Below are 70,231 nucleotides of genomic sequence, written 5' to 3' on the forward strand. Positions count from 1 at the left end.
TCAAAATTTCTTTGATATATTTCTCATGCCCTAGCCACAGCTTCCGTTTCTCACGGTCCCTTCTAATCTGCATGCCCAAAATAAAATTTGCAGGCCCCAAGTCTTTCATTTCGAACTTTTTAGCCAACAAACTCTTCACGAACTTCACCATCTTCACGCTATTCCCGATCAACAACATATCATCCACATATAGCGTGAGAATGACAAATTGGTTGCCCGTCCTCTTCACATAAACACAATGGTCAGAATTTGAACGCACAAAATCAAGCTGGAGCATATACGTGTCAAACTTACGGTACCACATCCTCGTTGATTGCTTCAGCCCATATAAGGACTTTTTCAATTTGCACACTAGATTCTCTTTTCCTTTTACTTCAAAACCTTCTGGTTGCCTCATATATATCTCCTCCTCCAAGTCCCCACGAAGGAAAGCCGTCTTTACATCCATCTGTTCTACCTCAAGATCATATGCATTTGCTACAGACGGGACAAAGCGTATCGAGGTCAATTTCGCCACGGGAGAGAAAATCTCATCATAGTCAACACCTTCGATCCGAGAGTACCCCTTGGCTACAAGCCTAGCCTTGTACTTCTCTACAGTCCCATCCGGTTTTAGCTTTCGCTTGAACACCCATTTACACCCAATTGCCTTTCTATCCTTAGGCAATTTACACGAGCTCCATGTCTCGTTATGATCAAGCGGCTGCATCTCATCTATCATCGCGAGCTCCCACCGATTCGCATCATCCATGGATCTCGCCTCTTTTCGAGAACTAGGATCATCTCCGGTAATGCTCAAAGCATGAAACGTACTCAAAGTACTAAGGGAGTATCGAAGTGGTACCTTTCTTTCCCGCGTCGATCTCTTGAGAGCCGACATGCTATTTGTATTTGAGTCTTCATCTGAATTTACATCCTCGACTTCATTAACCGAGTCTCCTTGCTCCGATTCGGAATCGGATTCTACTGGCGTGTCTTGTGGAACCATCTCCATAGTTTCAGCTTTAGGACTTTCTTCAAGCACTACCACTTTCTTGGGCTCTTCCCCTTTTCGTGTGCCAACCTGGGATTGAGATTCACGAAAGACGACATCCCCGTTGTAGACTATGGTCTTTGATTCTGGATTCCACAGCTTATAGCCCTTGACCCCCTCCTTGTATCCGACAAATATGTTCTTCTCGGACTTATTGTCAAGCTTACCCCATTTCTCATTGGGTACATGAATATATGCATCACACCCGAACACCCGAACATGTGACAAATTCGCCTTCTTCCCAAACACTGCCTCATATGGTGTACGATCCTTCACCGATGAGGTCGGTGACCGGTTCTTCAAATAACAGGCCGTGGCTACGGCTTTCGCCCAAAATTCTGGCTCCAAACCCGCCCAACTCAGCATGCATCTCGCCTTTTCTATGAGTGACCGATTTAACCTTTCGGCCACCCCATTCCGTTGGGGCGTATATGGAGTCGTCTTTCGCCTTGCAATACCATTATCCACACAAAATTGCTCGAACTTATCCGAACAGAATTCACCTCCGTTATCCGTACGAAGGACCTTGATCTTCCCGCCCAATTGATTTTCAACAAAGGCCTTAAATTCACGAAATTTCTCGAATACATCTGATTTACTCTTAATAAAATAAATCCAGCTATATCTCGAAAAATCATCTATGAATGATACATAGTACCTGGATCCTCCAATAGATTGAGTCGGAGTAGGTCCAAAAACGTCATTGTGAATCGGCTCGAGAACCTCATTTGCTCTCGTACCGGTGTGTTGGAAGCTAACTCGGTTTTGTTTTCCATGGAGACAGTGTTCACGGAACCCGAAACCCATAGAGCATTTTAGAACTCCTTCTACCATCTGACTCGAAGCTAAGGTAGACAGCCCCTTTTCACCGATATGCCCTAACCTACGATGCCACAACATGGACATATCATGTCCATCTTCCTTGGCCTTTTCGAAAAACGAACCCGCTACCTGTGATCCTTTGTTTCCCGAGCAGCTTGTATAATGTCCCGTAACGGACTCATTGTGCAATCACAATAGAACCACGAGTCATCTTGCACGAATCCTTATCACGGCTAAAAGTAACCCCCGAATCAGCCATCGTACCGACCGATAACAGATTTCTACTCATCAAGGGTATGTGCATCACGTCTGGAATAGTCTTCACGGTGCCATTACTCATCCTCGACTTCACCCTGCCACGCCCGACAATCTGAGCTGCAGTATCATCTTCGAGCATGACATCCCCACCATTATATTGCTCATATTCACAAAACCGGTGTCTATGAGGCGTCATGTGGTATGAGGCACCGGTATCGATCAACCAGATATCCTTGTATCATTGCGCCATACATGCAGCAGCCAAATACATATCTCCTGCATCGACCTCCTTTTTACCCGAGGATGATTCAGCTTCCTTCTTAAAAAGCGGCTTGTTTTTACGGTCTCGCTTCACATGGCCCCATTCTTCACATCTCCAGCACTGTACCCTCCTCTCCCTACTCTTCGATCGCCCGCGAGATTTGGACCTGGACCCTTTCCGATTCGAGTCTTCCCCTGTTGGCCTTCCTTTAGCCGCCAATGCCTCTTTACCGGAATTTCCCGATCCCTTTCTTCATGTCTCCTCGGATAACAAAGCGTAACACACACTTTCATATGATAATTCTTTATCCCCACCACCGATCACAACAATCAAGTTATCCCATGAATCCGATAGTGAACAAAGCAATGTTATCGCCTTATCATCATCCTCAAACTTAACACCGATTGATACGAGTTGACTAATCAACTTGTTAAAGCTATAAAGATGTGCAAAAAACGAGTCGCCCTTATACATCCGAAGATTATACAGCTTTTTTCTCAAAAATAGCTTATTAACCAACGACTTATTTTGATACGGCGACTTCGGTTTCTGCCACAAATCCTTGACTGTAGGTTCGCTCATCACGTTCATCGGAATCGAATCGGTAAGACAAAGCCGAATCAAGCCCTTTGCTTTCCGATCAATCCGATCCTAGTCTTCAATCTCCTTTGGATCCGCCCTTTTGGAAGACGTCTCGTCATCCTTCCCCGCTTCCTTGCCCGATTCCCTTATCACGACACCAGGCTTCGCAGCAACATGCCTTTCCGTTTCGATTGCCGACCAAAGATCTCGATCGCAAAGTAGATCCTCCATCTTCATCTTCCACAGATCGAACCGCGTCCCATCGAATTTTTCGATCTCAATCCGTGACCCTCCTGACATCTCTGATAAACCCTAATCTCTCGAACACAAGGCTCTGATGCCAATTGAAGGGATTTATCGGAACCGAATCGAACGATCACATAGAGAATCGAGAAAAATTAGAAAGACGCATGAGATTACCCAGGTTCACCCCAAGATTAGGGCTACGTCCCGCAAAGAGATTTCACTATATTTTTTCGATTTACAGCCAATTCAACTCTATACAATGATAAAACCGAACAAAATATATATGCTAAAAAACGGGCTAAAAAACCTAAAACCTCTTAATTCCACCATACGGGCCAGCTTAAATAAAAGCTCAAACCCGTAGAGGTTTCGTGGGCGCTGCCCCCGAACCCCCGCATCCCGCTCATAGGGGTCATATGTCGTTGGGTAACACTTCGGTTTCCCTAAGCTCACGTGGGCGTACCCCATGTGAGAAACAAGGGTCTTCGAAGTATTCGCCAACTCCAACACTATCACGCCCCGACTCTCGAGCTTGCGACATCCCTACCTTACTCGCCTCGGGTCATGAATGATAGCGTTCCGGGTAGGCTATTGACCTACAAAAATTTCGGCGCATGCGGAATGTGCAAATCTTCCAGACAATCAAAACAGCGGGACATTATAGTAGGAAAATTAACACAATCAAATCACAAAACAACTTCATTCAAAAGCCAGTACAGACGAATCTTAACCCTACTAAGTTACAATAAATATATACAACCCCATTCTTCGAGGCGGCTCACTAAAACCTCAAAAAGACACGAGATCGAGTAAGGTTAATCCCTCGTCTACTCTCAAAAATCCTACCACAATCCTCTCGGTTCAACATTCACGGCCTTCAAGACTGCCTGAAAATTGTTAACCATGACGAGATGAGAAATTAATCTCAATGAGCTAACGCCTAAGCCCCGTTAGGACGTTGATTCGCTCGGACACCCTAAAAATTATCACATCAGCATAGAGCAAATATTTCAATCACAGGCAAACTTACCCTCCGGGCCACACGTAATGCAATGCAAACTCGACTCAACAGTCAATCAACCAAATCAATTCAGCCCACTGCAAAGCATCACAACACTTGCATGCACGGGATACCACATGTAGTCCATTTATTTTCAGATCCGACCCGTAGGTCCAGCACACTAGTCAGTTGGTGCTCTCCTCACAGGACCGGGCATCATCCCTTACTTCCGGCGACGGCGTCTGATAATCCATGTGACTTCGCTCGACCAACCAGAAGATAATGATTATCGACACGACACGGAACTAACGGGAGTCGTAAAAAGGCTTCGGCCCATCACAAGCTGCGACTAGCAAACGTACGCCCGGAAGACAATGATCGACGCGCATCCAGCAACAGGAAGACAATGTTTGCCATGACCGATTGACTAGAAGACAATGATCGTCGGAATTATCCCATTATGTGACCACTTAGGCACTTCGACAATCAGCCGGCTCTTTTCTTGGATTTAGATTGAATGCTCATACTCGCATGTTCAAATACTTGGCCCAATGCCGTTTTCGTGCAAAACCATGCAATTTTATCTCATACGTGGTCACATGAATGCCCAATTTATATCGACTAACACACCGGGCAATTTGGGGCGACTAATCTCTAATCGGACCCCATGGCAATCAACAGATAAACCGGCACTCACGACCAACAATTCAATAATTCAATTAATCAATTGCGGCCGATCAATTATTAATCCCAATTTCAATTCCAATTGCGCACTCGTTTCTAACCTATCGCTCGCTCGCGATCAATCAATGCAATCAATCGGATCAATCAATTCTACTTATCAATTAGCTACAAAAAACCTAGCTAATTAGACTAACTTAACCAATTAGAGCCATTGAACCTAAACCAAATTTCTAACCCGAACCGGCCCTAATCGAGCTACCTAAACACCTAATAATCTAATTAAACTAATCCAAACGCAATTAGCATCCTAACCAAGAGTTAGGGGCTAACTCACAATTAAACTAGCTCGGGCGATCTCAACTTGAGCGGCGGTAACACGAACTCGGCCCGACCCAATGACGACGACGACTCGCGGCCTGATCCACTTAAGCTCCGAGCTTCCAATTCGGTCAAAGTTGGCCCGAAGACTTGGCAACACCTCGGGATAGCGGTACGGGGCTCGGGGGTGGCGGCTGGTGGCAGGAGCTGGCCGAAACAGTGGCTGGCCGACGTGAACGATAACGGGTAGAGGGAAAACAGGGGAAAACGATGAGTGTCGGGGCTGTTTTGGGGGGTTTCGGATTGTGCAAAGGCTGGGGGAAGTTCGGCCTGAGTTGGGGGGCTCGAAAGGTGGTCGGAGATGGCCCTGGTGGCAGCGGCGGATGGCCGAAGGCGATCGAACAGCGACGGTGCGGAACCGGCACAGAAATAGGGGAAATCGGGTTTGACAACAGGGGAGGCTGTCGGGGCTGATTCGGGGCTCTACGGGCGTCGATCGGCTTCCGGCGACTTCGTGGAACAACTAGAGGTGGGGGGCAACCGCCTGGGGTGGTCGGCGGCCGGTGGGTGCGGCTGAATCACGGCGAAGGGCGGCGAACAGCAGCTTGGCGCGAAACAAGGGACGCGAGCTTCGGGCGGCTGTTCATGGCGATCCGGCGGGAGATGGGCGGCGGGCTGAGGTCGAGAGGCTTGTGGTGGTGGCAGAGGACAACATCACGGCGGCTGGTGGTCGTCAAAGGTGGCCGCAAGGGCTGCAGATGCTTGAACAGCCCACTGACGGGCAGAAACAGGGCGGGGCGGCGAGGGAGCTTCGGGCGGCTGTCCGGCGGGTCTACGGTGGCGAATGGCGGCCGGACGGAGGCCGAGTGGTGGCAGAGGAAGGCAGTTGGTGGTCGAAGGTGGTGGCTCGCGAAAACAAAGGAGGAAGGAGGAGGAATGTTCGGTGAGCGGGAGGGAAAGGGAAGCTTCGCACGGGTACGGGGGAAAAAGGGGGCGGACAAAAGCTTACCCTTTTACCCATGGGATAAACATCGTGAAAGTCCTAAAACTTATCATGAAAATATAATTAAATATTAAAACTTACAAAAAAATGCAATCAATTTTTAAAACTTGTCAAATTGATGCAATCAAGTCCTTCCGTCAATATCATCAATTTGACTAATGAAAAACACTGGCGTGATTTTTTTTAAATTAATTTTTTCTTTTACGTGACACAAGAAGGATAAGTCTAATACAACGTCGTTCTAGTCCGAATATAATTTCTCAATCTAAATATTACGTAAATTAGACTAAAAAAGTAAACTAAATTTAAAGACAAACAAAGAAAGGAAATGGCAATGGCTGCTAGGCCCTCGTTTCTGCCACCCCAACATCCCAGGAAAAGGCCGATGATGGTGGGGATGGCCAGCCGGTGGTCGGCGGGGGTCACCAGGCCCTACGGTCACCGGTATAGAAATGATTCATCATCGAGCCCGGTGACCAATGGTCGGAGAGGAGAGGAGAAATGGGGAAAATTGGCCAAAAAGTCTTAAACCTATTGCACTTGTGCCAATTCTTAGGCTGGTCTCCAAGATTGACAAGGCGTGGGAATCCCTTTGGATATAACCGATGAGATAAATGAAGCCAAAACCAATGACAACCACTTCATCAACAGCTAAACATAAAGTCGGGTGCGCACGTTGGAGCATCATGCCCATTAACTTATGTATAGCATTCTCAATTAATCAATCCCATAAGCACGTGCACGTGCATTGGAGCTAGTCTAGTCAGAAACAGACAAAGGTCAGGTAGTTAGATCTAGTTTGTCTCATGTGCCCAGATTTATTAAGAATTATTAATAATGCCTAAGCATTCCGCTAGAGGAACCTTTTATTTGTCGAGAAGTAATGGGATAGATTTGATCTAATGGAAATTATATGATAAAGAAATAATGAGATTAGGGTCCGGCTTCACGAAAGGAAAATTGCACCACGCAGTTGTGCATCGAATATGCTACGGCTAATCCATGGATATTAAACGCAATTCTAGAGCTACAAAGATAGTTATTAAATCGTTCGCACCGCATAAAAAACGTTCCTCCTGAAATAGTTGTTAATACGAATAAGAGAAACTCTGTAATAGCCAGGCAATTTTCCTTCTCTATAAAAAATAAAAATAAAAAAAGCATTTCCAAATTAAATTTTGGTGCATCCTCTTCCAAAGTTTTGTCAGGAAAAGTCGGGTCGCAAAATTAATTTAGTTTATGATGGAAACACCGAGCAAGGACCTAAGTCTTTTTCAATTAATTTCTTTGCGGCTTCGAAAGTCTTCTAAGTCATCGTACGTGCCCTTGGCTTTCCCCACTTTTCCCCATACTTCTTGTTTTTGGTGTTGTTATAGCCTGCTCAAATTAATACAAACTGTGTAACTTCACTCGGCGTTGACATTGTCGTGGCATTCGAAATAGCTTCAATAATTTTTGCGATGAGCTATAGCCTCCATCAATCGTGTCTTTAATTCGGGGTTAAAAGTTACCAACATCACCTCCATGTAAATCTAATTAAGTATATACACACACATATATACACACATCTATTAATATGGATTATATGCGTCATTATACTAGCATTAAACTTTCTTATTTGCGGTACATACATGTTAGTAAAAGACATGGTATGAATATAGTAATTAAATATAAAATCACGTTTTTATATAATAACTTAAACTTTTAAGAACAATTGGTAGTGGTCCCGTAAAATCTCACATGGTATCATAACGGGTACTTCGCTCTAGTCTGCTCACATTCATGGCGTTTTAATTTTATCTCTTACTAGTTATATAATCACATTATTAAAAAACAACCGCATTCACGTTAGAATTTGCGAAACGAAATCTACACTCTATGTTTGTCCAGCTAATACGAGACCATTGACCCATGGACATTAAATGCCATTCAGAAACCAGTAAATTATAAGCTTTGTCAGAAAACGTCGGTTCACAAAACTAATTTAGTTTTTGATGTGAACATTGAACAGCGATCTGACTCGTTTTTAATTAACTTTTGGCTGACTTCGAAAGTCTTTCTAAGTCGACATACCAATGCTCATGTGGTCTGACCTTCACCAGTGAAGTGCGTCTCCAGTCCGTAGGCAATTTGAAAATAATGTCCATGTCCCACTTCACACCTTCCTTAAATTTATTCTAGTAGCAATTGATGTAAACAAGTATGTCAAAATTACACGAATCCTAGGTGTGAAAATATGAGCTTTGACCTCTCTCGTAGCTCCAGTTGATTGCAAGATTTGGGGGTCGATGTACTGGTTTCCCATTAGGCTTGACTTAGAATTACTCCCTGCACAAATTAATTTATTCGAATAAATCACTTAATTACCAAGCAAAAAGAAAACTATATAAATCCTGTACAATCGACGTTCTTCCTTATGTAGTTACGATGCATATAGGAAATGTAATTTCATATGACTCGGCGGACGATAATACGGCAAAAGAAAAGAAGTCCAAATCAACCAAATTTATGAGACCTCGCTACATGCAGTCGAAGCGTATAACGATCATCTTTAGAGCATTGAATTTAGCAAATCTTATATATGTGAAAAGTCAACTGAGTTCACTAATTAAATGATATATTTGAACACGAAATACACGCTGCGATTCATATCATAATACAGAGCCGTTGACTATACGATGAGTTTTTATTTGTTGATCAGTACGATCCACTTATTAATACTCACGTGCAATCCGTCGCATTGATTAATGCGACGAATCATAGTATACCACCTATATTGCTTGCATTAATCCGTTCATGCCTGACTTAAATCACTGAACTTGATCAGCGAATGAGGATATGATTTCATCATTTGTTGGAAGAAAATTTCAAATAAGAGTTTGAAATACCTTCATTTTCTCAAATAAGAGCTTGACCTACTCAAATCATTTCAAAGAAAAGTATGGCTGAAAGGCATTTTGATTTTTTTTTTTTAGCATTTTTTTCCTTTTTCTGTTTTTCCCTTTACCTTTTCTTTTCATTTTTCTTTTTTTTCCTTCTTCTTTTCTCCACCCCCCTGATCCGGTCATTGCCTGCCTCAGGCTCGGGCGTGCCTTGCCTTGACCGGTGTCGGGCGACCCTTGCACGGGCTGGCGTCAGGCGAGGACCGCCCTCGCTTGGGCAGCACTTGGACGGGCGAGGGCAACCCTCGCCCATGCTGGGCCTGGCGTTCCTCACCGGCATCGATCGAAGGTAGCGCTCGCCTGGGCAAGAGGTAGGCGAAGAGTTGGTTGGTATTTTTTTCTTCTGTTTCTTCGTGATTCACGATTTGGGTTCATGTTTTTCTCGGGTTATTGATAGCGGGCCTCTTTTTGTCTGTTATGGAAATGTAGGCCGTGTCGCTTTTGCTCTGCTTGGTTTTACTGGTGTAGGCTGGAACTTTTGCTCGGAAGAATGTGCGTGTTTTGGTTTCACTAGCTACTGTCTTTATCTTTGTCATTATCGGCCTATGGGGAAGGAAGTAAGCTTCTGTTGAGAAGTAAATTGCCGGGATTTCAGGTATCATTCATCAAAAAATCGGCTTGGGTCTGACGAGGGTCGCCCAACGACGATCAAGGCGAGGACCGCCCGACCCTGAGGCCGGCGATGGCTTGAGGGGGCAGAGGAAAAGACTTGCAGGAGGGGAGAGGAAAAGAAGAAGGAAAAAAATGTAAGAAAGTGAAAGACCAAAATGGTCTATCGGTCTAGCCCTTCTTTGAAATGATTTAAGTACTTTAGACCTTTGTTTAAATAAGATCCATTTGAGACCCTTATTTGGAATTTTCCTTTCTCTAGAGGAACAATTCCTGTTGAATTATTCGTCGTTCGTATCACGTGATCGTTGATATTCATCATTTTATGGGAGAAATAATTCCTATTGAATTATCTATCATTCGTATCACGTGATCGTCATCCTATATCAACGTGATTACAAAGTGTTTTCTTTTTTAATAAATATGGATCAAAGCGTGTCAATTTCGAGTTAAAGTGTGTTAAATCGGGATTTGGATATCTCTTGGTAATGAGGGTTACACAGACATATGCAGGGAGTAATTAGGTTTTTTTTTTTTTTTTGGTCCAAGAGTAATTAAGGTTATACTGAGTAAGATTTGCATGAAAGTGACGTCGAATGGAGGAGTATGTTGCCTCTCTTGTGTATAACGAACTTTAACCCCCGGATTTATTTCCCTTTACGTGTCCTCCACCTCACAAGTAAGCGAAAATGAGTTCGTGGAGAGTGATGACCCCTCGTTCATGCCCAAGGATGCTTGGTCGCGGGACGTATGAGTGCTCCAGGACCACATGCATGCCCGGAGAAAATCCCGTCAGCGGCACTTTTCTCACTGCCCAAACATATAACCTGTTGAATATATAAATATTAAACCACGCCTTCTTCTATAAGTTTAAACTTTTAGAGCAGTTAGCTATGGTCCCATAAAATCTTTCATGGTATCAAAGCGGGAGATCTTGAGTTCAAATCTTTCCAGGTCCACGCTTAATACTAGTCAAAAAGACTAGACTAAGCGTGAGGGTGAGTGTTGGAATATATAAATATTAAACAACGCATTCTTTTATAAGCTTAAGCTTTTAGAGCAGTTAGTTATGGTCCCATAAAATCTTTCATAACCTGAGAGAAAAAAAAAATGAAGCATGATTGATTTGCATCTCGATTTTTTCTCTACTCAGACAACTCTTCAGGTAAAGAAGTACAACTTTCAACATTCTAGACTCCGATGAGAAGACTACTATGAATTTATCCTTCAGTGGACTTCATGTTTAAGTAACAGAGAAATGGAGGGATAATTACTCGAAAAGTTCTCAACCTATTGCAATTAAAAACGAAGAGGACGAGGAGTCAATACAGCCCTAGTCCCACTAGCTAGGTCGTAATAAACAAGTTGGTCAAATCAATACTCGCACGTTTATTAAATTCAGATTAATGCTCTCCTTTGGCAAGAAGAATGAATGAATGGGAATCGCCCTGTCCTGGTGGGCTGAATACTGGTGTAGGTGATAACTAACAAGTGACAAGTCAATCAGCACATGGAAACTGATCAGTTCTTGTTCTTTATTTTCTTTCAAGGCCTTGCCACGGTGCCGAGAGGGTTTGCAAAAACTTGAATCAACGACTCCTCTGTCCAGGCCCTCCAGGCATAATCTGGCAATTTTCTTTTCAGCCGAATTTTCCCTCGAGTTTAAGCCCACTCTTGGTCGGGCCATCTCTTTGCTTTCCTTGCTTTCTTGAAAAGAAAAATGAGCGTGATCGAATTGTCATCTCCCGTGGAGGAGCGGCTCAGCGAAAAGCTGCGTCTTCTGAGATCCTCCGCCCGTAAAAGCTCCTGCTGCATTTTCAGAGCCCCACAAAGCCTGCTTGAGATCAAATGGAACGCTTACATGCCCCAGATCGTTTCCATTGGTCCGTATCACCATGGCAAGGAACAGCTGAATATGGTCGAGCAGCACAAACGTCGATACCTCTACGCTTTCCTCAAACGAACGAGGGATGTCGGCGTGGTGCTCAATGACTATGTCCAACTCGTAGCAATGTTAGAGGAGAGAATTCGGGATTGCTACTCAGACGAGCTTCATTTGAGCAGCGATGAACTGGTCGAGATGATGATTCTTGATGCCTGTTTCATAGTTGAGGTGTTCTGCATCGTTGGGTCAGTAATTCAGCCTGATCCCAACGATTCTTTGCTCACAATGCCATGGATCTTCCCCTTCCTCAAAAAGGACCTTCTCATGATTGAAAACCAGATCCCTTTCTTTGTCCTTGAAAAGGTCTTCAGCTTATCGAAGGGCAACACGGGGGACGAAGCGCCCTCCCTGAGTGAGCTCGCTCTGAGATTCTTCAACGTCTCGGCTCAAAGGCCACGGGAGCGATTGGATTCCAATGCCAAACACTTGCTTGACTTGTTCCGACTGAGTCTAATCGGCCGTCCAGAGCAGGAACAACCTGGAGATGTCCATGTCGATGTCCATGCTGATGAAGGCCACTTAAAATCGATCCCCTCGGCGACCCAGCTTTTTCTCTCAGGGATTGTTTGCAAGCCAATGAAGGGCGGTATCTCGAACTTACTCGACATTCAATTCAGTCGTGGAGTACTTCGAATCCCTCCTTTGATAATCGACGATTTCATGAGCTCCTTCTTACTCAACTGCGTTGCCTTCGAGCAGTGTTGCTCTTCCCGCTCCAGTTACATCACCAGTTACATCACCTTCATGAAATGTCTCGCCAACAAAGGAATGGATGCAGAGCTCTTATCTGAGAACCAAATACTAGTGAACTATTTGGGATCGCATAAAGATGTCGCGACTTTCTTCAATGATCTGGGTAAGGTTATTTCCTTTGATATCCGTAAAAGCTATTTGGCGGCGTTCTTTCGGGTAGTGAACAGATGCCACGAAGCCCGACTTGACTCGTGTTCCTGGCGAACCGGACGGTGCTTGGCTGCTTCTCGGCCCGCTATCGTGTCTGTTGCTGGCATGGTTGTGTCGGCTTTTACTTTCCTTTCAGCATTCTATACGATCTACGCCTATTATTCTCCCCCGAAGAAGTAACTGACCCAATTCTGGGAAGACATGAACTGTGGCGAAATGGGATCTATGTCCGAGATTCTAGATGACTTGAGGACAGCCATGAGTCTTCTTGGCAATAATGCCAGTACCTCTGTTTTTCCCTTGGTTCTTTGTCAAGTTTTCTATCGTCTAAGTAATTTTATGTCCAAAAAAGAGATCTCTTGTCTAGGTACGGGCTTTGGACCTCGTGGTGTGCAAAAAAATCGAAAAGAGATCTCTTGGCTAGGTTATTTCCCATGGGGACCTATTCGGTTCCCAGCTCTGAATTGTTGGGACCGCCACCCACCCGGACCAGATCGGTGCACTTTATTTCTATTATTTTCATCTTTCACATCTTTTACTTCTCTCATATATGTTGTGCAGAAGAGCACCTTACCTAGATGAGATGAAAAGAAAAAAAAGAATAATTGAGAATGTAGATATTTATGTGTTTCGGCAAAAATCCGCCTACGTGCATGGGAGAAAGAGACGACTTCTTATTTTGAGTGCGAATAGATACAAGGTACAATGCTGAATAAATACATTTTCAGATTGGTATCCCTAAAGATCTTATCAGTTTAAGAAACCAACTAATAAATCTTTAATGATTATCCCAAAATCTTTTAGGAATATCTTGACATATCTAGAAGCGTGTATTTTGCAAACTCGAAGCCTTCGAAACTTCGTGGAATTCAAGACAGCACAAAAAAATCTTCACCTTTGGCTTGAATAAATCATAAGCCTCGTCGTGAATCAAGAAAATGAATATACATCTATCTCTCCACCGTACCTTCGCAAAGGTACTCCCGCATCTAGATCGGTGCAGCCTCCACCAACTTCAATGATGAGTGAAAGAAATCAAGTCCTTGCAGGACTTGAACTTCTTCGTAGTAATCGTCTTCGTGTGCATATCCGCAGGGTTATCTTTAGTATGGATTTCTTCAAAGCAGTGCAACCATTCTCCACAGATTTTCGAATCTTATGGTACCGAACTTCAATGTGTTTTGTTCTAGAATAGAACACTTGGTTCTACGCAAGACATATTGCACTTTGGCTATTGCAATACGTTGTAGCAATTTTCTGCTTTAAATCCAACTCCGTGACCAAACCGGTCAGCCTCTTCCCTCCTTTGCAGCCTCGGTTGCTGTCATATACTCAACTTCGGTTGTAGATAATTCTACGGTAGACTGAAGCATTGTCCTCCATTAAATAGCTCCACCTCCAAGAGAAAAAACATATCCTGTGATGGACCTTCATTTATCCAAATCATCAGCAAAGTCTGAATTGACATAACTTGCTAAATCGATTGATTCTCTCTTTGAACTGAACATCAAACTCATTCCAATAGTTTGAGCCTAATAATGAAAGATCCACTTAATAGCTTCCCAATGCTCCTTATTCGGATTGCTCATGTATCGGCAAACGAGACTTGCTGCCCGAGCCAAATCCGGTCCGCAACAAACCATAGCATACATGAGGCTTCCTATTGCGTTGGCATAGGGTCTCGAGATATCTTTATAACCTCCTCATGTGAACTAGCACATTGTTTCTCGGATAATCTGAAGTGATTTGCTAAGGGTGTACAAATCGGTTTAACTTTTCCTATGTTTTACCGCTCCAAGACCTTCTCAACACACTTCTTCTAATTTACCCAAAGCTTACTTGCACGTCTATCTCGAAAAATTTCCATACCAAGGATCCTCTTTGCAGCACCAAAATCCTTCATTTTAAACTTGTAACTTAACTGAGATTTCAATGAAATGATCTCTCATTTTTCTTGCAGCAATCAACATATCATGAGCATCAATAGAATAAGCGACTTATCATCCAAAACTCTATAGTAGACACAAGAATCATGCACACTCCTCATGTAGCCAATACGAAGCACAAAAGAATCAAATCTTTTATTATATTGCCTCGGAGATTGCTTAAACCATAAAGTGATCTCTTGAGCAAACAAACGTGATTCTCTTTCTCTTCCACCTTGAAGGCTTTGGGCCGCTCCTTGTAAATTTTCTCCTCCAAGTCACCATGAAGGAATGCCATCTTCACATCTAGTTGCTCAAGCTCCAAGTCATATATGGTCACCATAGCTAGTAAAGCACGAATTGAAGTGTGCTTTACAATCGGGGAAAATATTTTGTAGTAATTGATCCCCCTCCTTCCGTGTATAGCCCTTAGCAACAAGTCAGGCTTTGTATCTCTCTTGCTCTTTGTCTGTTGATCCTTCCTTTCTTGGAAAAACCCATTTGCAGCAAATCACTTTCCAGTCCTTAGGCTTCTTCACAAGTTTACACAGTGTCATTCTTTTGTAATGACTCCATCTCCTCCGTCATAGTGGTCATCCACTCTTTTTTGTGGTCACTTTTCAAAGCTTCATGATAGGAGCTTTGATTGCCAAAGCCTACGGTAAGAGCATAGGCAACCATATCCTCAAAACTGTACCTCTCCGGTGCTTTAAGACTGGGCCTTCCTCGACCCATAGCAATAGGAAGTTTCTTTTTTTATTATAAGGACTCATTTGATGAATTTTCTATTTTTATAAAAAAAAATTCATAAAAATAATAATTTATTACGTATATCTAAAAATATATATTTACTAAATAACGTGTCGGAAGTTTCTATTTTTCAAAAAGGACGTATCGGCATATCGTATTGTGTCATGTCGTGTCGCTTGTCGTGTGTTCGGGTCGATGCTACTTAGCTCCTGACAATTCTAACATAAGATTTTCAGCAGCACCCTGGTGGCTTATGAGAGTTAGCAACCAAAGCCCATTGTTTTGAGCTTTTACAGGAATGAACAGGAGTGATTAGCGACAAATATTAATCAATTGGATTCGGATTCGACACCTGGGAACCAGATGGAACGTGTCTTCTCATTTTTTGTGTTCACTACAGCCTTGTTATCCTTCTGGTTGCCGGCTTTATTGTTTGCTGAATCAGGGATGTGAGTTTCCCTGATTAATAGGGGGCAGGAAGAAGTAACATAGGCTTATTGCATTCAGTAGGCAAAGGGAGTAGAAGTGGGTATGTCGTTTCAGTAATCGAGATCTGGACTGTGTTAACGTGGGTCTCGGGGATGTCCTGTACTTATTCCTGAAGTTTTCCAATAAAAATCCTCCAGAACTGGCTAAATTCACGCACTACAGCTCTAAGCCATGGGCCAAAACAACTCCCGTCATATGCAGGCATCTATTCTTATTGAAAGGAAATTCTGCGCGGCATTTAGCACAATGCCCACTTTTCCATATGAATAATAGAAGTGATTTAGCCTTTCATGCTTGAAATCCATCCAAAGCTTTGTCCCCTCATAACAGGTTATGTTTCCTGATCCCAGAGGTGCTAACAACTTCATACTAACTCTAGCTCTTCCCATTTTTATGTTGCGTAAAGATTTGTTCATCAACTTTAACATCCGAGATGGGAAAAGTGCCCAAAAAGTCCTAAATATTTTGCATTTGTGTCAATTTAATCATAAATCTTTTAAATGTGACAATGTAGTCATAAATCTTTTGCGTTTGCTGTCAATTTAGTCCTAAACCTTTTAATTGTGTTAATTCGGTCATAAACATTTTACATTTTTGCCAATTTAATCATAAACATTTTGCATTTTTGCCAATTGAATCCATCCAGTCAATTTTGACTGGAAATCGTTGATGTGGATGCCTACGTGGTACGACTTGTGCTGATGTTGACATTTTTCTTTAAATATTCTTAAATCCTTCTTTAACTTTTCAGTATTTTTTTTCTTTATCTATTTTGTTACTTTGTTTTGCTTTAGGATAGAGGGCCGGTGAACCTTGCCAGAAATTTTGAAGAAAAAAAAACCAAAAAAAATAATTATAAAATAAAAATATATATATTTAAATGTATTTAAAAATGTCCACATGAGTGTTGGTGAGGGCCACGTAAAAAGGCTGATGTTCACGTCAGCGGATTTTAGCCAAAATTGGCCATATGGACTCAATTGGCACAATCGCAAAAAGTTTAAGATTAAATTGGCATCAATACATTAGGACTAAATTACCACAATTGCAAGGTTGGGGATTAAATTGTTACCGATGCAAAAAGTTTATGATTAAATCAACACAATTGAAAGATTTATGACTGAATTGGCATAATGTAAAAGATGTAAGAACTTTTTGGGCACTTCTCTCCATCCGAGACTAGGGAAAATTGTTAAAAAAAGTCATGAACCTTTCACACTTTTGACAATTCAATCATAAATCTTTTAAGTTTCTTGATTCGATCCTAAACCTTTTCATTTTGTGCCGATTCAGTCCTATTCGCCGAAAATTGCTGATGTGGACACCAACCATCATATGTGGCACCACTAAGGACAATATTTAATAATATTTTAAAATTTTTATTTAAAAAATTAATTTATTTTTTGTTTTTTTTTTGTTTGCTGGACTTAAGGTCGGCAACCCTCGCCCGATTAGGGCCGGCAAGGGTCGCCGGCCCCCGGGCAAGGATCGATGGGCATCGTTGGCCCCAAGGCGAGAACCGACGGAGGCCGGCGACCCCCACAAATCCCTCACGGCTGAAGGCGAGGGGTCACGGCCAAAGCCCTCGTGGGCCACGACGAGGGCATCACGGCCCTCACCGTGGCCGGATCTAGGCCAGCAGGTGTTGCCATGGCCGGATCTAGCCACGGCGAGGGCCGCGATGCCCTCGCCGTGGCCCGTGAGGGGGAGGGTCGCAACCCCTCGCCTTCGTCCATGAGGGATTCGCGACCCTCATCTATGGAGTCGCAGGGGTCGCGTCGCTCCTTGCCATGGGGCCGGTGACCCCCGCCGGCCCTAATTCGGCGGGGGTTGCCAGTCATGGAGCTAGCAAAGGAAAATAGCAAAAAAAAAGTTAGAAAATTTCAAATAAAAATATTTAAAAATTATTCACTTTAGCATCGGCGGTGCCACATAGGACAGCTGGCACCCACCTCAACGATTTTCAGTAAATAGGACTGAATCGGCACAAAGAGAAAAGGTCTATGACTGAATTGAGAAAAGTATAAAAGGTTTAGGACTTTTTTGACAATTTTCCTTTCGTCCCTATTATTCTTGATTTCTGCTAATAGCTTCTTCATATTAGTACTCATGAGCGAGATCATCAATTAGAACCCAAAAAGGACAATGGATAAATTCGTAGCAGTAACTTTGAGTGTTAGGCTCCCGTGGTTTAAGGTGGATTGCTTGGATTAAGGCAGCTACCACCATTTGGAGTAGAGTTAAGAGAGAAACGGAAGAGTGTGACGTGAATCAACCTCATCTTCTGTAAACTCACTTACTTCCATGCTTTGATAGGCGCTCTTTCTTAGCATCTTCTGTCCCAAAATTATAATAGAAACTTGCACTTAGCATTTTAGTGGGGGCCTTCTGAGCTATATGATGCCCCATGTAAATATCGTTTATCAATCTTGGTTGGTGTAACTATGTGGTAGGGAGAGCCATTGAGGAGTTGACGTGTGGCCTTCTCGATGTCCGACACGTCTTCCACAATTCATCATACTAAAAAGAACGGGAAGTTGCAAAGATAAATAGGAAAAAAAAAATTGTCGAAATATAGAAAAAGAAGCTTCTGTAAGGCAATCAGAAACAATCCTCATGCATGCTTCTTCTACAGTTTATACCTCAAATCATTCTTTAAAGAGTTATGAAAAAAACTTAAGACTAAGAGTGCAAAAGTCTAATTTTGTACTCCTCCACCTCTAGAGTTTTGATTGGTCTAAAAAATTAACATCTTCCGTTTCCTCACTTTTATCGGTTTATAAGTTAATAAGAAGTACCTATTCAAAACTAATGAGGTGAAAATCAAAACGGAATTAATTACGATGAAACTTATTTATCATTATTAAGTCCATCCAATTAAAAAATGAAGATAAATCTAGAGTTGATAAAATAACTAAAAGGTATTAGTATGGTGTTGATGTAGAAGGAGAGCATGAAGTTTGTTCTAAAATGAGAGTAAAGAGGATAGCACATTACACACCTTCTAGGATATCACATCATAGTCAATGCCATTTGAAACGTTTCTTTAAAGAAAACAAATTATCAAATTTGAATCTCCATTTTTATGGATACAAATCTTTTTGCTAAAGCACAACAACATTTTAAAGTGTGCTAATAATTTTGATCCGTGAGACCAAAAGTTACTAAGAAACTAAAACTTTCAAAAGTAAACACAAAAGTGCAAAAATCATGAATTTAGCTATTGTTAGCTAAGTAAAGATTAATGATATTGATTCAATTTGTTTCAATCATTTTGCTAATCACTATAACACTTATTTCTGAATTACTACTCAAAAAGCTAAAATCGCTTCAAAACTTTATATAAGAATCAGGTTAACCAAAAAAAAAAAAATGAAAAGGTACATTCGTGCTACATTTAACCCAAATTAACTTTCATGTCATAAAAAAAAATCTCAAACTTATACACAGGTGACAAATTTACCAAAATCTCATCACAAAATTGTGGTAAAATTAGGGATTTTAGCATATTTCTGAAACGCAAGGGAGCTCCCGGGGAAAAATAAGATATTTGGCTTTTCCAAAATGATGTCATTTAGGAGATCCATTTATGTTGAACTTTCATGTTGGATTCATGTCACCTGGTGATCTTGCCACATGTGTTTCTAGGTCGGCCTTTTAATGAGACATTGGATGAAAGCGTAACGGATGGTAGATTTATTACGGCTATATCAATTTGAGATCTTTCGTAACGCGAAAAATGAAATGTGGCATGAGCGCAATAGTTTGGTATTTTTTGTGATATGAAAAATAATTTGGGGTGAATATGATATAGATGTACTATTTTTGAGAATTTTTTTGTGATATTAACCCTCAATGAATTATTTTCCACCCATGCATGGCACGGGCCTCGACGATTGTGGAGCATCGTTCGCATCCCAAGATTTAGGGGACGTTGAATTTTCGCGGAGCATAAGATTGAGTTTTGCTAGCATAACAGTCTTTGGGTGACTGTAAAAGTAACAGCGTGTTGTAAGCCACAAATTCTTGAACAATAGGACCTCACAATAATTTTTATTATTATTTATTATTTCTCCCAAAACATGATGTTAATAAGGAGAATGACATAATCATTTCTCCCCGGAATTAACTGCTTCACCAGCACAAGAGCCATCACCAAGCTCGAATGAACGTGGAGGAACTTCCTTTTTTTTTTTTTCCTTGGTCAAAGGAGGAACTTGCTTTAGGGGCCCTCAATATCGAAAGAAGGATGCCCTCCCCATGTTCAGCTTTCGTTACTGTTTCTTATTTGTGTTGATCTAGATTCTAGCATCGATGATTACGCGAAAGCACTGTCCTCGTCTAGGCCCATACATCTTCTGGTCTCATCCACTCCATATTGAGTCAGCTATCCTATTAATTTTATCTTTGGATTGAGCTTGCAGTTCGTGTACCGAATGACGAGAGAATGAGCAGAGCAGTATTTCTACAATGACAAGAAGAGTGACGTTCAGGCACTCAGACCGAAACAAATGTGAACATATCAAAACAGGAACGAGAGCGGATAACAACAGTCAAAGAGACTTGGGCCGTACAAGGACCGGCTGTCGTCCGAATGGAGCGAAGCACGTTGAATCGAAAGGCGAATGAAAGAATAGGAACGATAGCACAAAAAACCCATAGCTGTGGAACGAAGGCGGCGGGTCCTTTCCCGGACAAGGGTCCTTCGTGTGGTGAGAACGCCCCTTGTGGCTACAAACGTTGCATTTATCGGCAAGTCTACCGCATGGAGGGACTGAGGCGAGCGCAGGGCTCGGCCACTTTCGGCGTGCACACAGGAGTCGATTTGAAGGGTAGGTGTTGGGGGTGTGCCACCAGAAATCGGGCTTGAAGCTCCCGCCTTACCAACGAGCCGACAGCTGATGGCCAGGGCTCGGCAGCTCTCAGCAAGCGCAACAGAATGTATTGCGGGGGAGCGGCAGCTCTCAAAATCAATTTGAAAATAGCAGGGAAAAATATAGAGATTGATTTGAATGGAGATGGTGTCGGTATCTTCATTTCTATCTTGCGTTGCTGCACTTGCGGGAACGTGGGCTTTATTTATTGTCTTATGACTTTCATCTTTCCTTTTTTTTTCCTCACTTGAAAAAAGTCCTAAATCTATTGAGCTTTTGCCAATTAAGTCCTCAACCATTTAATTTTGCCAATTTAATCCTAAATCTTTTATTTCTGTGTCAATTAAGTCCTAAACCTTTTTTTATGCCGGTTCAGTCCTAAACATTTTGCATTTGTGTCAATTTAGTCCATCCGGTCAATTTTGATCGGCCGATGCTGACGTGACGCCAGCCGACACTAACGGGATAATTTTTAATAATATTTTATTTTTTTCCAAATTCTTTATTTATTTTTTCTTTTTTTTTTTACCATTCATCTTCTTTCTCCATGGCTGGGCAAGGTCCTAACTAAGCTGTAAATGCGCAGTACAGATCCAAGTCCTAACTAAGCTGGAAATTACGAGCTTAACGAAAAATTCTTTAATTCAGTTCTGGCATCAAGCTTGCAGAATAACTTGCAAGCCGAACTCAGACGTGGATGAAGAATCTCGCCCAGATCTGGCGAGGTCGAGCCAGCCCATGGCTGGGAGAGGTGTGGCGTCCTGTCGTCGTCTGCGGAAGAGCGACGTATCCCATTCTCTAACAACATCCTCTCCCTCTGAAAATTTAGCTCAGCTACGGCGAGGCCGAGCTGAATATGACCTCGACCAGGAGACGAAGGGCGACGAGGACGAAAGGGATCAAGATGAAAGCGCAGGAGACGAGGGTCACGATGGCGGGCGCGTACTTGTTGCCCACGTAGGGCTTGAAGTCATTGGTCATCTGCTTGTTGGCTCGGGTTATGTAGGCCTTGGAGGTGGTGGAGATTCGCTCGAGGTCAGGGATGAGGGGTTGCTGGAACCTGGTCGGCAGATCTTGGAACTCGGAGACCATATCGTCATCATGCTTCGAGTCGAGCCAGGTCGGCTCTTTCGTCTTCTGGGACTTGGTTGTCTTGGATTCTTGGTCGGTGGAGTCTCCTTTTTGGCTCTGTTTCTTAGGGTCGGACTGAGCGAAGAATATGAACAGTAAAAAGAAAATAAAACGAAAAGGAAAAAAATAAAATATTATTAAAAATTGCACCGTCAACATTGATTGGTGTCCACGGTAGCGCCGCCCAGTCAAAATTGGTTGAATGGGCTGAATTAGTACAAATGCAAAAAGTTTAGGACTGAATTGATAAAATAAAAATATTTAAGACTGAATTGACAAAAAATCAATAGTTTAGGACTTTTTTGGCAATTTTCCCCTTTTCATTTCAAAACGTCACTCTCCTCCCAAAGTCCATTCTAGTTGGCACCGATAATTTCTTTGATAGGAAGTATTAATTATATCTTCAAATTCGTGTTTCTTTTATGACACGCTAAAAACCAGATCTTAAAACCATTTTAGTGTTAATTGAAAATTATTATTCTTTCTACGTTCTCATGCTTCAATAGAGGCTGTTGGCATTGGCATCCATACCTACCGCGTTTTAAAAAGTTTAGTTGAGTCAAATTAATGCTCGCCTTTGGCAAAAACAAGAAGTAAGCACATAAATGGTCTCATAATCTGAAAAATCTCCAACTTTTAACTCTTATCCCGATCCTACCTTTTATCTCATAAAAAACTACAACTTTCGATGTAGTCTCAATTATATAACAATTTTTTTGTGTCATAAAAATCCTCTAATTTTAAGTCGAGTCCCAATTTTACCATAAATTTTTTTGTCTCATAAAAAATCATCAGTTTTGGTCCAATACCAATTCTACCCTAAGCTTTTTGCGTCTTATAAAAAAAATCCAGTTTTAGGTCCAATTGCAATTTTTATGTATTTTCTTTGTATCATAAAGATCGCCAACTTTTGAGTCCTAAATGTGCCTCCATTAATCTACTGTCAAAATCACTCTTAGGGATTTTGCACTCGATATTCGATTTCTCATGCTTTGGAATGTTTCGTCTCTCAAGATCGGAGAGCTCGCGCTCGAGACACTTGAATAGCTCGTGCTCGGAAGTTTTCCAATTTCTCGGTTGTCAGTGAGCAATTTTGGACGGAAGGTTAGTGAGGGCAAATTTGTGACTTGAGTAAAAGTTCGTGGTTATTTATGAGACTATAAAATTGGGACCAAATGGTAGAATTAGGACAAGACGTAAAGTTAGAGGTTTTCATAGGACAAAAAAAAATTAAGGTAGAATTGAGATATGACCTAAAGTTGAGGATTTTTTATGGGATAAAAAAACATTAGGATAGAATTGGGATTGAACCTAAAGTTGGAGTTTTTTTTTTATGATATAAAAAGTAAAATTGAGACAAAAGCGTTGGAGGTATTAAGTCGTAAAAAAATAAGCAAACGGTGCTCGCCTTGTCCTGGCGGATACAAACAATGCCGTTGCAGGTCACAAACTAATGCTCGCGCGTTTCGTTAGCTCGAACTGTCGGAAATTGGTGATCCATTTTCATCAAGTTGCGAGTGGGAAAGCAAGAAGCAACGACAAGTTAGTCAAAAGACGTGGCTTAAGGTTGTGAAAAAAAGAAAGTTAAATTATAAAATAAAAGAAGAAGAAGAAGAAGAAAAAGATATATTTGCTGGGCAAATGAGACGCGAACGTGGGATGCAAGTAGAAGCAAAAAGTTGAAGTCAACAAGAACAGTCGGTCAAGTAAGTAGCTACAAAATGAATTAGTGCTGCACGTAAGTCTTGTCCGTTGAAGATGTCACTTGCACGTCACTAATATAAAACTATCACCGCAATCAATAACATCCGCGCACTCGAATTTTTGTCTCGGACTGATGCTCGCTTCTGCAAAAACAATAAATAAAGAAATATACATGGTGCTCGCGCCGTCCTGGCGGATGGAGACCGGTGTAGGTCAGTCCGCACGCACACGAGCACTGATGAGAATAACCATGTATTATGAGCTACGAATTCTTAAAAGAGTGAATCTTACAATAATTTTTAATTATCTTTATTTTTTTGTAACCTCAAAGTAGATGTTGAACGTTCAAAAATTGTCACATAATCAATTCTCTCATTAAAATTCTTTCTAGTAGATTTGCAAGGTATCGCGAGGGTTTGCACAATCTCCATTTTGTCAAAAGAGAGAAATAGTAAAAAATGAACACCGTTGGATGATGGGATGAACCTCCGTCTACCTCACCGACTGGCCTCGAGCTTAGCCCCGATTTCCTCCCCCCATCCCAAGCGCCCTTCAGTCCACCACCCCCGCTCTAACATACTCGTCGACCAGCGCCCTCCTCTCACCCCCACCACCGACTGAGTGGCTCATTCGACATTTCGAAACTCGATTAATTTCTGTCGACATTCCCTTCAGAAATTACTACAGCACGATCGCCCCCATTTTTTTATTTATTTTTCTGAACTACTCAAAAACGTTCTAAATAAGTCAATAAATTCATGCAAATCTGTCTTTCTGGTTTTAATACCGCCCAACAAGCTCTGAGAAGAAAAAAGAAACCGATAGCTGTATTTCCTCGAAATTTAATTCCCTTTAACTCTCTGTCGAAAAGGTTTTCACCCTGTTCCATCACCGCCATGTGAACCTCCGAGACAAGACAAGAAAAAAAAACACCTCCGACCGTGCTCTGTCTCATTCAATAATTCTTCGTCTTCTTCTTCATCTACACGTCTTGGGTTGGGTCTCTCAAAACTGCGACAGCACCAGAACTCGACGGGTTTTTTTTCAATTTAATTTTTTTTTAAATATTTACAAAAATATTTTTTAAAAATAAATATTTACAAGTTTGGGCCTTGCTCGGCAATGGGGTTGCTGAGCGAGGCCCGCTCAGCAGCCCACTTGCTCAGCAGCCCGGCTGCCGAGCGGGGTTGGGCTTCTTTTTTTTTTTTAATTTCATTTTTTTAAGTATTTTAATTATTTAAAAAATACGAAATTTACAAAAAAAAAAAACAATGTGGGCCGGCTATATTGCAAATTTCTTATTTTTTTTAATTATTGATACTTAGAATATTTATTTTATTTATAATTTTTTTTCTTGTGAAGCTTATATTTATAACATTATTAGCAATAATTAATGTAAATATTTATTAAGATTTATAATTAATAAATAATGTTGTGATATAATGTAATATACTCGCAGGAATATGTTGGAAACCACCGTAATAGATAGATAGGAAACCGCAGCAAAAGAGTTAAAAACCGCATGGAAAGATTAAAAACCGCAAGAAAAGAGTGGAAACGAGTAAAGAAAGGGCAAAACTTTAGAAGAGCATATCTCATCGCTCGGGCGTCCGTTTGAGACTATTTTTTTTTTATTTCACGTAATTTTTCTAGAGGAATCCATCGGCAAACAGCCGTAGGAGGTTTGGCCCAGCTTTTTCCCCAAAAAACGCCGTTTTCCTTGTCAATTTTGCATTTTCTCCCTTCGGTGTTACTTCTCTATATCGAACGAACCTCCTTTCCCTCTTTCCCCAAACAAATTCGGTCGTTGGCGGTGATGAACGATGGATTTTTGCAATTCGGGATCGTCTAGATGGGTTTTCCTATTTTTTCTAGTATTTTCGGGATTTATTAATGGCAATTTTTGCTATTCGGGATCGTCTAGATGGGTTTTCGATTGATTAAATTATAAAGATATTGAATTAAGAATGGGGTTCCTTAATTTCATTTATCTTACCAATTTTATTTTATGAATATTTTTAATTAATTACATAATTACAACATTATTTATTAATTATAGATCTTAATAATTTTTATATTAATTATTACTAATTATGTTATAAAGATAAGCTTCCCAAGAAAAAATATATAAATAAAATAAATATAAACATGTTAAAAAATACGAAATAAACTAAATATTATAAGTATAAATACTTAAAATACTTAAAAAATGAAATTAAAAAAAGAAGAAGAAGAAGTCCAATAAATATAAACATGTTACAAAATACAAAATAAAATAAATATTATAAGTATAAATAATTAAAATACTTTAAAAAACGAAATTAAAAAAAAAGCCCGATAAATATAAACATGTTAAAAAATACGAAATAAACTAAATATTATAAGTATAAATAATTAAAATACTTAAAAAATGAAATTAAAAAAAAAAAAACCGCTCGGCATTTGGGCTGGAGAGCTGCTCAGCAGCCCAACTGCCGAGCGGGCCTCGCTCGGCAACCCAACCGCCGAGCGAGATCCAAACTTGTAAATATTTATTTTAAAAAATAATTTTGTAAATATTTTTTTTAAAAAAAATAAATTGGAAAAAATCCCGAACTCGACCAGACCCCACGAAATATTTAAACAAGAAACAGGCCGAAGGATCGGGAAATGGATTATCAGAAAGCAGTTGTGAGTATATTACAACTGTAGCCTTGGCTGCTAAAAAAAATAAAAAAGTCCTGATGCATTTGAGCAGCCATGTGATGACGCTGTTCCGACTGATTTCCTTGCTATGTGGCGAAAAGATGTACGGGGAAGACTTCACTCGTGGCTTAGGCATTGCAGGAATTGGATGACTTCACTGAAGGAGCAGGCGAACGCCGGTCCATGGTGTCGTCGGTGGGAGGGAGGGAGTGGGTGGTTGGTGGTGGCTTTCAGGGCGGGGCGGAGGGGAGTGGGGGCTTTCATGGATGGAGGAGGTTCTTGGTGTCTGGTCTCCGCAGAGGGCGGAAGGCAGGTGGAGGGGAGCCGGACTCCCAGGGACGGCAGGAGTTGGTGGTGGTTCCGAGGGAAGGCAGAAGGGGGTGGCGTTCCCCGCCGCCACTAACAATCGCCCTCACATCCCTCCGCGGAAGCCCCACACCCTTACTCCTGCCCAAGGAACCACCGCCGACTCCAGTCGCACGTAGAATCCACGCTCTCCTCCGCCTCCTCCGACTGCCCTCCGCTCCTCTCCGCTAAACCTTCGTCTCCTTTTCTAAAGAAAATAAGAAATCTCAAATAAGCTTTCGCCACCGGCTCTAGAAAACGCCACATAGAATCCCGCTCTTATTTTTATTCATTATTTGGTAGAGAAATATCATTGGTTGATGTCCAATTAGTTTCTTAATAAATATATATCTAAATATCCTAATTAGAAATTTGAAAGAACAAATGCTGCCTCAAGCTTTTGCAGATGCAATTTGTTGTCAACTTAAAGAGGTAACAAAGTAAATTTTTGGTCCTTACCCTTTACTGCTTACGGGCACCCAGCGCCGCGAAGAAGAGTGCCAGTGGTGATGAATGAATGATGACGACCATGTATAGGATTAGAATGGGTTTGATGGGGACGGGACGTGTCATCATCCATAAGCAGTCGGATGATCGTCGTAGGGTTCAACGCACCTATATAGCACCAACACGATACGTGACATATAATACGACACGACACGTTGATACGTGATTTTTTTAAAAAATAGAAAATTTTGACATGTTAGAATACATTGTATATTAAATGAATATCTTTATCATGCATATATAAAATATCGGTGGTGAATTTCTTCTTCTTCTTCTTCCGTTATGAATTCACGATTATGTTTTTTTTTTTTTTTGTGGCTGAATATATTAATTTTAGGGCGGCTGGGTATATGACGTAAGTATATATATTTTTAATAAATTTTCATTTTGACCATTAATTTATGAAAATGCTTGGAATTGACCTAGAGCGCATCAAAATGGCATATCGGGGATACCGGACTCTCATGTTGTTGGTGTGTCCGGAGTGCCGACCGCATGTCGGTCGCATGTCGAAGAGTGCGAGAGTGTCGGACACAATACATAGGCCTTTGGAGAGTGTCGATGCCACGTAGCAGCGCACTCCCTAAGCTCTTTGGGTAGACCGGTTTCTAGCCTTCTCAACCATGAAAACGGCCTAAAAGCTCGGTTCGCGAATTGAATCAGAGAAAAAAAAAAAGGAAATGGATAATTTGGTATACGTTCGTTGAGATAATGAGTATGAGTAACCTTACACTATTTGCACTTTAATTTAATTTTGATCGAATACCTGATTTTTAAACTTTGTTAGCTTATTTTAATTTGATGCATGTTGCCTCGGACCATGGAATGTGAAACTTATTTAATGTCGAATTAGCTTTAGCTAGGAGTTGTCAGCACCTTACGATTTTTGCCCTCAAGTAGGACAGTGCATCCATACCAAAAGACGGTGCAAATATTATAATGATCTGATGGCCCGGATCTTCATCCATGAGATCAGTTTCGATTCTTCAAGCGTGCGCTGACCTTAGCTTCTTGGGTAGACCGGTCTCTAGCCGGCTCAACCATGAAAATAGCCCACAAGCTCAGATTGTGAATTGAACCGACGGATCAATGTCAAAGAACGAGGACCGGACCAACCAGGCTGATTTGGACCTCTCCGAATGCACAACACAACACACCCCTACCATCTATGATGCTTCATTGATCAATCACAGTTAAGGCCCCTATCAAATCGAGGTCCCTAATCTCAGGGCCTTATAAATTTACTGGAATTCTACAAGAATCTCATTTCCTTCAAGTATCCCCTAATATTAGAACATTATTGGAAGACCGGAGTTTTCTATTCTTTGAAAAACGAATCATCGTGTTATATAGAAAAATTTTATGGGAGGGTTTGAATTGATTTTTCGAAGGTTAATTGCATATATATTGATAACTATGGAAAACGGGAAAAAAAAAATTTATCGGAGGGTTTGAATTGATTTTTCGAATGGTTTTTGGGACCCAGCTAAGGATAAGAACATCCTAATCCCATGGTTGTAGAAAATTTGAACGGGGGTTAGTAAGTTTACATTTGTAGAAGAATTTAGTCTAATTAGTCTACTGTGGATGAGATGTCTCCCAACTTTATGCTTCTTGGAGAGTTATTTGTCTTGTGAATTATGAAAGTTACTCAGCTCAGCGGCTCTGACGGTTCGTTCACATCGACAACTCTGATTGTGGGATTTCTAACATGCATGTCGTTGGTGGAGATACTTAGGCTGCGTATGGTAACGTTTTTGTTCCTAGAAACATATTTGGAACAGAAATATTATTTTGTGTTTCTGTTCCCAACTACGATTTTCGGAAATAGAAACGTGTTTGGCAAGTATAGAAAAAAAAAAGAACATTTTTTTCACCAAAAGGAAGAAAATGCAACCGGCAGCCGGCGGTGGTCGCTTCGACTCCTCGCCGACGATGGTGGGCAGTGGTGGCTTACACAAGCTCGCTCTCGAGTTATTTCTAAAAAGTATTCCAAAACCTAGAAATAAGTTTTTTCTTTCTTTTTTTGGCTTCAAAAGTATTTTTTTTTTTCAAAAGTGTTCCCTTGGAACACTTTTGGAACATTTTTCGACCATACACATTTCTGTTCCAAAAGTGTTCCGAGAACACTTTCGGAACAGAAACACTTTTCAAGGAGTGTTACCATATAGATCCTTAGTAGTTTAGACCCACCACCACCAACTACCGCAGCTTCACCAGTCTAAAATAATAACTATCCTCAACCTCCGCCCGCATCCAGGGTGATGGCCAGAGGAAAAAAGAAAAAGAATTAAAAGAAAAACATAAAATTGTAAATAAAAATAAATAAAATCTTATGCCTTCCTTTGTTTCTCGAAAAATGCTAAATTTTCAGAAAATGTTTCCCAATGTTTGGCTAAACTATGAAAAATATTTGGAAAATATTTTCCGTCATTTGGTATGAAAAATCAACTGATTTTCCTCCACCAACTCCTTTTAATAATTTTTTATTTTTTAATTCAATTTTTTTAATTATTTATCTTTATTTTTTTTTTCTCTTTTTATCTTTTTCCTCTCTAGTTTAGGGTGATCGCCGGCCACGGCAAACTCAACCAAATGAAGTTGTACCTCTCAACTTCCTTTAAAATCCAAAAAACACGCTCTCAGCATGTCCTCGAGCGTCTGGATTGTCCTTTCAAACTGGTCATCCGTTTGTGGATGATAGGCCGTACTCAACGCATTCTGTAGGCTTTTCCAAAATGAGCCGGCGGCCTGCCGCAGGTGAGCTGGAGGCTCAGCCGGTCCCGACGATCTCGGGCTCACCAGATCGGCATGGCTGCGGATCTAGAGATGGACCAGCAGCTAGTTCCTCCAGATATGGAGAGCTATTGATGGCGATGGAGCTATTCGTTGGGAAGACGGAGCCCAGCGGCTACGAGTTCCGCGCCAAAACTGGATCTGGACGAGCAAAGCATGGACGGCAAAAAAGACAGAGCCATGGAGGAGATGACATTCATTGACGAAGTAGGAAGAAGGACGAAGGAGAGAGAAGAGGTTGGATTTTTCTTTTGGCGCTTTGTAACCCCTGGAGGTGTTCCAGGTCACTCCCCCTTCTTTGAGAATACGTGTGCTTGCCGACTTCCGGCCGGAAACGCCGTGCAGCTTGCTACCCGCATGGATTCTACTAGAGGATATCCGTCAGGAAATACAAGGTCCACATTAAGGATGGAGGAGACCCAGACAGAAATCGAAAAGTGGCAAGAGCCTGCGCCCGCAGCACAGCAGCCAAAGCCACTTCCAGTTCCTAGCTCGCCAGTCTTGGACGAGACCGAGATTGTCAGGACAGGCCGAGCCTCAAGTTCGCCGGCCTGGGTCATGATTGATGGCCGTCTGTCGCCGCGTTCCGCAGTCGGTGGAGGAAGGAGCGGTGAGCGGAAGAAGGAGAAAGAAAGAAGGAGAAAAGAAAAAAATAAAAAAGAGAAAAAATAAATAAAATTAAAAAAATAAATAATGTAAAGAAAGTAAAAAAAAAATAATTATAAAGAAGGAAGCACGAAAGAGACGAGAAAGGAAAATGTTTTCCTTTTCTCAAAACGAGAAAAATATTTCTCTCACTTCTAAAAGGGGTTTTTTTTTTATGGATAGAAAATATTTTCCTAGATTAAATTATTTTTCGAGAATTAAATGTCGAAAAATTCGAAAAATGTTTTTTCTGAAACTTTTTTTCCGCAAAACAAATTAAGGAAGAGAACTTTTTTGGACAATTTTGCCTCAATTCAACATCTGTTTCGTCATTAAACCCTCCAGGAATTTAAAAAAGCTCTGGCTCAGGATAACATGATTTAATATACTGTCCTCATCCCGCGTCGGCATTTCTTGAGAGAAAATCATCATCATCCAATCACACAAACTTCTGCAAGTTCGGCTTCCAACCGATACATTGGTTTCCTCCTGTAGTCTGTATTTTTCTCATTTTTCTTCTCTCTTTCCCTTACTTTTATGTCTTTGGTGTTTGGTCTTGCTTTGATCGGATTAATGTAAACTGTATACCTTCGCCTGGCATTGACATTGACATTGACATTGCCGTGTCACTCGAAATGCTCCGACACTTTTCATAATGAGCTATAAGTAATTGGACAAATTTGATCTGATGAGTTATGTCATCACATAATAAAGAAAAAATAATGATCGGATCGTTTACAACACGTCAAGGTCGGATATTGCCGTAATCACATGATAAAACACTCTTCATCAACAATATATCCTATTGTTGTTCGACTAAAGTGACCAAGCCTTGATGTAGAGACTTTCTCGGCCGGGTAGTTCGTTTTCGATTTTGACGACCACGGCACTGCTTGTGTTCTTCCCATTCATGTGCTCCTCTTAAGCACACCGTCACCACAGGCCTGTAAGAATTCGGCTCCAACACATCAAAAAGACAATGGAAAAAACACACCTTTGCGGGACGAGTTGAAGGATAGGACAAATTCAGGGGAAAATGAAAAAAGAAAAAGAGCAACAACAAAAAAAAAATCCATACAAAACTTGGGGGGGTTTGCTTACCTTGCATATATATTGAGTCCACAGGTCTCTTTGCACAAAATTAGAAGCAGAGCCTTTTAGGGCTTCCACATCGGGCATGATCCACGCCCACTCTTCATGAAAAAAGATGTTATACATTGCACGGAAGGTTGAACTACTTGCTTCATCCAGGAGTCTTCTTACTGACCTAAAACAGGACAAAATTACAGGAAATAAGACAGCAAAACGAAATCGCTTAGAAAGGAGATGCTTTGGAAGTTGAAAGATCTGAATCTTTGCATGCTTCGGTTCGCAAGCAATTGAATAAACATCGGCACCTCAAGAAAGACATGAAATAAAGGCATCCTGATCTGAAAAGAAGTAAGAACAACCTTCACTACTTGTAGAGCACATAAACAGTATTGAGAAAAATAAAAGCATCTGGCTTCAAGCTATTGGATAAACTGAAGGTATTGCATGTTATAACAGATTTCTAAAGCATGTAGTGAAGGAATAGCACGACACGTATTCCTAGAAGAACGCGATACGTGAGGGGCAGTTTCACTGAATCTAGTGATTCGGAGGATTATACAGGAGAAGCCCTTGAGCGTTGGTTCATCGATATTCTGCATGAAGAACGATGGATCTCAAACAAAGTTCTTAAAATCCTCTACTCAATTATTGTGATTTGTGTATCTAATTATGGTGATCTTGAGGCGTTATTTAAGGTTGTAATTGCAGCTTACAGCAATCTCATCAACAACAGCTCCGGGCTTAGGCTGAGGAGCAATGGTCTCGGCCTCGTCGGCAACGTCCATGAGGAAGCCGGGCGTGTAATCGGAGACCTCGGAGGTCTCACGGCTCTTTTTCCCGATCTCGTTCTGGGAATCCGCCATTGACAAAGCGGTGTGGTGAGCAAGAGGGAATGGGTTAGGGGCAGTGGACGAATTTGGGTTCCGGGCCTCAAATAGCGAACGAGAGACAAGAGTCCATGTTCTAGAAACGAAAGTATGGCGGATCACGGCACGAGAGAATATTACGTACCGCTGCTAAAAAAGATTCAGATGGCTATTCAGTGTTCATATTGATAGTGTGTACTATATTAATTTTGTAAATTAGCTTTCTTAGACGAAGTTTCCGATGAAGCTGTTCTAAATGAAATTTATTAGATCAAATCTCTTTAATTATTATTTGGCGAGTGAATTATTCTTCCAGACAAAATGGCTCCTTACTTTTTTATAATAATTGCTCGACAAGAATGTCAATGATTAGGTTAGTTAGAGACATAATTCGGACGCCATGCGTGGGAGCAAACTAGAGCGAACTACCTGGCCTTTGTCCGTTTCTCGTTAGACTGGCGAACTACTCGGGTTTTGTCGGTTTCTCCGAGGTGAGGATGACCTAGTCATCTTGATTTGTTTTTTTATTGTTATTGTTATTATTAATAAGCGATGCGTGCGCGAAATGGAGAATGGGTTCTGAGTGAAAACATTAAGATTAGGATAGATGATGATCATTAACAAGGCTGGTGCACAAATTTGGATGAGTGAAAAACAGTCTTGTAAATCGATAACTGTACAACATGATCGACAACTTCAGCTTTAAACACATCTGATTAAGTTGTAGCCGAAACTGATTTTTACGCGCATGAATAATGATTTGACTGGCACGATCGATGATGTATGAATCGAGTTTCAAATTTGTTCCATAGAACTTGGTGCTCCTACATCAAAAAAGGGAATATACCAATTAGCGGGCATGATACTCAATAAATTAAGATAAGTTTAAGACGTCAATGGCATTATTAAGCCACGAAGGTCAGTTCATGGATAAGTGCTGTTCTATGTGGTTTATTCTAGCTTGTTATTTCCTATACACTACCTTTCTCATCTTATGTCCAATCTGAACATTGAAAATTAAATTGTTTCGTACGCCTCCTCTTTTTCGGTTCGTTTTTGTCAAAGTCATACACGATGCAGATCCTTGTACAATTTAGATATAGTTTTATTTTGGGTCTACATGATTAGATAGTTTTATTTTGGAGACTCTTGAATTTACTTTTCAAGCAAGTTACCAGTTTTCATTTCGAGATGGTTGACGAGAAAAATTTATCATGATGGACAAACGGTATAACAAATCATAATTATACGAGCCGTTGATCATGTGACTCCACGATGGAACCAACGAAATTAACAGCTAAAAGGGGCTTGGGTCTATCATAATCTTTCTGGGTAGACAACAGACATAGGTCAAACGCCCATATCTAGGATAAAATTACTTAGATGAAGGAGAACTCACAAATGAGCTACAATACCAAGGGGAAAAAAATGTAATACCATCATTCGCCAAGAAGACTCGTGGCTGTACTGAAGTCATCCGGAACCTCGAAAATAGATCACGTTTTGTCATAATTCATGTCTTTATGGAAATTGCGTTTGAGATAAGTTTTATAGCTTAACTTAATTATGTAAATTGAAAGTTTTAGGACTTAATTGTATTTTCGTAACAAGTTTTAAAATTTGGACTGTATTGATCCCATGATTAATATGACGCAAACTCTTTCACGAATTGCGCACTTTAATGCCTAGGGTACTGGCTAAAAGAGCACTCCTTAAATACATTACATAAGCAGAATCTCGACTTTCATTTCATCACACGCGCATCTCGCGAGGAAAGTTAATGCATGAGAGATTTAAAACTTTCCTTATAGTGAAATCGCATGAAGAATGATCTTCGAACACCTTGCTAGTAGATTTGAAGCCATTTTTGGATATTAAGTTGTAGACAACTGAATATCCATGAACTCATTATTGGTTGCTTTTGAAGTGAAGGAACACGAAAAAATGAAAGTACGGGCTCCGTTGGTTTCGCAAAAAATAATGTGTTTCTAGAAATTATTTTTCAAAAAGTCATTTTTCAGTAAAATGATAATATTTTTTGGTGTTCAGCTAAAACATGAGAATAATATGAAAAATATATTTCATCGGTATGGAAAATCATTTTAAATTCTAATGTTTGTTTATTTTTATTTTTTCTCTTTCACTTTTTTTCTTTTCCTCTATTCTGTTGGTGGCAAGCCACAATGACGGCCGGTGACCGACCGAAGGAGAGCTCAAGACCGGCAACACCCGGCCTCGGGTGAGGCTTGGCCTGGCTTGCTTGCGAATAGTCACCGGCCGTGGCCGTGGCGACAACCGGTCAAAAAAGAAGGGAAAAGAAATAAAAATAGAAAATAATAAGAAGAAGAAAAGAGAAAAATACAAAAAAATAATTTTTTTAAAAATTTTTAAAATAAATATAGAAAATAATTAAAAAATAAAAGAAATGTGAAAGAGTAGGGGAAGAAAAGATGAGAGAAAATGTTTTTCTCTTCTCAAAAAGGGCATTCATTTGCTTCACTTTTCAATGTGTTTTTTCCATGAGAGGAATATATTTTCTTTAATTCGTTTATTTCTCTATGAACCGAACGCCAAAAAATCCGACAAACATTTTTCTGAAATTCTTTTCCACAAAACGAACAGAGGCATAACGTGGGCTAAAGTTGGTCATACACAAGAAGGGCGATGTATTCCTCCATCATCTCACTTTCAATTATGTCTTTAGTTGGTGAATTAAAGTCACGGACGTTACTTCCATGCAAATGTAACTCAACATAAAGAAGTAGATTGTAATCATATTCGTAACCCATCATTTTAATATTATATGGGCATAAGACTTTCTTATTTGCTGGATATTTTATATTATCATCAGTCGTAGAACTTGTCTTCATCGAGCATCTTGCCCACCAATTTCAATAGAGCCTTTTGAATTAATAAATAAATCAGGGAAATTACCAAAAAAAAAAATCTTAAATTTATCGTACTTGTGCAAATTTAGTCATAAACCTTTGAATTTAACCAATCTAGTAATAAACATTTTGACAATTTGCCATTGAGTCTCCTGTCAATATTGGCAAGATGTGGATGCTAACCGTCCTACGTAGCATGGCCGGCATTGATATAGACAATTTTTTTTATTTTTCCAAATTTTTTGGTTTTTAGTTTTATTCTCTTCTTCTTTTTTTCCGAGCCGGCGAGGGTTCGGCCCTGGCGAGATTCGGTGAGGGTCGCTCGAGGGAGAGGGTACACATCAACGACATCCAATCAAAATTGGCTAGTTTGAAAAATTGTCAAAATGCGTAGAATTACATTGATCAAATTGAAAGGTTTAAAACTGAATTTGTATAAACACATAAAAAAAAAACTTTTATCACTTTTTTCGAAATTTGTGCTAAATATATTTTAAAAAAAAGTATTCATGAAATATTTCCACTTGCATTCAATATAGTCTAGCTGAAACAAACAAAGAGGGGTTAGTTCACTTAGTTTAATGAGAAACAGAAGAAGGCCGGGTCGTTCCCTAGTCTAACGAGAAGCAGACAAAGGCCAGGTCGTTCACTTTATTCGTCCAAAACTAAAAGTCATTTTATATAGATTTGATCTAATGAATCATACCAATCACATGACGAAAATATAGTGAGAATCATGTTAGGTCTCCCCCCAAAAAAATTATAATTTGCACCGTGCGATTGTGCAGCGAACATCGGCGTCGCCTTCTGGAACAGCGAGAATGAAGCGCGAGACACCCGTACATGTTTAGCTCAAGCCACGGGAACGACTCGTCGTCTCATTTTGAACGACGACCAATGCCCTCACACACTCATGTTCTTGGCCCGGGATTAATCTTCTTCTTCTTCAGCTCTGTCTATATATAAAGCTCCTCCAGAACCGCCTTCTCAAAATATCTCTCCTCTTCTCCTGAGTGTGCAGAGTTTTCTCATAAGCACACACCCAGATGAGAAAAAAAGTGTGCTTACGCTTCAACAAGTACATATCGATTCATTCTTTCGGAGTTTGATTCTTGTTCTTCAAGTTCTTGTTCGGACTCTGGTCCAAGAACTTCACTAAGGAGCATTCGACTTCAGTTTCACTGTGTGACCCGGAGAGCAGGTTTGACAATGGCGGCGGCATTGGCCGGGGACGACCTCATGCGGCAGACAAGCAGCGGCAGCAGCTGGCGGTCGGGGAGCGTTAGGGAGATGTGGAACGCGCCGGATGTGTTCCGGCGGAGTGTCCGGCAGGTGGCGGACGACGAGGAGGAGCTCCGGTGGGCCGCCATCGAGAGGTTGCCAACCTACGACCGGCTGCGGAAGGGGATACTGACCCAGGTGCAGAGCAACGGGAGAGTGATGCAGGAGGAGGTCGACGTGACGAAGCTCGGGACGCAGGACAAGAAGGTCCTTATGGAGAGCATCCTCAAAGTGGTGGAGGAGGACAACGAGAAGTTCCTGAGGAGGCTGCGGGACAGGACCGATCAGGTCGGTATCGAGATCCCGAAGATCGAAGTGAGATTCCAGAACCTGAGCATCGAAGGAGATGCTTATGTGGGGACGAGGGCACTCCCAACGCTGCTCAACGTCTCCTTGAATGCTATTGAGGTTGGTGTTCCTGTTTTTTTTTTTTTTTTTTGGTGAAAAATGTAAGTATTATAAAGCAAATGAAGTACAGAAGCTTAGTGGCATCCCCCAGACTTACAAATAGTGTTCATGTTTACTTTCTCTGGTGTTTCTTTTTCAAGTTCAGTTGATCTTCAGTGTTGTTTAGGCAAGCTTCAGTGGCAAACTTTGGGGTTGTAGTTAGTCAGGTAAGATAGCTTGGGGGACTAGATCAGGTAGAGGCTTTTAACTGTGTTAAGACTTCAGGAGGAACAAGTTCTTGCGAGTTTCTTGTATGTCGCTGCGATACCGCCTTTGGCTATATCGAGTAGGCCGATTCGGCGGGCATGAGATGATGAACATATAAAAAGATCGATAAATCAATCAGTTTATTTCTTTCATGTCTTCAGGGTGACGGCATGGTCTGAATCACTAGATGAAGTGAATTTGATATTTTCTATGCATCCTCAACAGCAATGTTTATGTCAACAGGGAGTTATTGGCATGATCGGACTCTCCCCGTCGAAGAAGAGAGTGGTAAAGATACTTCAAGATGTCAGTGGCATAATCAAACCGTCGAGGTAAATTCATGGATCCTCAACTTGAAGATCCTAGTCTCACTGCTTTGCTCAAACGAGTGCAGTTCTACGCGCTTAATTTGGGAGCTTATACTCATGAAAATATTCATTTTCAGGTTGACCTTGCTTCTTGGACCTCCTGGCGCCGGAAAAACAACACTGCTACAAGCACTTGCCGGAAAGCCTGATAATGATCTCAGGGTTAGTGATGCATGTTGAATTATCTGTATGCATTTACTTGCTTGCTGTCTTCAGGTTCTCGAGTTCTTAGCGTGAACTAATTTGTTCTGTTACAACGATACAGGTAACTGGAAAAATCACCTACTGCGGCCACGAATTCAAAGAATTTGTTCCTCAAAGGACCTGCGCTTACATTAGCCAGCATGATCTTCACTATGGTGAGATGACGGTCCGCGAGACACTAGACTTTTCAGGCCGTTGCTTGGGAGTTGGAACTAGGTATGAGTTGTTGGCGGAGCTTTCAAGAAGAGAGCGAGATGCAGGGATCAAGCCGGACCCCGAAATCGATGCTTTCATGAAAGCCACCGCCATTACTGGCCAAGAAACCAGTTTGATGGCAGACTATGTCCTCAAGGTTGGCTTCGCAGAATTTGTCATCCTGCTTCAAATTTGACGTTTCATACTATAAGCTTGTGTGGTAGACTAAATCTCAACTGTTTGTGGCAGATCCTCGGGTTAGATATTTGCGCTGATATCATGGTCGGAGACGACATGAGGAGGGGTATCTCTGGTGGACAAAAGAAACGTGTCACCACAGGTGAGATGTTGGTCGGACCGGCGAAAGTGTTCTTCATGGACGAGATATCAACAGGGCTGGATAGTTCCACGACTTTTCAGATTGTGAAGTTCATGAGGCAGATGGTCCATATCATGGATGTGACCATGGTCATCTCCCTCTTGCAGCCAGCTCCCGAGACTTACGAGCTATTCGACGACATAATCTTGCTCTCCGAGGGCCAGATCGTCTACCAAGGGCCACGAGAGAACGTCCTCAAGTTCTTCGAGTACGTGGGCTTCAAATGCCCGCAAAGAAAGGGGGTTGCTGACTTTCTGCAGGAAGTGACTTCGAAGAATGACCAAGAGCAATACTGGTATAGGAAGGACCAACCTTATAGATACATCTCAGTGCCCGAATTCGTGAGGGCTTTCAATAGCTTCCATGTCGGTCGGAGCCTTCTCGAAGAGCTTAGAGTCCCTTATGACAAGAACAGGGCACACCGTGCTGCTCTGGTGAAGGACAAGTATGGAATCTCTAACATGGAGCTCTTCAAAGCTTGCTTTGCCAGGGAATGGCTGCTGATGAAGCGCAGCTCTTTCGTGTATATCTTCAAGACCGCTCAGATCACGATCATGGCCTTCATCGCGTTCACCGTGTTTCTCAGAACACAAATGAAGACCGGCTCAATAGACGATGGGATGAGATTTTGGGGAGCTCTATTTTACAGTCTTCTGAATGTCATGTTTAATGGGATGAGCGAGCTTGCGATGACGGTGTTCAGGCTTCCGGTGTTCTTCAAGCAGAGAGATTTCTTGTTTTACCCTGCTTGGGCTTTCGCGTTGCCCATTTGGGTGCTCAGAATTCCTGTCTCGTGCATTGAATCTGGAATTTGGATCATCCTCACTTACTACACCATTGGGTTTGCCCCATCTCCCATGAGGTATGACCACTTTTTCTGCTCTCATAAGTTGGCCGTTCCTGTTCTGGTTTATAAGCTACTAACACTAGTGCAATGAAAATAACCTCTGGTAAGTCTTGTTGCTGACAAATCTTGGGGATTTCTACTTGTGCAGGTTTTTCAAGCAATTCTTGGCTTTCTTTGGTGTGAATCAGATGGCTCTCTCTCTCTTCCGTTTCATAGCGGCTGTGGGAAGGACACAAGTCGTCGCCAGCACACTTGGTACCTTCACATTACTGCTGGTATTTGTCCTTGGCGGTTTCATTATCGCGAAAGGTTAGAAATGTGCTCTTTTTGGCGCTTGGCATTGTCATTCTAAAAAATTGCTGATAACGGCGTTCAGATACTTCATGTTTCACACCTATAGATTGTTTTTGGTGATAAGCTTCCAAGCTAATGTGTGTGCAATGGTGGACAGATGACATTTCAAGTTGGATGATCTGGGGTTACTATGTTTCTCCCTTGATGTATGGGCAAAATGCCATTGCTATCAATGAGTTCCTGTCCGATAGATGGAACAAGGTAAGTTCTCTACAAGGCTCAGGATAAGATGGAGCTTCAAAAGTCTTCTGAAGATGTTAATATTGCAGGATACGTCTAAATCTTACTTCTTTTGATGTCGCAGCCTTCGCCTGCCAACTCCTCGGAACCCACAGTTGGAAGAGCCCTTCTCAAGCAAAGAGGCCTTTACAGGACCGAGAGCTGGTATTGGATCAGTGTCATGGCAATTTTTGGGTTCTCTATTCTTTTCAACATTCTCTTCACTCTTGCGTTGACATTCTTAAATCGTAAGTAGATGCTCTCATCTGGTTTTGTTTTTGCAAAGTAAAATGAAAAGTACATGCTGATGTATCACTTTCCGACTGTGTCTCAGCTCTTGGTGATACTAAAGCAATACTTGCGGATGACGACTCCGAGAAGAGGAGACAACCTGGATCAGAAGGTATGTGATTGTTGTGGTTGGAACTGTCAACTGGATTCATGGCAGAAAAGAAATCTGGGATGATGCCTCAAAAAGTACCATGATAGATGCTTATACAAGACTGAAACTTTTGGGACAGGTATTCCGTTGCAAGTAAGAAATGCCCGTGCAAACAACGGTATTGTGAGCGAAAGCAACCAGGCTAGGAGAGGAATGGTTCTTCCTTTCCAGCCCCTTTCACTTGCCTTCAACCATGTCAATTACTATGTGGATATGCCCGCGGTAAGTCCAATCCTCCATAATTTAAGACTCCCCAAGTTCCATGCATAGATGAAATGATATGATCATGTCCTAACACAATCGTAATTTCGCATAAAACTACAGATAGTAACCAATGACTTGTCAGAAAGCGAAAGGCTAGATCTGGTCGTTAAAGTTGAGACACATTTGTCAGAAAGCAAACTGTAAAATACGTCCACCTGACGTTAGATTCCGAAATAAATTGTCTGTTTTGGTGTGCTTCAGGAAATGAAGACTCAAGGGGTTGACGAAAGCCGACTACAACTCCTAAGAGATGTCAGTGGAGCTTTCAGGCCAAGCATTTTGACTGCATTGGTTGGAGTCAGTGGAGCCGGAAAGACCACACTGATGGATGTCTTAGCAGGAAGAAAAACTGGTGGATGCATTGAAGGAAGCATAACTGTTTCCGGTTATCCCAAGAACCAAGCCACTTTTGCTCGAGTGAGCGGTTACTGTGAGCAGAATGACATTCACTCACCATATGTCACTGTCTACGAGTCTCTCTTATACTCAGCTTGGCTTCGTCTTGCTAAAGATGTAAACGAGGAAACTAAGAAGGCACGTAACTGCGATGCTATCTTCGGCATTAACATCTCCTTCAAACAAGTACCTGGTGGAAATCTATGACTAAACGAGAGTTTTCTTGGCTTTGCAGATGTTTGTTGAGGAAGTCATGGATTTGGTAGAGCTTAATCCCTTGAGGAATGCTCTAGTTGGGCTTCCAGGAGTTGATGGGCTCTCCACTGAGCAGAGAAAGAGGCTCACAATAGCGGTCGAGTTGGTTGCTAATCCCTCGATCATTTTCATGGATGAACCTACATCAGGTCTCGATGCCAGAGCAGCTGCGATTGTCATGCGTACCGTGAGAAACACCGTAGATACTGGGCGTACTGTTGTGTGCACGATTCACCAACCGAGCATAGACATTTTCGAGTCTTTTGATGAGGTACGGCTAGGATAATTGAACTCCTGTGTTCCTTTCATGTTTTTTCAGGATTATCTCTTCAGATAAGCCTGAGCTGATGATGTGAGTTCTTCTTGCAGCTTCTCCTGATGAAAAGAGGAGGGCAAGTCATTTATGCAGGGCCTCTTGGTGAACAGTCTCACAAGCTCGTCGAATATTTCGAGGTGCTTATCTTATATCTTCAATTAAGAAACCTGCATGACTGAAAAATCCATGACTACACCTACCAATGAGGCTATGTAGTTTAACTGAATAAGAGTTTAATGTCCGAAAAACCAATTGCAGGCCATTCCTGGCGTCCCCAAGATCAAAGAAGGCTACAATCCTGCAACATGGATGTTGGATGTCACTGCTACTTCAGTCGAAGCTCAACTGGACGTCGACTTTGCAGAAATTTATGCCAATTCTGACCTCTATAGGTGAGAGATGTGCACTCCTGGTAATTTCTTCAAATTCCAATCATGAATGTGCGCTGAACTCGGCGTCTCAATCCCCCTTTCTGTTTTTTTTTTTTTTTTTTTTCCAGGAGAAACCAGGAGCTCATCAAAGAGCTGAGCACTCCAGATCCCGGTTCAAAAGACCTTTACTTCCCCACCCAATACTCCCAGGGCTTCCTAACTCAATGCCATGCTTGCTTCTGCAAACAGAACTGGTCCTACTGGAGGAACTCCCGGTTTAATGCCATTCGTTTCTTCATGACGATCGTCATTGGTCTTATGTTTGGCGTCATTTTCTGGAACAAAGGAGACAAAATGTAAGCACAAACTATCACACACGGGAGATCATTTTCTTTTTGCGAAAGTCAAGCCGCTTCCATTACCTTAAAAGTGTTCGCTCACATGATGTTTCTGTGTCTTTTATCCCAATAGGAATAAACAACAAGATTTGCTCAATCTACTCGGCGCCACCTATTCTGCTATTCTCTTCCTTGGAGCCACTAATGCTGCAGCAGTCCAATCTGTCGTGTCAATCGAAAGAACCGTCTTCTACCGTGAACGAGCAGCTGGGATGTATTCAGAGTTGCCTTATGCGTTTGCTCAGGTAAAATTTCTTCTTTCCATTTCGGATAATGAGAATCTAATTCATTTCATCACAATTGTATTTTTTTGTTCTGTTGTTGATTGGTGTGCTTTGTGTATCAGGTGGCAATCGAAACAATCTATGTGGCGGTTCAGACAGTTATTTATTCCCTCATTCTCTACTCGATGATCGGTTTCGAGTGGAAGCTCGGCAAGGTGCTGTACTTCTACTACTTCATATTCATGTGCTATACCTACTTCTCCATGTATGGCATGATGGTTGTCGCGCTCACTCCCGGCCACCAGATCGCTTCCATCACAATGGCCTTCTTCCTCAACTTCTGGAACTTATTTTCGGGCTTCTTCATTCCCCGACCTGTAAGTCACCTTACCTCGGTCCTAACTCTACTCTTCATTCATTTTTCCACTTCTTTTGAGAACATGTCATATTAATGCCACAAGTGCTTTATTGTTGCAGCTGATCCCTGTGTGGTGGAGATGGTACTACTGGTGCTCGCCCATCGCTTGGACCATCTACGGCATTTTCGCATCCCAGATTGGCGACAATAAGACGCCCATAGCACTAGATGGATTGCCGTCAATGCAAGTGAATGAGTTCCTGAAGGAGAGCCTCGGATTCGATCACAGCTTCCTCGTGCCCGTGGCTTTGGCCCATATCGGTTGGGTCTTGGGATTTTTCTTCGTCTTCGCCTACGGTATCAAGTTCCTGAACTTCCAGAGGAGATGAGAAACCGCATCTTGTTTCGAACAAGTGGAAATTTTTTAGCTTTGCACTCATAGGACTGCTGACTGCATAGCAATATGGTCAAACACGTACGGAGCTGAGCAGAAAACTGTTCATCCTCTCTTTCCTTCCCAGTAAAATTCTTTCTTCCTCTGTAATTTGCTTGGCTCGATTTCTGAATTTTTGTTTCTGTGATATTGTGTTATGTATAGCTCTTTTTATCCTTGCAAATCTGCTGCTGTACCATTATATGTGAGAGAATGAAGAATAAAAGTCCTTTACTTTGCAATTACATTTCTACTGCTCTCTTTCTTTCTCTACTTTGATATCATGCAAAATTTTGCGGGAAAAATTTCAAATTATCTGGAAGATTGAATTGTTGGAATTCAAGCAAACATTCATGCAACAAAGACCACACCATTGCAATTCTCACTCATGAAAACTTATCACCACCTTCTACACCAGCCAAACAAGATCAAAAGAAGGATAAGAATCTTCCATTGACAGAAGTATTTACATCTTCAACAGCTAACAGAGTAAGAGCATCATAGACCATGCAACAAGTTTTGGCAATAGGAAGACGTGCAAAAGAAACCCGAAAAACACAAATCGACATTGGAAGTATCATCTGGTCATGTGAATCGACAATGAAAAATGCTGGATCCACGTCGTGTAATGACAGCGAAAGTCGCAAATTCTGGTGAATTCTTCTTGCCTTTTTGCATCTGATTTTTTCCTTCTCTAAACAACCAAGCCGGTACATCCCACGCAATCTCGACCTCCAAGCCATCCGCTAAAACCTTCGTCCGCATTCCCCTGAAGTTCCAATGCAACTTCCTCACCTTCAATACAAGCACCTTCCCGATATGAACGTACAACACTTTTCACTTCTTCAGACCCTCCGTATCCGTTCCCCTGCATTGAATCAGAACATTTTCGAATGGCCCTTTTCCAGTGAGTCGAGCCTCGATGCCACGGAGTCTTTCGTTTTTGCCGGCCATTGCACACTGTGCTCGCGAGACGAGAGAGAAATCGAACGCTTGGATCACTTCCGAGACGTCCCTTAGAAGAAGAGCTGCTTGGGAGTCCACCAGGACCAGAACGGAGAACCCGTTGGCGGGTTCCAGTCCCGGGTCAGACTTAACTTGGGAGAAATCCCAGACGACTGCTATTTCAGAGCTCTCGTACTTGGTGAGTTCCTGGCCTCTGTTCTGCTCAGAGATGCCGGGGTTTATGCAGACATTGTACTAGAAGAGAGATAATGGGTCATCGCCGCCAATGACGTGAAGACTAACAAGAAGTTGGCAGCGACCGGTGCGTGTTGAGTACCAGGAGAGGGCGGTGGTGTGTGATTGAGAAGGGTGGTTTCGTAAAATCCTATTTGGAGTTCGAAGTCAACTAGGAGGAAAGGTGTCAAACGAATAGATCGGATCGGATTTGGGTCGGATCGAGAATATGATCCGACCCATATGAACTCATTCAATTCGTTTTGATCCATTTTCATACTGCACAAATTTACCGACCTATACTTAAATATTTTATATTTAATCAAATCATTAAATATTTATTTATAACTCATTAAGAAAAATGATATTGCTAAAATATTTCGATTTTTTTAATTTTTCTAAAGAATTTTAAACTTTATTTTTATTTTTTATAAAAATAATTTTTTATTATTTCCCACCGCCCACCGTCTGCCACCTCCGCCCTCTCCTGGGCAGGATCTGCAGGAACCAGCGCCTTCCTTTCCCATCTCTTATTAATCATACACAGAGGCAGCCAGATTGCAAAGAGACGGTGATGCGAATTACTGGAAACCAATGAGTACAAATTCTCCGGGCAATCACCACATGTCAGACATTTTTTAACGTCGTAAGACGCCCAAAGTATCAGTGTGCGTAGTCTCGTTAGCGAGTCGACTGGAGCGGCCGTGCTCTTGATGTATCCGTGACTCGCCGCCGACATATTATGACAAGGATGTGCTGCGGCCAACGCCTCCTATGCGGACATGTTATTATGAGCATGTAATCTCTCAGAACTCTCGAGTGGACGCCCTCGCCGTGGCCCTCGCTTGCCACAGCCACCTCGTCGCCCAACTGCTTGAAAGGGGTCAAGGGAGAGGACGGGGTCGGAAGAGTGCTAAATGCGGGGATATTGCAGTTTGGTGTCTTCATAAAATGTTATCCTCGCCTTTCTTCCTCATTCGGGAAATAAGTGTCTTTGCACCCTATTAAACTACATGTCACTCTTGTTCTTGTTTTTATTTACTTTAAAAGCTGCTAGCCTGACAGTACTATCGGTTATTTCTGATTACACGATCTCTTTATCAATAAGTGTTTTATACAAAACACGCGATGATGATATATGGATTTACGATTGAGATTGTACAATTTCCGACATTTACTTTTCCCCTTCTTCTCCCCTCTTTCCCATATTTGTTGTCTAGGTATTGTTCTCGTGTATGTCCTAATCGGCGAATACTTGGTCATTGTTTGTACTAGATTGGTTTGTTTGTTTGCCTCTCTCTCTCTCTCTCTCTCTCTCTCTCTCTCTCTCTCTCTCTCTCTTATCATGTATTAGCGGTGGTTTGACAAGTTTGATTGTGAATAACATTGGTTCAATCCTTTCGACCAAAAAAAAACAATAATTGGTTCGATCCTCATATCGACTTGCATGCTCCAGCGGTGGAAATCTCTTTGCCTTGTGTTTTTCCTTTTTGAGCCAACCAACTTCTACAAAACGTGGACAACCGCGACGTGATACCTTAGAGAATCTGGTGAATAATGTCGTAGCATCCCATCGGTAAAGTAGTATTTAGAAATGGATAATGCTAGGAAGACGGTCCATCAAAGTGACTGATCCAATCTAACCGTATATTTTAGGATTTTGATTTTTAGCAATTTTCCTCTCAACAAGCATATCACATGAAAGTATGGTGCGCATGAATCTGACACATTGACAGACTGTTTTCTTGGCTTTTCTCTTTAAAAATCGCATTAGATGGATTCAAACTTGCTTGCATGATAAAATATAAAAAAGAGAGAATGCATTTTCTGAGAAATACGTTAAGGCTCCTCAATGTACATAGATTTTCATAACACATAGTCAATTTCATTTCAACGCAGAGAAAATATTGCTTCAATCGGATATTCCATTGTGGGACTCTAGCTTTTGAGATTTAGGCTTCTTTAAACCAAGATTTGAAGGGCCTTCGTGCGGTAATCAAATCTAAAATCACGACAGTATTGTTGACCTCTTTATGAGCCGTTGGATAACAAAAGATGAGTTTGAACGTCATTGTCGGTCATTGGATCATCAATGGATGATTGTCAAAGTCTCGACAACCCTACCTGCTATAGCACCCGATAGGATAGATGTGACACAACTTAAAATTTCTCAGCACCCCAATTCTAGCGGCTACTTTACCAAAAAAAAATTCTAGCGGCGCCAAATCTAAAAATTGTGATCGATTCCCTTCTGTCATATAAATATAATTCTCAAGTTTATTTGGACCTAATACATTAAAGTCACGATCAAATCTATTGATATTTATCTAACAAGTTTCTAGTATTGCTTTTCCGTCAAATTTATAGTATTTGTACTCAAAAAAATTATTTAAACATAAGGGAGTATTCAGAGGTCGAGGATATGAAACTCCGAAATCATGTGTGGCATGGGAAAAATTACAAAAACGTGCAAGCTTTCATGAGACTTTGTGCGAATGGAATGACATTTTGCACATCAAAACAGTTAAAGGTAAATATAAAGACAACCATGGGCAAAAGCGAGTCTTATACCGGAGGTTAGCTTGGTGGCTGACAACATATCAAGAGCAGTCATTCCTCTTCATCAATAATCGGATGTGGAAAAACCATACGCATTCTCATTGCTGAAGATGAAAAGCCATATGAAACATTGATTTTTTACACCAAACCCTAAAAAGGCTCGTAGTGTTGCAACTCTTGTTGTTCCACCAAAGTGACCAAGCCTGCATGTGTTGAATCATGTCCTGACTTAGCTAATGTTAGTAAATGTGATTCTGATTATTGCACATGTATTTAGTTGTCGTCAGCGCCGAAGGTTTTCATTTTGTTTTCCCAATGTAGTGGTAAGTTCCCCAATGTTGTGGTAAATTTTGAAACTTCATAGCAACACCGTGAGCTCTATTTCCTTTTATATCTAAAGGAGGGATGTGGAAATTTGAGAGATGGTTTTGTATAAAATTTTGGATCATGTCTACCAGAATTGCGCCTTTGTATTTCTAGGAACTCTTGTCTCACATAATTCCAAGAAGATTTTCTTAATGTCTCTAGAAATTAATTGGATTGCCCTTTTGTTAATTAACGTTAGGAAACATTTCTTATAAAGGCCCGAAGTGCTATCGTTTTCTTAAATCAAATAAGAGCCTAAAGTATATCTTATTTAAAATAAAGATCTGAAGTACTCAAATTATTTCAAAGAATGGCCTGATCAAAACGCATTTTTGTCCTTTAATTTTTTGAATATTTTTCTTTTTTTTTTTTTTTTTTTTTTTTTTTTTTTTTTTTTTGCTTTTTCTTTTCTTTTTTCTCCACTCCCCTTTCCCACCCAAGGCTATCGCCGGCCTCAAGCGCCCTCGCTCGGGTGGAGTCGGGCTAACCTCACTCGGGGCCGGCTTCAAGCTACTCTTGCCCAAGCCAGCATTGGGCGATGGCGGCCCTCACCAGCCTCAGCCGAGGGAAGCCCTCGCCTGGGCTGGCAAGGGAGAGCATTGCACTGTCCAAGCTGATCCTCGAAGATGAAAAGGAAGATGACAATGACGCAACCTGATTCGCAAAAACCCTAATCGGATAGACGATTCTCTTTCGTTACAATTAGCGCAAGGGTCTTGTTAGTTTCTTCCCAAATTGGACCTCTCAATCTAGGGTTCTCTCGGATCGCGAAATGCCATTGATTCTGGACCAGAGCACCAATTCTTCGTTGTCGTCGGCCCCGCCTTTGCCCATCCTTGTCGTCGTCCCCACAGCTCAAGATCAGAACACTACCTCCCCCGACTTCAGCCCTATCTACTCGGCTTCTTCTATGACATTGTAATGGTTGTCCCCGCCGTCCTATTCGTGCTCTTCTTGGCGTTCCATGCGAATAAGAACTTGAAAAAGCTATTCAATGGGCAATCTCATATGATCTCCTATTACGCCCTCCTCTGTGTGGTCTCTCTACTCAACCTCAAGTGCTCACTTCAGGTGCCTTCTTTGTCTACTTGTTGGACGGACCGGTTTGAGCCGTACTTTTGGTTCTTCTAATTGATTGACGAGAAAAGTTACATCCTTGAACAGCGATCTGGCGAGGGTTGCCCTCACCCTACGCTAGCAATGGCAACCCTCGCCCTCGACTGGGCTGGTGAGGCCACCCTTGCTCGATGCTGGCTGTCCTCGCCTAAGGCCGGCGATTGCCTGAATATGGGAGGGGAGGGGAGAAAAAAGAAAACATAGAAAAATTTAAAAATTAAAGGATAAAAATGACATTCGGGTAAGCCCTTCTTTGAAATAATTTGAGCACTTTAGATCTTTTTTTAAAATAAGATACACTCCAAATCCTTATTTGAGAAAACAATGACACTGCCGGCCCTTATTTGAATTTTTCCTTAACGGTATTATGTTCCATCTAGCAATTTCATATGAGAATCCTTGAAGGCTGTATTAGAATTAGAAAGCCATGTTCTCTTTCTAGCACATTGGAATTTTTTCCTAGGACTTTGCAGATGCTTTTTTCTTAGAACTTAGCGGGTGCTCTTCTCTTAGGTTTCTTTGGATTCTTGGAGCACCTCAATACTCACTTACTTGAATCGTAGAGAGGAAGTGTTTAGAGAGAAGCTCTGGGAGAAAATCATTTCTATCACTCAAGTGTTGGATGGAAACAAATGAGGGATACCTCTATTTACACAAGAGTGCCTCTCATTACCACCATTGATTCTAGATGCAATGGTGGAGATTGCATCTCCCCATCGACCAACTATCGATAATTAAGACAAGAATGCCCTAAAATATAGTACATTTACCGTATCACCCCGTCCTTAAGAATATTATGGATGACTCAACAAAACCCTAGTGACCAACACACTTCAAGTTTTGTTCCGCATTCTATCGTTGATCGGTTGGGGCATGGAACCTCCGGTCCATGACATCCTCCCCCACCCATTCGTGCGACGTCCTCGACACTTTCAACTCGCAGTCTTTTGGTTGCTCAAACGCATTTTGGATCGGTTTCCTCGAACGTTAGCGATTCTTCTGTCTCCGAGGTCACTTCGTGTTTGGCTTCTTAGCTTGTCGGCTACACGGCTTGTGAATCACAACTTGTTTCACGAGAAACTTCTTCTTTGGTTTGGATGTCTCCATGTCGTCTGGCAAATTCTCACTTCTGGAAGGAGCACATGAATTGGCATGTCATGTTGAGTTGGCGTAGGATTGTCCAACTCTACCTTCGGCTTTTCAAAAGTCCAGGCTTGGTTTCCGACTCAGCTTCGAGCTTCTCAAGCTACGACCATTCGTTAACGAGTCGTATCATGGAGAAACTTTTGGTCTTTGTTAACCCATGGATCATAGGTTCCACCGACGGGCATTGAGGGTCGGTGATGATAATCGATTTGGTTCTCATGTCTATCATAGCCCTCGCACTATCAAAGAATTACAGACCCAAGATAAGATGGTATTCATCGAGCTGAATTACCTCGAAAGTGAATTTATCCTTCCATCCACCGATGTGTAATTCCACGTTTCAAGGCCGGTACATAATCTGAGTTGACTACTTGGAACCGATGTCCGATTAGTTCCATGCGAAGTCCTAACCACTTCGCCACTTTGCTTGACGAGGAAAATTGTCAAAAAAAGTCCTAAACCTTTAGCATTTTTGCTAATTTAGTCATAAACATTTTAAGTTTATTGATTTAGTCCTAAACCTTTTCATTTTTTTGTCAATCAATCCTATTGGTTGGAACTTGCTGATGTGGATGTCGACAAACTTATATGGCACTGCCGGCGGTCCTATGTGGCATTATTGGCGCTAACACGGACAATTTTAATATTTTATTTTTAATTTTTTAATCTTTTTTCCTTTTTAGGTATAGGGACCGGCAGCCCTACCGACCATTGGCTGTAGGCTAACTGGGGTTGCCAACCCTTGGATGAGAGCTGATGGGGGCCAGCGAACCCCATCGGACCTCGAGCGAGGGCCGCAAAGTCCTCGGCGGCCCTAGTGAGTTGCCACGACCCCACGGCCGATGAGGGCTTTACGGCTCTCTCGACTAGTGATGCCATGTAGAACGGTCAGTATCCAAATCGGTTATTTCCGGCCAATATGATGGAATTAGCAAAAAAATAAAAAAAGGTTTAGGACTGAATCGGCAAACTTAAAAGGTTTAGGACTTTTTTGACAATTTCCCTTCACTTGACATGAACATGTTTGACGCACCCATGTCAACCAAGGCATTGAGTGTTGTACTTGTAGGCTTCTTAGGTGGTGCTTGAGTCTTCACGGAAGTGGCTGAGTTGAAACCTTTATGGTTCCGAGTCGCACCTCCCTCTTCTCGTGCTTCCTCTACTTTGGCAAGCAATGCGTTGGGCTTGCTCTTCTTTGGGCACCCTTGGGTCCAATGGGAGAACGTCACGAATGAATCATGGAATTGGTGGTGGCTTGGGTCGGTTCCACTTTTGGTGGGGGTTGTCTGGAAGAGCTTTCTCCCCATGATTTCTCCTGTTGGTCTCTTCGTAGGCGCTTGTATTTCAAACTTATCAAGAGTCTTGTTTTTTGTTGTACATACCCTGTTTCAAACTTATCAAGAGTCTTCTTGGAAAGTAAAACTCCCAAGATTGTTTGGACGTATATGAAGACATTTACGTCACAGACAAGGGAAGGTCTTAACCTGATTGATTTTCACGTCAACAGTTAACACTATTTAAACCCTAAAAATTAACGAAAGAAATGACACATCAAAATGAGATAGGGATTTTTTCCCACAGGGTAGGAAATGAAACCGCGAAATCATGTTTGGAACGCGAAAAATACAAAGATGTGCAAGCTGATGTTAAATGTTTCATGAGACTCTGTGTGAATGGATCCTCTCCTTGCACATCAATAGAACCGTCAAATGTAATTGTAAAAGACAATAATAATAGACAAAAGGGAGGCTAAAGTTGAAGGTTAGGGCAGTAGCTTACAAATATCCATGACCTGATGTGGACAACGAACGCTCTCATTACTAATTACAAATATCCATGAGAAACATTGCTGTAAATTTTTTAAAAAAACCCCCTAACTCCTAATGTTGCTACTGTTGTTGTTCCACTACAGTGACCAAACCTTGATTTAGAGACTTTCTCAGCCGTGCAGTTCGTTTTCGATGAGCTCGGCCCTGCTTGTGCTGTTCCCACTCATGTGCTCCTCTAAGCACACGATCACCACAGGCCTGTAAGAATGTGGTTCAAACATATCAAAGACGATGGAAAATTTTCCTTTGCAGGAAGAGTTGAAGGACACGCCAAATTCAGGGGGGGAAAAAGAAAGAAAAAAGAACGCACAACACTTGAGGAATTTGCTTACCTTGCATGTATATTGGGTCCACAAGTCTGTTTGCAGCAAATTAGTAGCAGAGCCTTTTGGGCCTTCAACATCAGGCATGATGCTCACGCTCTCTCCATAAAAAGATCTTATACGTTGCACAGAAGGTTGAACTACTTGCTTGATCCAGGAGTCTTCTGACTGACCTAAAACAGGACAACATTACAGGAAATTACGTGAGAATTGAAAAAACGACGGCAAAACAAAATTGCTTAGACAGGAGATTTTTGTACACGAGATGGCTTCTGTTGCATCCACATAATGGATGTTCCACCCAAACAACGTCTGCAGTCGACGGATCCTCCTTTTCTGTGAAATAACAGAGAGCTTTCACTAGAAAGCACAGCCATAATATTATCAAGCTAGAAAATGGAAGTAGAAAGATCAGAATCTTTGCATGCTTCAGTCCTCAAGCAATTGAATAACATCAGCACCTTACAAAAAAAAAAAAAGGGGGCAAGGGGGAAGGGGGAGAGGGGGAGGGATCCTGGTATGAAAAGAAGTAAGAACAACCTTCACTACTTGAACAGCACATAAACATTATTGAGAAAACAAAAGCATCTGGCTTCAAGGTATTAGATAAACTGAAGGTACTACAGGTTATAACAGATTTTCATAGCATATACTGAACGAACATCATGACATGCATCCTAGAAGAAGGTTTTAGGCTTTGGCACCGATCGCTAGGTAGAAGGGACAGCCTGAAAGGAAAATATACCAAACTTGATGGAATATGGATCACACTACTTACATGCTTCACTACAGTATACTCACATGCTTCACTACAGTATACTCACCTGTCGTCGCACAAGTCTTCGAGTGTTTAGTTTAAGTTTGTCAACAGCTTCTTGTAGTAACACTTTTAGTTGATTTGTCGGAAGGGATGCCAAGATCAACCCAATGTTTTCTTTCAACATATTCTTGTCATGAGAACTGCTTGTTTCAGAGTCACCAGCGTCAGCAATGTAGACCTGCAGAAAATCCTCGAATTCTCGTGCCCCAATTGCCTGGCGCAGACCTCGAGTGTAATCTGAGTTTGGGCAGTAGATGTCATAGACTTCATTAAGCAAACCGGCTTCCATCATGCAGTCAACTCTTTGCTCCACATATCGATCGAGAACTGGAAGACATGGATCCACACATATCAAACAGCAATCATACTTCGAATTCTCAACACGCCCCCAGTTCTGCCCTGCCACAATGAAAGGAAATGGAATCACTTTCTACCTCAGTGCTATTTACGTAAGGGGATAAAATTTCATTAAGCACTTCTCTAGAGTGTGTCTAGACTCTGGAGTAACTTTTACTTTGCAACTTTTTTGGCTCATTCAAATATTGGGGCGCATGAATATTGGGTTTTCTAATCTTGAGTACTATTATATAAATGTTAACGTGTAAAGTCACAACATTATTTTCTTTGGAATTTGAATTTCACTTTTAAGTTTTGGCAGGAAAATCAGAATAATTACTTTTGACTTTTGAGAAGTCAAAACAAGCAAACCCTAAATTTTTATATGAAGAATCATTTCAAGCTATCACAACCTCCAGAAAACAGAGACCACGTTCACATCGGAAGCAATTCATGCATGAAGTGCGAGAAAGTTTACTTGCACTTAAACAAATTCGTTCCTAGGATAGCGATAAAACTTTATAAGAAGATACAGAATAAAAGTAGATTGAGGAAAAGACAGCTTTAATAAGTCATATCACTAATGCCTACACAAGATCAATTACCAAGTTTTTAAAACACTGTAGATACATCAATCATTCATTAACAAGATGAGATAGAGACAAAAATTTTCAATAAAAATAAATTTGAAGATAAAATTCCCAGAAAAATAGCTAAAGATTAACAAAAGTTACCAAAAAAAAAAGTTTGTCACTCTGGTGCACCGTGCTTCAACTTAATGCCACTACAAAAATTTGTCATGTTTAAATTCAATAAGGAACGGTAATTAGCACTTGATTTCATTGGTACCATCCACCCCAATCCAATCCCATTTTGTTTATTACTTATTCCATTTCAATGAGTGAATTCTCAAGTTCAACCGACCTATTTTCCCAATATCAAGTGGATGAATAAAAATCTTGAGCTTGAGAAAGTCCTTAATTTGATTTGTCTATCATTATAAACAATTAACTTCCATATTCTCGATGGAATTCGAACTTGAACTCTATTGACAATTCATTATTTTTATCTCATTGGCCCCTATTTTTTCTTTTTTTCAGCAGAGCCTTCTATGACATGTCTATTCTTTTTTTTATACCTATACCCTTTCTTTTTTCATGGATACAAATTCCTCATATTTTCACATCTAGGATTTACATATACAACATTTATCACTGTCAAGAGTAAATTTCTTATTATTTCAATATGATATTTGGATTCAAAAAAAAAAAGTAAGGGATCCAAAATTTCAAAAACAAGAATTGGGTTGCATCATACATAGGAAAAAGTACACAATAATGATGTATTTGGCGAATCAAATACCATGGTTTAATAAAGAACCATTATCAATGAAACCTAAAGACCAGCTGATTGAGCTACTTAAGTGGATAGCAAGAAAAAATTTGTAAATGCTCCCAATCATAAACACTAAGCCAGTTGACCAGACCAACAAATGTTACCAACCTCTACAGTTCTGCTCTGAAATAGTTCACTGGGGAGGAGCCCAGATTGAGCATACAGACTAAGATATTGATTGATCTGCAAAGGATCCAGCACAATCAGCTTCAGTCAAACAATAGACGATTGTATCTCGAATGACAACTACGCTAACATTCATACTTTTCTCTGGTTATTCGGATGAATTCTTTGTGCAGCAACTGGATCGACGTCTTTCAAGCGATCGAAGGTGAGAGGATTCCTATCTCTATTGGAATCAACTTCAAAATTGTCATGCTCGTCACCTGAGAATCAACGAAGCAATCATTATTGTACAATAACCGCCGGGGCACAAGCGATTGAGTGACAATTACCAGGAGTTTCATCTAAGTGGCTGTCATCCATGTGATCCATTGAATCATCCAGAAGGAACGGACTCACGAGAGCCTAGTCAGCAACAAAGAAAGAAAAGGAAATTAACCGTTGCCTATTAAAAAACGCTGATTGAATTAACACTACAGCCCCCATTAGCGAATTCACAAAGTAACTACTACAAAGTGCGAACAATGTAGGCAAAAGAATGTGTAGAAGTTCCAAGAGTAGACAACACAAAGTCCTCGAAGAGTGGACACAAACAACAAACCGCAGGCTATTCAAGCAAGTGAAACTTTTACCATCATAAGGCAACATGAGACAGAAAAAGAAGTGCTGCATACTCTACCTGGATGTAGTAATTTGTACCCCCAACGATGACTGGCAAATTATTTCGAGACAAGATCTCATCAATGAGCTGAAATTCGGGAAAAACAAAGTTTTAATCTCATCGAAACAAAAATGAAAAATTCATATGTAATCGTCGGTTAAAGAAGGCGAACTCACAGGAACAGCAGAGTCCCTAAACGCCTTGGCTGTGAACTCCACGTTCGGACTCACAGTGCCCAAAAGATGATGAGGCACTCCTGTACATCCCACCAAGTTCGTGAAAAGCGCCGAAACGACGATAATCGAGCACCAGACGCACGAAGAGAAAGTCAGAAGGCAAGAGGGTTTCGAGCGAATACCTTGCTGCTGATCGAGGGGAACCTTGTTGGTGAGCATGTCGAGGCCGCGATAGACCTGCATGGAGTCGGCGTTGATGATCTCGATGGGGAGATGGGAAGCCAAGTCGATGGCCAGGCGCGACTTGCCGGAGCCGGTGGGGCCCATTATGACCACCACCTTCGGCTTCCGCCCGCCGGACGCGGGGCTTCCATCGCCAGTGTTCGAGCTTCGCTCCGGTTCGGTGACGGCGTCCATCTTTCGGGTACCGTTCGGCCCCCTCCAGTGCAGCTAAAGAGGAAATCGGGTCGGCTGACCGGGTCGAGGCAAGTGTTTCTCCGGAGAAACGGACGGGCCAGGAGCTTATGCCTTTTGGGCCTCTTAGCTTCCACAATACAAACAAAGCCCTTAAAACTACTCAATTTTTTATTATTTAAATTCGAATCAAATTGGATATTTCTTTTCTGCTTTTTTTTTGTGGCTCAAAACCAACCATATATCTGTTAACGTGGAGATATTCATCATTCCTCACCCCGCTGCTCACGCATCACCAGGACGGCCATGGACACACCCAACTCGCCGATCACCGGTCCGCGACGGCGAAGTATCCTCATGTTGCCCTGGTTAGCCCACGGCCATATCTCTCCCTTCCTGGAGCTTGCCAAGAAGCTTCTCTCTTCTTCTTCTTCTTCTTCCGGCCGACACCCCTTCCTCATCTTCTTCTGCTCCACTCCCGTCAACCTCGCCTCCCTCCAAACCCTCCTCCCTCCCCATCTCTCCCCTTCCATCCGGCTCGTCGAGCTCCACCTCCCGCCGCCGCCCCCTCCGCTCGCCGCCCTCCCTCCCTGCTTCCACACCACCCGCCACCTCCCTCCCCACCTCATGCCCTCCCTCAAGTCCGCCTTTGACGCCGCTGGCCCGGTCTTCTCCGACCTCCTTGAAGCTCTCAAACCCGACTCGGTCCTCTACGACTTCCTCCAGCCCTGGGCCCCGAGAGTGGCCCGCGAGCGCGGTCTCCCTGGGGTTGCGTCCCTCTTCTTCCCCTGCGGTGCCGCTGCCTTGACGTTCCTGACCCTCCACAGCATGGACCCCGACGGGGAGTACCCCTTCCCGCCGCTGAGGGTCGAGAGGGGCGAGTGTGATAAGATCATGCAGTTCATACGCAACAAGGTCAACGGCACGAGGGACATGGACCGCGTCTTAGAGAGCATCAGGAGGTCCGAGGGCGCGATCCTGATCAAGACGTGCAGAGAGATCGAGGGCAAGTACATGGACTACCTCGCCGAGCTTGTCGGCAAGGAGGTCGTCGCCGTCGGGCCTCTGATTCAAGAACCAGCCGGAGGCGACACCAGAGATGACGAGGGGGGGATAATGGGGTGGCTGGAGGAGAGAGAGAGCGGCTCGGTGGTGTTCGTGTCGTTCGGGAGCGAGTGCTTCCTATCGAAGGAGGAGATGGAGGAGGTGGCACAAGGGCTGGCGCTCGCGAGCGAAGACGTGGGGTTTGTGTGGGTGGTGAGGTTTCCTGGAGGTGGCGGAGAGAGTGCGAGTGTTGTTGAAGCTTTGCCTGAAGGGTTCTTGGAGAGGACGAAGGACAGAGGCATGGTGATCCAAGGCTGGGCTCCTCAGGCCAAAATCCTCGCGCACCCGAACACAGGTGGCTCGTGCTGTCATCCCACGTTTTTTTTTTTTCTTAGTTTCGACATTAGTTTAATACGGTGACACCATAGTTTAGTTGGTGATGTAACAGGTGGGTTTGTGAGTCACTGCGGTTGGAGCTCGACATTGGAGGCGATAGTCTTCGGCGTACCCATCATAGCCATGCCGATGCACCTCGATCAGCCCTTAAACTCCAAGCTGGTGGCGGATCTTGGGGTCGGCGTGGAGGTCCAGAGGGAAGACGGCAGGTTCCGGAGGGAGGAGGTGGCGAAAGCGATCCAGCAAGTGGTGGTTCGAGAAGAGGGCGAGCGAGTCCGGAGAAGGGCCAAGGAACTGAGTGGGAGGATCAAGGAGAGGCAAGAGGAAGAGACGAGCGCAATGATGAAGAAGCTGGGACAACTTTTTGGAGAAGAGAACAACTTTTAATCTTGGGGAAACCGTGACTCGACATGGTGGACCATGATTTGGATTTGCTAGTTGCTGGCATAATTCGTGGGGTTGGAGGCATAAATAAGAGGAGGAATCAATGCATTTCGAATGATATTTCACGAATCTGATCTGGTTCTTCATCTTTTCGAAACTGTTCTATTTCCGAATAAAATTAATTAAAAAAATATAAATCTATTATAATTATGCTTATTCGATCTAATCTTTTTTTTTTATCAATTCAATCATAAACCTTTTATATTTGTACGAATTCAGTCCGTCCAATCAATTTTGATCTAAATCACTAACGTACGCTGTCGGCACTCACGTAACGAAGCTGGTGCTAACATGAGTAATTTTTTATAATATTTTAATATTTTTCAAATTTTTATTTTTCTTTTCTTTTCTTTCTCTTTCCCTTTTTTCCCATTCCTTCCTCCGGCCGGTCATCAGACCTCAACGACCAATCAAAGGCTAGGGTTGACGAGACCCTCGCCGTCTCTAGGCGAGACCTCGCCCAAAGCGGCAAACCGTTGGCCTCCTAAGGGGAGAATTCAAGAAAAGGAAAAGGAAAAAAACGAGACTTTCGATGGTGTTGGCGGTGGCGTACTTTCTGTCCATTTGCCCAGAAATTTTATCGGGCTAATTTCCTGAAAAAACCCAACTTTAGGTCTAATGACGATTTTGGTCCAAACGATTTTTGGTCTCATAAAAAAAATCAACTTTAACTCAAAACTCAAAACTGGCCCCCTTTAATTTGGAACCACTAGTTATCCAACATGACAATTTTACGTTATCAATAAATGGATTTAAGGCACTATTCATCATCTTTTTAGCACGAATTTGAAGTTGTTCAATTGCTTCACCTCTCGCACAACTTGACGGATCACGGTTAACCTATTTATCATCTTCTTCACTTCACCCGCAGGCATAAACTGTTTAAGCTGTGTATTATCAACCATAGAGAGACGCCATGGTCGAGATTTGCCATGGTTGAGATCTGCCAAGCTCACGACTAGAGCCTTCTTTTTTCAGCAAGCCTAGCCTTACCCTTTCCCCAAAGCGGATGAACAACTTCGAATTCCACGCCAAGAAGAAGATGAATAGTGATAAATAGTGTCTTAAATCCACATCAACAAGCCACGTGGATTTATCGATAACATGAAATTACCATATTAGACGACTAATTGATTCCAAATTAAGGGGGGTCGAATTTGGGATTCGAGTTAAAGTTTGTGCTTTTTCATGGGATGAAAAAAAGTACGGGCCCGAATCGTCATTGGACCTAAAATTGGTGCTTTTTTATGAGATAAAAAAAAAGTTAGGACTATAATTGTCATTAGACCTAAAATTAGTACTTTTTTAGGGAATTAGCCCTAATTTTCTCAGGGGAGCAAAATGTGGAATGTGATGTTTAACAGCAGGGCTGTAGATTGGATTGTGAAGGGCGTCGTTTCAGAGATCAATTGGCCACCAACTAACTCATTACATTTCGACCAAAAATAAAAATAAAAATAAAAAACTCATTACACAACTGTCGGCCATTGGCGAGGGCAAGAATGAGGCCGAACCTCGCCAAATGACTAACAGAGGAGAGCTTCGCCAGAGGCCGTTGAGAGAAAGAAGGAAAGAAACAAAAGAAAGGAAAACAAAAAAAAATAATAATTGAAAATTTGAAAAAAAAATTTACAGCAATGTTTCACATGGATATTTGTAATTAGTAAGCTACTGCGCTAACCTTCAACTTTAGCCTCCCTTTTGTCCATTATTATTGTCTCTTACCATTACATTTGACGGTTCTATTGATGTGCAAGGAGAGGATCCATTCACACAAAGTCTCATGAAACATTTAACATCAGCTTGCACATCCCCGTATTTTTCGCGTTCCAGACATGATTTCGCGGTTTCGTTTCCTTCCCTGTGGGAAAAAAATCCCTATCTCATTTTGATGTGTCATTTCTTTCATTAATTTTTAGGGTTTAAATAGTGTTTTAACTGTTGACGTGAAAATCAATCAGGTTAAGACACTTCCCTTGTCTGTGATGTAAATGTCTTCATATACGTCCAAGCAATCTTGGGAGTTTTACTTTCCAAGACTCTTGATAAGTTTGAAACAGGGTATGTATTGTACGCTACCTAGCTGCATACCCGATGGGCACTGGCTCTCCTTTGTCAAGGAGACAAGTTTGAACCTTCTTAACCTTTTGTCTGCTATGAACTCGACGAGGTTTTCAACCTCAAACAGACATTCAAATAGACATCTGCACAATCTTTTTTGAGTTTATGGGGTTGACCCCGTGACCCATATACTCTGGACCTGGACCGTTGATTGATAATTTGATGTAGTTGATTCGGTAAAAAGGAATGTAAATAGGCTCACTGGTATAGTCTTGACATATAATGAGTTATTTACTTAACTGAGAAAAAAAAAAAACTCTGGTCGACTTAACTAAGAAATGAAAAATATGGTGAAAAATAGCTAAAGGTCTGCCTCAATTTCTGTCCTGGATGGTAAACCAAAATCGAATTTAAGTATTGTTTCTCAAACTCAAACTAAATAAAATCGAACAATACGATTTCATAAAATGAGGCATGTGCTTATATATATATATATAAAGAGAAAAGATGACACATACCTAGGTCTTTTCCGGTTAAAGTTGTGGACGATTTTAGAAATCCCATAATCTATTAACACGTATAGACGCCCTGTATCGAACTAGATTATTCGGTGTTCCTTGTTCAAAATGAACATTTTTTGAAAACTTAAGGAGCACAAGCATAAACAAAGGTCAAATGTGTTTATTAAAAAGGTTAATATCACGGAAAATCATATAATAATACACATGTGACAAATTAACCCCCAAACTATTTTTTTGACCACAAAAAATTCCAAATTTGTACACTTGTGAAAAATTTACCCCAAACTAGTACACTTTTGACAAATTTACTATTTGTTAGTTTTCGTTAAATATAACCGTCAAATTACTGAGTTTATAGGTGTACCAGTTTAGGATTTTTACCCTATATTTATCATAGGTATATCAATTTGGGATTTTTCATGGTATTAACCAAACTTAACAAAGGGAAAATTTGTCACAAGTAGAGGTGGCCAAATGGACCCGTGGGCCTGGAATCGGCCCCGAACCGGCCCGTTGATCGGGCCCCCGGTTCCAACCCGGTTTTTTTTTAAAAAAAAAAGAAAGGAGGCCGGGTGAAAGGAGCAATTGGGCCTTGGAATCGGTGGTTCCGAACCGGAATCAGAACCGGCCATGTCTAGTCACGGGTGTACCGGTTTTGATATTTCGTGGTCAAAAAAATTAGTTAACATAAAATTGTCACAAGTGTACCGGTTTAGGATTTTTTATAGTGAAAAAAATAGTTTTTGATAAATTTGTCACGGGTGTATCGGTTTGGAGTTTTTCAAGATAAAAAAATAGTTTTTGGTAAATTTGTAAAATTTGTACTAATTTGAAATTTTCTGTGATATTAATCCTTATTAAAATAACTTAATCCGCTTTTGTTTCTCAAACAACCCAACGGAAAGATTCCAAATTACTAATCACGACCCAAAAAATTTGTAATTTTCAATTGCAGCATTTCATAAGAGCTACAAGTACCAAGAAGATCATGCTTTTCCCAAACCACCTCCAAAAGCCATTAAAGGAAAATTTCAAGTTGTGGTCTTTGATTAGCCTAGGATGATGACAACGAAAGACATTATCAGTAACGCATCATTACCTCGTTCTACATCTGAGGAAAGAGTCTGGAAAGTGACCTGGCCCTCACTTCTCTAGCAAGTTCGCCACTTATCTGACGGAAAAGGAGAGACCTTGAGCGAGAAGTTACAAGCAAGTGGGTTAATCCCGATCGTTAATCATTTGATCCCAAAAGTTGGATCTAATCTAACGCGACTAGTCACTGAATTGATAGATTATCGCCAGACCTTGCGTTATATGTTTTGGATGTTTTTTTTTTTCTTGGGTCGAAAGTTTTGAATGTGTTTATTTGACGAAAAATAAGTAGTTTAAAAATATTTTCCTTCAAATAATCCCTTGCATCGCTTCGAAAAATAAATGATCGCAGGGCATTTTCATTGTCTATCAAAATATTTAAGACATTGTTGTCCATAACATAAACATCTTTCGTTAATTAATATTTCAAGCAATACAAGCAATTATTTTTACAAAAAATATTTTTCAAGTAATTCGTTTTTCACGAAACAAACGAAGCGTTGTTTCGAGAAAAATTAGTGATTAGAAAACTATTTTTCGAAAAATAATAGCTTACATCAATTAAAAAAATTAGTCAACGAAGAATATTTTCATCATCAATAACAATACATGCCTGACTATTTTCATAGGCTATAAAAAAAAAATTTCATTCATTTATTTTTATGAGCGATATAAATAATTATTTTTTACAAATTTTTTTTAAATTATTTATTTTTCATGAAGCAAACACACTACGACGCCGGTTTGGATTCAGATCGAGATCGCATCTTCACATGTCGGCCGTCTCGAGCCAAGAACCGACGGAGCACGTGACCTTTGCGATGTTGAAGTCATTTCACTTTAACACGTGTGCTAAAACTGACTTCTTTTGGACTACCGTGGGACCCACCAAGTTCGTGTAATGATTAGTTTCTCGGAGTCGAGTCGAGTCGACACCCCACCTTATTAAACACGCTTCGACCTCCTTTGATTCTCCGACCGCTATCCAAAGATTCAAAAGTTCGTTACTGACCTTCGGTTATAAGCAGTTTTAGTGTTTCGAAGCTGCTCACGAGGCCCATTTAAATCCGCGTTAATCAAGAGATGATCCTCAGGAAAAGACTTTGAAATAACTCAACTTCTTCAGGAGTCTCTCTTCTCTATATAACATAGCTGCCCCCAGCTCCGATTGATTCATCTCTCTCTCTCTCTCTCTGTCTCTTGCAATTTCTTCAAGGAAAACTTCAGACCTCGACGATGAAACGCAAGTTTTCTACCTTCTGCAAGGACGCGAGCGCGATCGCTGTCTTCAATCCTTTGCCTCTCGTTCCGGCTTCAAGAAGCGCCTCCGTCTCTCCTTTGCTTCCGAATGCTTCGGCTTCTCTTGTTCCTCTCTTTCCCGCTCCCTCCGACGGGGATCATCATGTCACTTCTCCTGCTCCTCCTACTTCACTTCAAACTCGAAACAATTGGGTTTACGAAACCGCGCTTCTCAATCACCGCCACCTCACCACCACCCTCTCCTGGTACACGACACCCACCGGCCGCCGCCAACTTCTCGTTGGTCTTCACGTCATTGGCGGCGATGACCCATTGTCTCTCTTCAAGTACAATGTCTGCATAAACCCCAGCGTCCCTGAGCAGAACAGAGGCCAAGAACTCACCCAGTACGAGAGCTCCCAAATAGCAGTGTTCTGGGATTTCTCCCGCGTTAAGTATGACACGGGACTGGAACCCGTCGACGGGTTCTTCCTTCTGGTCCTGGTGGACTCACAAGCAGCTTTCCTTCTTGGGGACGTCCCAGAACAGTGTTCCACGGTCTTCCAAGCGCTCGGTTTCACTCTCGTATCGCAAGCAGAGTGTGCGTTGTCCTGCAAAAACGGAAGGCTCCATGGCATCGAGGCTCGGCTCACTGGAAAAGGGCCATTCAAAGATGTTCTGATACAATGCAGAGGAATGGAGACGGAGGATCTGGAGAAGTGTACTGTGTTGTACGTTCACATTGGGAAGGAGCTTGTATTGAAGGTGAGGAAGTTGCATTGGAACTTCAGGGGGATGCAGACGAAGGTTTTAGCGGACGGCTTGGAGGTCGAGATTGCGTGGGATGTACAGGCTTGGTTGTTCAGAGAAGAAAAATCAGATGCAAAAGGAAAGAAGAATCCACCAGAATTTGCGACCTTCGCTTTCATGACACAACATGGATCCAGCATTTTTCACTGTTGATTCTCATGGATGGAACTTATTCCTGTTCGCAGCTTGTTTCGTGTTTTTTGGGGTTACTTCTGTGCCGCCTTCCTATTGCCAAATGCTGTTGCATAGTCTGTGGTGTTCTCTGTTAGTTGTTGAAGATGTAAATCCTTCTGTCATTAGAGACTCTTATCCTTCTTTTGATCTTGTTTGGCTGGTGTAGAAGGTGGTGATAAGTTTCCATGAGCAAGAATTGCATTGGTGTGGTCTTTGTTGCATGAATGTTTGCTTGGATTCCAACTTTTCAACCTTTCAGATGATTCGAAACATTTCCCGCAAAAATTTGCATGGTATCAAAGCGGAGAAAGAAAGATAGTAGAAATGTACTTGTGAATTAAAGGAGTTTTATTCTTCATTCTCTTATATAATGGTACAACAGCAGACTTGCAAGGATTAAAAGAGCTATACATACCACAATATCACAGAAAGAAAATTTGAGAAATCAAACCAAGCAAAATTACAGAGGAAGAAAGAATTGTACTGGGAAGGAAAGAGAGGAGGAACAGTTTTCTGCTCATCTCCATATGTATTTGACCATATTGCTGTACAGTCAGCAGTCCTATGAGTGCAAAGCTCAAAAATTTCTACTAGTTCGAAACAAGATGCAGTTTCTCATCTCCTCTGGAAGTTCAGGAACTTGATACCGTAGGCGAAGATGAAGAAAAATCCCAAGACCCAACCGATATGGGCCAAAGCCACGGGCACCAGGAAGCTGTGCTCGAATCCCAGGGCCTCCTTCAGGAATTCATCCACGTGCGTGCTTGGCCTTCCCTCTAGTTCGAGGGGCCCCGTCTTGTCGCCGAACTGGGATGCGAAAATGCCGTAGATGGTCCAAGCGACGGGCGAGCACCAGTAGTACCAGCTCCACCACTTAGGGATCAGCTGCAATAATAAAGCACTTGGAGCATTAGTGTGACATGTTCGCAAAAGAAGATGATGCTCTCAATGGAAAAATGAATGAAAACTAGAATTAGGACCGAGGTAAGGTGACTTACAGGTCGGGGAATGAGGAAGCCCGAAAACAAGTTCCAGAAGTTGAGGAAGAAGGACATTGTGATGGCAGCGATCTGGTGGCCGGGGGTGAGCGCGACAACCATCATACCGTACATGGAGAAGTAGGTATAGCACATGAATATGAAGTAGTAGAAGTACAACACCTTGCCGAGCTTCCACTCGTAACCGATCATCGAGTAGAGAAGGAAGGAATAAATAAGTGTCTGAACCGCCACATAGATTGTTTCGATAGCCACCTGATACACAAAGCACACCAATCAACAACAGAACAAGAAAATACAACTGTGATGAAATGAATGAGATTCTAACTATCCGAAATGGACAGAAGGAATCGTACCTGAGCAAATGCATAAGGCAACTCTGAATACATCCCAGCCGCTCGTTCACGGTAGAAGACGGTTCTTTCGATTGCCACGACAGATTGGACTGCTGCAGCATTAGTGGCTCCAAGGAAGAGAACAGCAGCATAGGTGGCACCGAGTAGATTCATCAAATCTTGTTGTTTATACCTATCGAGATAAAAGACACAGAAACATCATGTGAGTGAACACTTTAAGGTAATAGTAGCGGCTTGACTTTCGCAAAAAGAAAATGATCTCTCGAATGTGATAGTTTGTGCTTACATTTTGTCTCCTTTGTTCCAGAAAATGACGCCAAACATAACACCAATGACGACCGTCATGAAGAAACGAATGGCATTATAACGGGAGTTCCTCCAGTAGGACCAGTTCTGTTTGCAGAAGCAAGCATGGCATTGAGTTAGGAAGCCCTGGGAGTATTGGGTGGGGAAGTAAAGGTCATTTGAACCGGGTTCTGGAGTGCTCAGCTCTTTGATGAGCTCCTGGTTTCTCCTGGGAAAAAAAAAACAATACAGAAAGGGGGATTGAGACGCCGAGTTCAGCGCACATTCATGATTGGAATTTGAAGAAATTACCAGGAGTGCACATGTCTCACCTATAGAGGTCAGAATTGGCATAGATTTCTGCAAAGTCAACGTCCAGTTGAGCTTCGACTGAAGTAGCAGTGACATCCAACATCCATGTTGCAGGATTGTAGCCTTCATTGATCTTGGGGACGCCAGGAATGGCCTGCAATTGGTTTTCAGACGTTAAACTCTATTCAGTTAAACTACATAGCCTCATTGGTAGGTGTAGTCATGGATTTTTCAGTCATGCAGGTTTCTTAACTGAAGATATAAGATAAGCACCTCGAAATATTCGACGAGCTTGTGAGACTGTTCACCAAGAGGCCCTGTATAAATGACTTGCCCTCCTCTTTTCATCAGGAGAAGCTGCAAGAAGAACTCACATCATCAGCTCAGGAATATCTTGAAGAGAGAATCCGGAAAAAACATGAAAGGAACACAGAGTTCAATTATCCTAGCCGTACCTCATCAAAAGCCTCAAAAATGTCTATGCTCGGTTGGTGAATCGTGCACACAACAGTACGCCCAGTATCTACGGTGTTTCTCACGGTACGCATGACAATTGCAGCTGCTCTGGCATCGAGACCTGATGTGGGCTCATCCATGAAAATAATCGAGGGATTAGCAACCAATTCAACGGCTATCGTGAGCCTCTTCCTCTGCTCGGTCGAGAGTCCATCAACTCCTGGAAGCCCAACTAGAGCATTCCTCAAGGGATGAAGCTCAACCAAATCCATGACTTCCTCAACAAACATCTGCAAAACCAAGAAAACTAGCGTTTAGTCATAATTTCCACCAGGTCCATTTACTTGCTTGAAGGAGATGCTAATGAAGTAGATAGTATCGTAATCACGTGCCTTCCTGGTTTCCTTGTTTACGTCTTTAGCCAGACGCAGCCAAGCTGAGTATAAGAGAGACTCGTAAACAGTAACATATGGCGAGTGAATGTCATTCTGCTCACAGTAACCGCTCACTCGAGCAAAAGTGGCTTGGTTCTTGGGATAACCGGAAACAGTTATGCTTCCTTCTATGTATCCGCCAGTTTTTCTTCCTGCTAAGACATCCATCAGTGTGGTCTTTCCGGCTCCACTGACTCCAACCAATGCAGTCAATACGCCCGGCCTGAAAGCTCCACTGACATCTCTCAAGAGTTGTAGTCGGCTTTCCTCAACCCCTTGAGTCTTCATTTCCTGAAGCACACGAAAACAGACATTTGTTTCTGAAACTAACGTTGGGTGGAGGTATATTACAGTTTGCATTCTGATAAATATGTCTCAAACATTTCATCGCTGCACCGAACTTGGGGAGTCTCACATTAGGGAAGAGTGGACTTACCGCGGGCATATCCACATAGTAATTGACATGGTTGAAGGCAAGTGAAAGGGGCCGGAAAGGAAGAACCATTCCTCTCCTAGCCTGGTTGCTTTCGCTCACAATACCGTTGTTTGCACCGGCATTTCTTACTTGCAACGGAATACCTGTCCCAAAAGTTTCAGTCTTATATAAGCATCTATCATGGTACTTTTTGAGGCATCATCCCAGATTTCTTTTTTGCCATGAATCCAGTTTGACAGTTCCAACCACAACAATCACATACCTTCTGATCTAGATCGCCTCCTCTTCTCGGAATCATCATCCGCGAGTATTGCTTTAGTATCACCAAGAGCTGAGATACGGTCGGAAAGCGATAAATCAGTACGTACTTTCATTTTTTACTTTGCAAAACAAAAACCAGACGAGAGCATCTACTTACGATTTAAGAATGTCAACGCAAGAGTGAAGAGAACGTTGAAAAGAATAGAGAACGTGAAAAGTGCCAAGATACTGATCCAATACCAGCTCTCGGTCCTGTAAAGGCCTCTCTGCTTGAGAAGGGCCTTTCCAACTGTGGATTCAGAGGAGCCCGCAGGTGCAGGCTGCGACATCAAAAGAATTAAGACTTAGATGTATCCTGCAATATTAACAACTTGAGAAGACTTTTGAAGCTCCATCTTATCCTGAGCCTTGTCGAGAACTTACCTTGTTCCATCTATCGGACAGGAACTCGTTGATAGCAATGGCATTTTGCCCATACATCATGGGAGAAATATAGTAACCCCAGATCATCGATTTTGAAATGTCATCTGTCCACCATCGAGCACATTAATTTTTAGAAGCTTATCACCAAAAACAATCTATAGGTGTGAAACATGAGATATCCCGACGCCTTTATCAGCAGTTTTTTTGAATGACAATGCCAAGTGCCAAAAAAGAGAACATTTCTAACCTTTGGCGACAATGAAACCGCCGAGGATGAATACCAGCAGCAATGTGAAGGTACCGAGTGTGTTGGCGACGACTTGTGACCTTCCCACAGCCGCTATGAAACGGAAGAGAGAGAGAGCCATCTGATTCACACCAAAGAAAGCCAAGAATTGCTTGAAAAACCTGCACAAGTAGAAATCACCAAGATTTGTCAGCAAGAGGACTTACCAGAGATTATTTTCATTGCACTAGTGTTAGTAGCTTATAAACCAGAACAGGAAGGGCCAACTTATGAGAGCAGAAAAAGTGGTCATACCTCATGGGAGACGGGGCAAACCCAATGGTGTAGTAAGTGAGGATGATCCAAATTCCAGATTCAATGAATGAGACAGGAATTCTGAGCACCCAAATGGGAAACGTGAAAGCCCAAGCAGGGTAAAACAAGAAATCTCTCTGCTTGTAGAACACCGGAAGCCTGAACACCGTCATCGCGAGCTCGCTCATCCCATTAAACATGACATTCAGAAGACTGTAAAATAGAGCTCCCCAAAATCTCGTCCCGCGGTCTATTGTGCCGGTCTTCATTTCTGTTCTGAGAAACACGGTGAACGCGATGAAGGCCATGATCGTGATCTGAGTGGTCTTGAAGATGTACACGAAAGAGCTGCGCTTCATCAGCAGCCATTCCCTGGCAAAGCAAGCTTTGAAGAGCTCCATGTTAGAGATTCCATACTTGTCCTTCACCAGAGCGGCAGGGTGTGCCCTGCTTTTGTCATAAGGGACTCTAAGCTCTTCAAGAATGCTCTGACCGACATGGAAGCTACTGAAAGCCCTCACAAATTCGGGCACCGAGATGTATCTATAAGGTTGGTCCTTCCTATACCAGTATTGCTCTTGGTCATTCTTCGAAGTGACTTCCTGCAGAAAGTCGGCAACCCCCTTTCTTTTCGGGCATTTGAACCCCACGTACTCAAAGAACTCGAGGACGTTTTCTCGCGGCCCTTGGTAGATGATCTGGCCCTCCGAGAGCAAGATTATGTCATCGAAGAGTTCGAAAGTCTCGGGAGCTGGCTGCAAGAGGGAGATGACCATGGTCACATCCATGATATGGACCATCTGCCTCATGAACTTCACAATCTGAAAAGTCGTGGAACTATCCAGCCCCGTAGATATCTCGTCCATGAAGAACGCTTTCGCCGGTCCGACCAGCATCTCACCTGTGGTGACACGTTTCTTTTGTCCACCAGAGATACCCCTCCTCATGTCATCTCCGACCATAATATCAGCGCAGATATCTAATCCGAGGATCTGCCACAAACATTAGAGATTTAGCCTACCAGTACCACATAAGCTTATAGTATGAAACGTCAAATTTGAAGCAGGATTGAATGGACAAATTCTGCAAAACCAACCTTGAGGACATAGTCTGCCATCAAACTGGTTTCTTGGCCAGTAATGGCAGTGGCCTTCATGAAAGCATCGATCTCGGGGTCTGGCTTGATCCCTGCCTCTCGCTCTCTTCTTGAAAGCTCTGCCAACATCTCATACCTAGTTCCGACTCCCAGGCAACGGCCCGAAAAGTCTAGTGTCTCCCGGACCGTCATCTCACCATAGTGAAGATCATGCTGGCTAATGTAAGCGCAGGTCCTTTGAGGGACGAACTCTTTGAATTCGTGGCCGCAATAGGTGATTTTTCCAGTTACCTGTATCGTTGTAACAGAACAAATTGGTTCACGCGAAGAACTAGAGAACCTGAAGACGGCAAGCAAGTAAATGCATACAGATGATTCAACATGCATCACTAACCCTGAGATCATCATCAGGCTTTCCGGCAAGTGCTTGTAGCAGTGTTGTTTTTCCAGCGCCAGGAGGTCCGAGAAGCAAGGTCAACCTGAAAATGAACATTTTCATGTGCATAAGCTCCCAAATTAAGCGCGTAGAACTGCACTCGTTCAGGCAAGGCAGTGAGACTAGGATCTTCAAGTTGAGGATCCATGAGTTTACCTCGACGGTTTGATGACGCCGCTGACATCTTGAATTATCTTTACCACTCTCTTCTTCGACGGAGAGAGTCCGATCAACCCAATAACTCCCTGTTGTCATAGGAATTGCTATTGAGGATGCATAAAAAATATTAAAATTCACTTCGTCTAATGAATCGAATCTGCCTACTCGATATAGCCAAAGGCGGTATCGCAGCCACGTATAAGAAGCTGGCAAGAACTTGTTCCTCCTAAAAGTCTCTAAGATGGTTAAAAGTCTCTCCCTGATCTAGTCCCCTAGGCAATCTTACCTGACTAACTACAACCCTCTAGAGTTTGCCACTGATACTTCACTAAACAACACTCAAGATCAACCGGACATGAAAAAGAAACATCAGAGAAAGTAAGCAAATTCTCATGGACACCAACCTCAATAGCATTCAAGGTAGCGTTGAGCAGCGTTGGGAGTGCCCTTGTCCCCACGTAAGCATCCCCTTCGATGCTCAGGTTCTGGAACCTCACTTCGATCTTCGGGATCTCGATCCCGACCCGGTCTGTCCTGTCCCGCAGCCTCCTC

The 70,231-nt window shown here is 42.0% G+C and overlaps 5 protein-coding genes and 1 pseudogene across 5 annotated transcripts in view; 4 read left to right on the top strand and 2 right to left on the bottom strand.

Moving 5' to 3' along the window:
• Positions 1–11,479: 11,479 nt before the first annotated feature.
• On the top strand, positions 11,480–21,875 carry LOC115735401 (annotated as a pseudogene).
• A 14,405-nt stretch (positions 21,876–36,280) lies between these two features.
• On the top strand, positions 36,281–43,499 carry LOC115735317 (pleiotropic drug resistance protein 2-like). Its single transcript, XM_030666513.2, has 18 exons — positions 36,281–36,993; positions 37,483–37,571; positions 37,685–37,769; positions 37,873–38,163; positions 38,256–39,247; positions 39,381–39,541; positions 39,684–39,787; positions 39,891–40,053; positions 40,140–40,208; positions 40,327–40,469; positions 40,713–41,045; positions 41,143–41,433; positions 41,532–41,615; positions 41,737–41,870; positions 41,978–42,205; positions 42,321–42,492; positions 42,594–42,848; positions 42,949–43,499. Exons 1-18 carry the CDS (start codon positions 36,514–36,516, stop codon positions 43,216–43,218), a joined length of 4,344 nt encoding a protein of 1,447 aa, XP_030522373.1. The 5' UTR covers positions 36,281–36,513; the 3' UTR covers positions 43,219–43,499.
• Positions 43,500–51,426: 7,927 nt separating this feature from the next.
• Positions 51,427–56,077, bottom strand: LOC115735320 (tRNA dimethylallyltransferase 2). Its single transcript, XM_030666517.2, has 12 exons — positions 55,983–56,077; positions 55,866–55,867; positions 55,474–55,812; positions 55,292–55,371; positions 55,134–55,202; positions 54,787–54,859; positions 54,596–54,717; positions 54,440–54,514; positions 52,605–52,994; positions 52,041–52,116; positions 51,790–51,953; positions 51,427–51,655 (listed from the first exon to the last, which is right to left on the bottom strand). Exons 3-12 carry the CDS (start codon positions 55,706–55,708, stop codon positions 51,518–51,520), a joined length of 1,422 nt encoding a protein of 473 aa, XP_030522377.1. The 5' UTR covers positions 55,709–55,812; positions 55,866–55,867; positions 55,983–56,077; the 3' UTR covers positions 51,427–51,517.
• Positions 55,989–57,693, top strand: LOC115735319 (UDP-glucosyltransferase 29-like). Its single transcript, XM_030666515.2, has 2 exons — positions 55,989–57,104; positions 57,198–57,693. The coding sequence occupies exons 1-2, from the start codon at positions 56,012–56,014 to the stop codon at positions 57,530–57,532; spliced, it is 1,428 nt and encodes a 475-aa protein (XP_030522375.1). The 5' UTR covers positions 55,989–56,011; the 3' UTR covers positions 57,533–57,693.
• Positions 57,694–62,499: 4,806 nt separating this feature from the next.
• LOC115735400 lies at positions 62,500–63,465 on the top strand. Its single transcript, XM_030666619.1, has one exon. It carries the CDS (start codon positions 62,500–62,502, stop codon positions 63,463–63,465), a length of 966 nt encoding a protein of 321 aa, XP_030522479.1.
• Positions 63,466–63,816: 351 nt separating this feature from the next.
• Positions 63,817–70,231, bottom strand: part of LOC115735315 (pleiotropic drug resistance protein 2-like) — a 6,935-nt gene continuing 520 nt past the window's right edge. Inside the window, exons 1-18 of the mRNA XM_030666512.2 lie at positions 70,084–70,231; positions 69,677–69,765; positions 69,479–69,563; positions 69,085–69,375; positions 67,989–68,980; positions 67,695–67,855; positions 67,448–67,551; positions 67,182–67,344; positions 67,026–67,094; positions 66,764–66,906; positions 66,286–66,618; positions 65,893–66,183; positions 65,711–65,794; positions 65,458–65,591; positions 65,127–65,354; positions 64,841–65,012; positions 64,485–64,739; positions 63,817–64,371 (exon numbers count right to left, since the gene is read on the bottom strand). The exon at positions 70,084–70,231 is cut by the window's right edge and continues 520 nt beyond it. Coding sequence (XP_030522372.1) covers positions 64,102–64,371; positions 64,485–64,739; positions 64,841–65,012; positions 65,127–65,354; positions 65,458–65,591; positions 65,711–65,794; positions 65,893–66,183; positions 66,286–66,618; positions 66,764–66,906; positions 67,026–67,094; positions 67,182–67,344; positions 67,448–67,551; positions 67,695–67,855; positions 67,989–68,980; positions 69,085–69,375; positions 69,479–69,563; positions 69,677–69,765; positions 70,084–70,231 — 4,012 coding nt within the window. The 3' untranslated portion in view covers positions 63,817–64,101. The remainder of the gene's footprint in view (positions 64,372–64,484; positions 64,740–64,840; positions 65,013–65,126; positions 65,355–65,457; positions 65,592–65,710; positions 65,795–65,892; positions 66,184–66,285; positions 66,619–66,763; positions 66,907–67,025; positions 67,095–67,181; positions 67,345–67,447; positions 67,552–67,694; positions 67,856–67,988; positions 68,981–69,084; positions 69,376–69,478; positions 69,564–69,676; positions 69,766–70,083) is intronic.

The sequence above is a fragment of the Rhodamnia argentea genome, chromosome 8, assembly GCF_020921035.1.
Source record: "Rhodamnia argentea isolate NSW1041297 chromosome 8, ASM2092103v1, whole genome shotgun sequence".
Classification (NCBI taxonomy): domain Eukaryota; kingdom Viridiplantae; phylum Streptophyta; class Magnoliopsida; order Myrtales; family Myrtaceae; genus Rhodamnia; species Rhodamnia argentea.

What these genes read in the sequence shown, in the direction of transcription:
- LOC115735317 (XM_030666513.2), top strand. Translation starts at nt 36,514, where the DNA reads ATGGCGGCGGCATTGGCCGGGGACGACCTCATGCGGCAGACAAGCAGC. An exon ending in TAAACGAGGAAACTAAGAAG is followed by an intron (nt 41,046 to 41,142) that starts GCACGTAACTGC and finishes TTGGCTTTGCAG; the next exon opens with ATGTTTGTTGAGGAAGTCAT. An exon ending in TGGAACAAAGGAGACAAAAT is followed by an intron (nt 42,206 to 42,320) that starts GTAAGCACAAAC and finishes TTATCCCAATAG; the next exon opens with GAATAAACAACAAGATTTGC.
- LOC115735320 (XM_030666517.2), bottom strand. Translation starts at nt 55,708, where the DNA reads ATGGACGCCGTCACCGAACCGGAGCGAAGCTCGAACACTGGCGATGGA. An exon ending in TTAGGGACTCTGCTGTTCCT is followed by an intron (nt 55,203 to 55,291) that starts GTGAGTTCGCCT and finishes CCCGAATTTCAG; the next exon opens with CTCATTGATGAGATCTTGTC. An exon ending in TTCAGAGCAGAACTGTAGAG is followed by an intron (nt 52,995 to 54,439) that starts GTTGGTAACATT and finishes GTGGCAGGGCAG; the next exon opens with AACTGGGGGCGTGTTGAGAA.
- LOC115735319 (XM_030666515.2), top strand. Translation starts at nt 56,012, where the DNA reads ATGGACACACCCAACTCGCCGATCACCGGTCCGCGACGGCGAAGTATC. An exon ending in CCTCGCGCACCCGAACACAG is followed by an intron (nt 57,105 to 57,197) that starts GTGGCTCGTGCT and finishes GTGATGTAACAG; the next exon opens with GTGGGTTTGTGAGTCACTGC.
- LOC115735400 (XM_030666619.1), top strand. Translation starts at nt 62,500, where the DNA reads ATGAAACGCAAGTTTTCTACCTTCTGCAAGGACGCGAGCGCGATCGCT.